Raw genomic sequence first — 72089 nt, forward strand, 5'->3', positions numbered from 1 at the left:
CTCTGGTCACTGACGCTGCAAAGGTGATGTTTCGTGAGCAGCAGGGCAGATTGTACGATGTGGGTGACAAGGCGGGCAAACTCCTAGCGTGGTTGGACAAGAAAGAAAGAGTTAATCGTGTGGTGCCCGTGATTCAGTCTGCGAGTGGTGAGAATGTGATTGATCCGACCGCCATTGTTGATCGTTTTGCGGAATATTTCCGTGTGGTATATGCTCCCGTGTCTGTGAGGGATGTTGCCGACTCCCGCCTTCTTCTGCGTGATATCACTTTGCCCTGTGTCACCGACTTGGACCGTATTGCTTTGGACTCCCCTTTTACGAATGATGAGATAGCCAATGCAGTTCGATCGCTCCGTTCGGGCAAAGCATTGGGCCCGAACGGTTTGCCTATTGAGTTGTACAAATTACGCCCCGATAAGGTGGCGCCGTATCTCCGCGCCATGTTTCTAGAATCTCGTGAGCGGAACATACTTCCTTATGATCAGCGTCTGGCGACAATCGTCGTCATTCCCAAAGAGGGTAAACCGCGTGACCTCTGTTCCTCGTATAGGCCCATATCCCTATTAAATGTTGAACCTAAGGTGTTGGCTAAACTTTTGGCGACCCGTCTCCTTTCGGTTCTTGGGGAGTTGGTCCATCCGGATCAATCTGGCTTTATCCCGCATCGCAACACTGCTCTGAATTTACGTCGCCTCCACGGCGCGCTGGCGAGGGCGGGGCTTTTGACTGAACCGGCCATTTTGGCGTCCCTGGATGCCTCCATGGCCTTTGATACTGTGGAGTGGCCCTATTTATGGGCGACACTTGAGAAATTTGGATTCGGGTGCGAGTTTATTAGCTGGGTTAGGCTGTTGTACGCGGAACCTCTGGCGCAAGTTGTAGTGAACGGTAGAGTGTCGGCCCCCTTCTCCTTGGGCAGGGGTACCCGTCAGGGTTGCCCCTTGTCCCCTCTGTTGTTCGCGCTCGCTCTTGAACCGTTGGCGGCCTGGCTCCGTTGGGAACCGTCCCTTAAAGGTATTCGTTGGGCCCCGGATTTCGAAGACCGCGTCTCGCTTTATGCGGACGACATCCTCTTGTATCTTACTTCTCCTCGCAAGTCTTTATCTGTTTTATTTGACGTTCTTGCGTCCTTTGGCGCTAACTCAGGCCTCGTCATCAACTGGTCTAAATCCTGTGTATACGTTTTATCTGGTATCTTGCCTCCGTTGCCGAGTAGACTTCCTCTTCAGGTGGTCCGGGATGGTTTCAAATACTTGGGGGTTTTTGTTACCTTGGATCCGTCCCTTCGTTTTGATCGTAATCTCCTTCCCCCGTTGCTTAGGCTCCGTTTGGACGTTGCCCGCTGGCGCAAACTTCCCCTGTCTCCACTGGGTCGGGCGGCCCTGTTTAAGATGATGTCACTACCGCGGTTTCTCTACGCTCTCCAGAATTATTATGATCCTATCCCCAAGACCTATTTTCGGGAGATTGAGAGCCTTCAGAGGCAACTTATTTGGGATGGGCGACCGCGCATTGCTCTCGCGAAACTTTCCATCCCGTGGTACGATGGGGGCATGGCGCTCCCCGATATTAAGAGATACTACTGGGCTTCCCATCTGTCCGCTATTAATCACGCTATGTTCTCGCCGGGTCGTAATCCGGCGTTTGAGATGGATAAACTTCAGCTTCCGGGAGGTGACTTTAACAGAGTGCTCTATTCTCGCTCCGCTGGGCGCCATCTTGTGGGACCTACTTTGACTGCTTTGACGGTGTGGCGTGCTGCGAATGTGAGCCTGGGCTGGGAGGATCGCTTGACGTTGGCGACGCCGCTTTATGCTTCAGAACGTCTGGGCGGTCTTTGGTCTTCCAAGGGTTTTGACCGTTGGGACTTGATTGGGATCTCTAAAGTGGGGGATGTATACTCTAAGGGTTCTGTGCGCCCGTTTCAGGCCCTCCAGGCTGACTACGGCCTGAGTAGTCGGGAATTCTTTCGTTATTTACAGATCAGGCACGCTTTGGTTTCGGTGTTTGCTCCTGGTGAGATTCCGCCTGACTCTTCCCCACTTGAAGACCGTATCCTTGACGAATATCTTCCTGATAGCACTATCTCCCTGATCTATAAAAAGTTGATTAACAATCGGACTGACTTATTGGCCCGACTTCGGGAACAGTGGATGGGAGATGGGTTGGAACTTGATGATGAGGATTGGCAATCGGCCCTCTCCTCTCCGAAGGAGGTGGCTATACCGGCTCGACTCCGTCTGGTCCAATTGAAGATCCTTCATCGGGTGTACGTGACGGGACCGCGACTGATGGTGATGGGCTTTTCCTCCGATGGACTGTGTAAGCGTGGATGTGGTTTGCGTGCTACTTTCCTGCATATTCTTTGGGAGTGCCCGATGGTGGCTGCTTATTGGGTGGCTGTGCTTGATCTGATGACTGTGGTGACAGGGATATCCTTGCGTCCGGAACCTCGTCGCTGTCTTTTGAATGTTTGGGAGCCCACGGACTATTCGGTGGCACAGACTAGATGGGCCACCCTGGGCTATATGATTGCGAAGCGAGATATTGCGCAACTCTGGGGGGCCTCCAGGCCCCCTGCCCTCTCGCAATGGGAGGATAACATGGATTGGTCCATGTTCCGTGAGAAAACTGTCTATGTGGCCAGGGGCAGACCCAGGGCATGGGTGAAGGTGTGGGGTCAATGGAACGAATACCGTGGCGACATTTGTACTCCTCCCCTTGTGGACACTATCGAGATTACCCTGTCTCCTTAGGCTAGCGTTCCCGGAATCTTCATATAGGGACTGAGCTGGTGTCTCCGGCTCTCCCCCCTTCTTCTTCCTGATCTCTGCCCCCCTCCCCCCCCCCCCCCCCACTCCGCACTCCTTAGTGCTTAGGATATTGCTACTGCACTTCCGCTGCTGTTCCCCCCTTGCGTCCCTTGGGCTGACCTTCAGTGATACACTCTCGCCTTTCTGTATGTTTGTTCTTTCATATATATAAAACCTGTTTTTGTCCTGTATATAATGTGGAGTATTGCATTGTTGATTGACGGTTACCTCTGCGGGCATATATGATATGTGTCTACTCCTTTTTAGCGGCTGGCCCGTGTGGTTGTAGGCCCATCCTTGTACCTTTTTGCTTGCTCAAATAAAGGTTTTTAAAAAAAAAAAAAAAAAAAAAAAAAAAAAGAAATAATAGGTCTTCCAACGCACGAAACCGTTTTTAAAGAATCTCAAACCTAGACTGATTAAACTATTTATCTAGGTATAAAAGTTTTTTAACATCACTTGATAATTCCCTTCACCTAAAACACTTCCACCTCTTTTTTCGTTGATCACTACTGTAATAACCAGTGGTTCACCTCCGGATGGAGGAAGCATACGACTGAAAAAGAAACCCAATGATGATGCTGTCATGTTTTTAAAAAACAGGACGGAGAAAAAAGATATACCGCCTTTCCAACTTAAGTAAGTGAATGAGGGTTTTTATTTGGAATATTACACAAACGTTGCAGACCCTGGTTACTCAGGTCAAGTGCTCCAATCCCTTTCGATTTTGCATATTTCCACACACCAAAATATCAGGTTTTTTTTAGTTGCCTGGCTCGGTGGCTCAGTATTGTAGAACTGGCCCTCCTTTTGGTATTGGATGCTGAGAAGGAGTTTAATTCCATGGAGTGGCCCTGTGGGCCCTTTTTGAGCACATGGGCTTCGGTCTGGAGTGCCAGGCATGGGGCGGCTCTTGTATATTAGGGCAATGGCAAGAGTGGGGCTGAACGGGGTACTGTTGGAAGAATTAGAGCTGGGTCATGGCAGCCGGCAGGAATGCCACCTTTACCGCTACTTTTTGCTAGAGCAATCAAGTCATTGACAACCTGGGTTCAGCAGGATTCTCAGTTACATGGCCTTCACTGGGATGAGAACTGTGAAGATGTGATCTCTCTGTACACAGTTTGTGGAGAAGTGTGGCTCACCGATTAGAGCGGCAGACCCTGAGGCAGAGGTCTGGCCTGGGACCAGGGTTCAATTCCCGACGCGGCAGGGTCTTTGGCTCAATGTCCACGGACTCGATAATTCTCACCTAGGTGCCTACTCTAATCATGGGTCCCACTCTGAAACTCTGGGCAATAGCTTGCTTAATCTCCACAACGGCCCCGAAAACGCTAGGATGCCTGGCCTCACCTTGGGGGTGCCCAGTAAGGGGCATCTCACAGGGAAAGCCAGGAAGGGTTCCACAGCGGTATACAGCGCCAGGATGCCTGAAAGGTGATAGTGCACTTTACAAGTATACATACATTTACATTTACATTTACACAGATGTAAATGTAATGGTGCAATTCTGTATTGTAGTGCTTCTGACGTTGAGGGACTGGGAGGCTAATATGGAGTGGTGCCAGCGGGTGGAGGAACTGATTTACCAGGTGCAGGGTTGCCCCTGGTAGTTCGTAAAGATATAGATTTGGTGGCATGAGGAGGACAGAGAGTGAAGGAGGAGGATTTGGGAGGGGGCGAGGGTCCTGGGATACTTTTGAGACCTGTGTGGGCCTAGTGATGACCCCTCAGACTTTACGAAATTAAGGTTTTTCATTGTTTACAGTCTGGACCAGGCTGATACTGCTGCATATCGTTTTGTGTACCTGTGCCGCAGCGACCTGCGGTGGGGGTCTGGTTGTGTTTTGTATAGCTGTCTTTGCTGTTCTTTGCAAAAAACTTAAATAAAAAGATTTTTTTTAAAGTTACTAAAAATGCAGTGACACGAGTTGCCACACAGAGGAAGGCCCTTCACAAAGTTGACTAGCCACTTTTTAGTAGCCTATTACTGTATTTGAATGTTAAAGTGGTGATACCTTTGCTAAGGTAGGTTTAAGATGACTAAACATGACAAAATAATGTAATAATACTGTCAATAAATGTGCTGTATTACACTTCATAATTAGACTTTTCTTGCCATATAATGCATTTAACTCAGTCACATAATTTGGTCCTCTACTGCCGCATAATTCCAGAGGCTCTGACTATGCCTTATTCATAAGGCTAACTATTAACATGAGAAATGTTGCTTAGGCCAGCTAGTAGGCCATCATCGACCTCGATTTTTGCGCTTGGAAAGGAACTTTCTGCTGAAAACTCCATCACTAAAGTCTCGGCGGGGTGGTTGTTCTTTCAGTTACTTAGGAGCTACTTATTGGACTCTTCCTGCTGTCCTTGAGACAACCCTCTTTCATTTTCCAAAGCCTTGAATACCTCTCTTTTCTCCTGCGTTTAGGAGACTGGCACTTCTAGGGCCATATAACATAAAGTGCAACAGGGGCACAACGGGCATATGCACCCGCTTTGAGTTGAGCGCCCCCAGGCACTTTGGTATTACAGAAGGGGCCACAGACGCTTCTGCAGCCCATTCTGTAATACTGGAAGCACTGTCAGACAAAAGTCGCCAGCGTTATCTGCAGGGGGCGTTCCCTCATTTGCATGGGGCCGTGCCTCATGCAAATGAGGGAATCCCTTTTCCGTTGCACCCGACATATTACAGACACGGGTGCAGAGGTAAAGAAGCCCTCAGGAGGCGCACTGAGAGTGCACTATCTAAAAGGTGGTGCACTCTCAGGGCGCCTCCTGATGGTAGCCCTCTAGAGGGTGAAAAGGGGGTGCACCAGCAAGGGAATCTCTAATGCCCTTCAAAAGTGCAGGCGGGTTGCCGCCTGCACAGTGAAAACACAGAGCAGCTGTAAAGATGCCACTCCGTTTTTCACAGGAAAGTGCTCTCCCACAGTGCAGCACGAGTTCACGGCTGCCCTCGCGGCAGCGCATTCATGATAATAGGGCGTATTTTCCCTGTTTGCGTCTGGTGCCCCTTTTAACTTACCATAATACGGTCCCTGATGTGTACATGTGTAGGACAGTTCCTCAGGGCCTAGTGGTATTAACCTAATTTAAAAGAACTTGAAATCAAATCAACTTGCTGAGTAAGCCCTACTACATCGCGGTATACAATTAGTGATATAATAACTTAAGCATTCTATCTGAGCGATCACCAAGGGCCTGATTACGAGTTGTTTGTTATATTCCGTTTCCGTGCATAAACTCCTGTTTAAGCAAGGGTTGGAATTACAAATTATTAGGTATTTAACACATCTGAGAATTATTGGATGCATTAAATAACTCAACCTTCATTACATTTTGACAGGTCAAACCTGCAGAAAATTAATGAGGAATACAATATGGTATTTACTGTATAAAGCATATTTTGAAGCACTAAACACTAAAATCTGTATGTTATTCCCCAACAACTCGTACTAGATGGTATTTATCAAACTCACTAAATAACATACCCCGTGGTATTGTCAGTGACGGCTGGTAGGAAACGGTGGCAGGGGGGCGGGGAGGAGGGTTTAGAAAAAAAATAAGAGTTACCTTGTTGTCGCTGGTCACCAGCCTCAGCCTCTTCTCCGTCCTCGCTGTTCTCCTGACTCCCGGCAGAACCCGGACTCCCCTAAGCCAATCCTGACGCTGCTGTCACCATAACAGCAGTGTCACGACTTGTCTGAGGGCTGTGGTTCAGCTCTCAGATGGGGACTGAGAAGCTGTGCATGTTCTCCACCCAGGCTGTGCATTACAGCAGATGGAGAACATGTTAAGTGAAACCAAAGGAAATGATGGACGGAGCGTTGACAATACAAGCACTCACCCCCAGTCAACTGATCTGGGTTTAATCCATCACCATTCTTCAGCCCACTCTGCCACCCCAGTTCAGTCATATGCAAATCAGTCTGACCCTGTGCCTCATGGGAACAGTCCAGCCCGAATTGCCAAGCCATGCCTTCTCTGGACCGGAAACAAGCTTCCCAGGACCGGTTTCTGGCATTACAGCCGTCTTCAGCCGGGCTTTCTTGAATCCAGTGGCAAAGTGAGCAAGGGACTCACGTCTAAGCATACCCTGCCAACTTATGGAGAACAAAGCAAAACCAAAGGAAATGATGGAGGGAGCGTTGACAATTCAAGCACTCACCCCAAGTCAACTGATCTGGGTTTAATCCATCACCATTCTTTAGCCCACTCTGCCACCCCAGTTCAGACATGGCCATATGCAAATCAGTCTGACCCTGTGCCTCATGGGAACAGTCCAGCCCGAACTGCCAAGCCATGCCTTCCCTGGACCGGAAACAAGCTTCCCAGGACCGGTTTCTGGCATATGGCCATGTCTGAACTGGGGTGGCTTGGTGAGAAAAATTACGATGGATTAAACCCAGATCTGTGACTGGGGGTGAATGTTTTGCCATTGTGCAACATTCCGTCCATCATCTTGTGTGTTTTGCTGAACATGTTAAGTGCTCATGACAGTTTGGCCAGCCCAAGATGACCGGATGAAATAATCTGTCATGCTCACTTGGTGCAGCAGCAAGCACTCCTCCTCCTCCCTCTCTCCTTACAGAAGAGTAAAATTATAATAATCAACGTTATTAACGTTGCTTTATTATCATTTTCATTTTCTTTTTACACTTAGCGGGACGACGCTCCTTCGCCTTAGCGGAGGAGCTGGCAATGGGATTAGTTATTTATCATGTGCGATAAACGCCACCTAAGCTCGTAATCAGGCCTTAAGAGTCTAAAGACTGTTGCACTTCATCTCAAGGGTGTCAATGAAATATGAAATTAGTCACTGGACATGTCCCATACTGTTACACAAATGTCAAAACATTTGTCTAATTCACTCCAACTTACTCTATGTTCCGCAAATGATTATAGTCACAAAGATTGTAGTCCATCAGTTGTGCCTAACAGGCGGGCAACAAGAGCTGAATTTCAGGGGGGGGGCTGGAAAATATTTCGGGGGGGGGGCTAATTCTTCCAACCACGGACAGAGAGGCTGTAAGAAGGGGTGAACACACAACAAAATCCTCATTTACAAGTAAATGGTCTTTAAAAGACCTGATAAGTACTCGGGTGCGGCTTCAATTAGAGCGTCGCCAGCCCGCAAAGCTGTCTCTGCCCGGGCTGACTGACACACACGACGGGGGGGGGGGCTGAAGCCCCGTGAGCCCAATGGGTGTTGCGCGCCTGGTGCCTACCTACCGCACCTATCCCACCACATCACTCTGCTGACAGTCGCAGTGTTTTCTCGTCTTGACTACTGAATTGCTGTTTATTCTGGGATCCAGCCCAGCTATGCAGTGAGCTACTACCTGCGGTGAATCATGCTACTCGCCTTTCTGAGTTTCTCAGAAAACACAGCTCCCCGCAATTTTAAACAGTTAAACATCAGCAGATGAATGAATCCAGGATTTGTAAAGAACAGCAAATCGCCCGTGAGGGGTTCAAGGCGCTGGATTGTAGGTGCGGGGTGATTAGGTGATTTGCCCAGAACCACAGGATGTTGATGCCAAAGCCGAGACTCAAACCTGATTCCCACCGGCACCGAATTTGGCAGCTCAGGCCATTAGTCCACATCCTCGCCGATCAAGCAGCCGATATTTACCAGGGGGAAATAGGCTTGGAAAACACCTGGACATGAGTCTTCCATACAATAAGCACAAAAATCTTAAAGTTATGTCCCATTTTCATAAGCACAACTTGTAACTGGATTTCTTTATTTTCTACAATCTGACACCAGGGCATCGTTTTCCATCTGATATGATAAATATATAATCCAATATCTGCATAGGCTTATACAGGTCCTAAGTGTTTTTATATCACCTCATGCCTCTTTCTTCCATCTCCATACACTTCATATTTCTTTATCTCACTCTTGCAGGATCCTTTTCATCTCGGCTTTCTCCCTTTGTCACTGTTTTCCTATCATCATCCTCTTCCTCTTTCTAGCTCCATTTTCTGCCTTTCTCTCTTGCAACGGCCCAGAAACGATTGATGCAAAATAATTCCTAGTCCTCAAAAATTAGCCTTGGTACCAACCACCTAAGCTCAACTACTGCCCATGAACTATTCTTGAACTCTTTCTAAGGCACTATATATGCTCTTTTAGGGAGTCAAGGCGCCTCTCTATGGAATTCAATGCATTTTATTTTTTGTCTGGAATCTAGCTGCTTGAAATAGGTGAAGTTCTTCTGAGCCAAAGGAAATCATGGTTTTAACTCTTTGGGGCTTCCTTCCACCATACACCCCCTGTTAGCATCCTTGAGAAAGCAACTTAAAAATTCCAGAAGCCAAAACGTATCAACTTACTGATAACTACCTCAAAATGTAGCAATACATTTAATGTAATAATTACCCTCAATAAACAATAGCACCTATCAAGCGCCTGGATAACCTCACGGGTGAGACGTTTTTTCGCTCTAGAAATCCACGTCACATTAGATTAATTTACATCAACTGCAAACTTTTTGACGTATCAATGGAATTAGAAGAAAACGCTCAGGAAGTGAAGGAAGCAATGCAAGCTTCGTGTTGGTCTCGTTTATTGAATACGAATAAAATACAAAATCGTGTGTCCGATGTGTATGTAGCTAATGCTCCAGCAAAGCAGGTCATTTCCTGTTGCTTTAATTAATGAAACGTGCGTGATAATATGTGTATTTATTTACCTACTTTTGTTGTTTTGGTAGTTGTGCATCTGATCAGCTCAAAGGTCATGTTCTGTGCTGTAATTATGCCAGTGACAACAGCAATAGCAATGACCCTTTTAGACACAATTATGTCGTTTTTATCTAACTTGTATTGTGTCATTTTTTTGCAGCATGTTGTTAGTGTTTTCGAAAAGTGAAGCCAAGGCATGGCCGTGTCATACTCTGCTTCGAGAAACTTCCTAGAAGCACGGGTTAACCACGGGTCGACGCTGCGAAGGGCGGGAGTTGTTCCGTCTTGGGTTGCTGTCAATCACTCGCCGGAAATTACAAACTGTCGGAGGATGAAGGAAAGAGAGGCAGCTGGGGAAGGGAGGTTGTGCCGCGCTTGAGTTGCTGCCATTACACACACGCAAGCACCAGGCCATCCATCACATCTCCTCTGAGTGCCAGAAAATCGTTTGAGGCGAATATATATATTTTTTTATGAGAGTGGCGCAATTAAACTAAGAATTATATCTCGGTTTTCTACATAGTAACATATGTGGTAAGAGGTTGGAAATAGCAAATATCCTTCCATAAAGGCTGTATGACACAATATATGGGACAATATCAACTTTGCTAATATCAACTTACTAAAAAAGTGCAATCACTACCTCGTCTAAAATTAGGTCATCAGGGTAGGAATATATGTGCTGTTCTTAGGTCCACATCTACTTACACTATTCTAGCTATGACTGTCATGGTAAGGTCATTACAGTGCTGAAATGATTTTGTTGTGTTATATAACGTACAATATATTGAGGGAGTACCTACCTTACTAGAGGACCGATTTAGAGTTTGGTAGATAGGGTACTCCATCACAAACGAGACAGAGTACCTTGTCCTCCAAATCCTTGGTGTTCAAGTTTGAGTCAGATGGACCATCATTTTTCCGATGGTGGTGTACAGAAAACTTTCTCTGATGGCCTGACCGTGTAGGGGCTGTAGAACGAAGGGCATCATGCCCACCCTATTCAGAGTGGATGGTCTGAAATACTTTTTTTTGCTGACCAGCACAACAGAAAAGGAAAATAATGACCACCACCTCCTGGGAGAAAACTCCCAGCCTGTGAGCACATTTTTTTTTTCATACACAAATTTCCGCTTCTGAAGTTTGTTTCTGAAAGGCAAGAACAACGTTGGTGTGCAGTCCCTTAAATGACAGCGACCATGCACCAAACTTTCAGGGCCTTCACAGGAGCCGCCATTGCTTGACCGGCACTGATCTCTAAATATGGAAGTTCTCCTTCTGTTTGGGGGGCAAATGTAATGTCCACCAGTACGCCGACAGACAGTACAGACTTCCATACCATAAATCAGGCCCTATGTCGAGATGGCTATCCACTGATAAGGATGCTAGAATTTCAAATTCATATTATTGATCTCAAGTTGAACGTAACTGACCGATGCAAAACAATCTTTCTGGCATCACTCAAAACATATGAATCAGAATGCACTGGATGCGCTACCGAGTCTATTATCACTTGAAAGCCATAGCTAAAGGCTACTGTTTAGTGCCAGCATTATCAGTGCTGCCTCATGGAGACTGCTTTGCATATAATGGTTTGTGAGGCTATTGGCTATGCATCAGATGGACATGACCCTTGCAGTAACATGCTGTTTGATGACTGGTTAAGAAGGCGTTGGTTTCTAAATGTTATGCTGCAAACAAGTGATCCAGCGGGTTACCAGCAACAGGTAATCTAACACCACATACTCACATGGGACCATAAATTAATTCACAACACACTGGCAATAACAACTGGGGTCATGTTTTTATAATTCTCTAGATTAGCTATCTTTAATGCCTAACTAATCTTTCACTAATCAAAAGTTCTTTCCTCTGGTCAATGGACCATTAGTTGGAACTAGTTGATGGTGAAATGACATAAGATTTCAGTATACTTACACATTTAGAAATGATCACGGTGTCGGGATGTCTTTTAAATCTTTATCTTAGATTAAAATTCATGTGAACCACTTACACAGCACAGAACAAACTCCGTCTCTCACAGGAAGGAAGATTCAAATAATCAATCAAAATTTGCATTCAATTATACTTTGCAATGACACTGAATGAAAGAGAGAGGATAGAGAGAAAAGTACAAAAGCGCATATACATATATAGATATAATTACCAAGTATGGTGTGGAAACCAACTCCCAGGCCTAGGAATTGGAAGAGGGCCTCCAGGAAAGTTCTGGCGAACAAAGACTTCAGGACAGGAATTCAGGACAGTACAGATGACCTCTCTATCATCGACGCTTGAGTAGCACCCCTCTCTGACACTCTCTTCCACCTCGAGATTCTTCCGCGATCTTCTTCTAAATTAATTTTCCCGAGATAATTGGTACAGCATTTCAGCACCTCCGTTTGGGACTTCTGTGTGCTCTCGGACAGCATCCCGGTCTCTCGAGCTAACTAGCTAACTAATGATACCTTAATTATACCTTTCTGTATGCTAGTACCACCCATTAATGTTTCACATTTATGAAACTCCTAACTCTGATTGGGAGATGCTTGGGAACACCAGCGCTTTACCCATGGCATGTCTCCCAACCGCAGAGTACACTATTTGTGTTACTCTAGATTTATCAAGCTTTGCAGGGCCATGCAAGGTGTCACACTTAGCCAACAAACAAAGGTAACAGTTTAACAGGAGCGCACAGCGTGTATAAGCAAGTCCAAATGCAAGTCCAGTTGGTGCTCAAAGTGGGCAAGAGTCTGTTACCACGACTCTCCTATAAAGCCAACAAGTGGCTAAGAACAATGCACAGAATTCCACCAAGCACTCAAATTATACAATCAAAGTCCACAATAATAAAGTAAGTTTCTTCAAATATTCTTCTCTTTATTCCTTCATCCAATGTAACTGTAATTCACAAAACACAGCCAACACGTGTTTCGTCTTGTCAGTCTTTGACAAATAGACTTCTTCAGGGCTGTAAACAATACAATAACCTTAGTTTAGGCCTTAGCTCCAAATGATCATATACATCAACAAAAAATCACAATTACAGTGTCCATTGTTGTAAATGTAAACAATATTGAAAGTCACCGAATAGCAAGTGAGAAAGGATAAGTAAAGCAAAAGACATTACCTCTCACCAAGAGAAAACCTAAATCACCCAAGTGTGACAGAACGAAGTTGCCAAATTGGCAGTACCACAGTTTGAATCCCGTAGAAAACACAATAGTCCGTATAATGCGGAGTAAAAAACGTACCCCTAGAACTTCAGTACTTCTTGAGAACCACAGTGTATATATATCTCCAAATCTGTCTAAAATAAAATTGGAACACCCCGATCACAAGCCATTCTTTCGGGTCCGGTACATAACGAACACCAAGCAAAATTAGGACTCACCAACTAGAGAAATTATGTATCACGTAGCACAAATCTAAAGTTTCTTCCTCATTAGTTCAACGTGTAGCTTGGTAAGATCAAAATAACGTACTATTCAGCAAGTAACTGCAAATATAAAGTAATTCAACCATAAGTACCAACAGTTCACTATAGTAGCCAGAATATCTCGACACTACACAATAATCCAACCGCAACCACTGTTTTACCTGTCAGTATTGTTAAATTTGATTCTCCCGTATTCAGGATATCAATTTAGGAATCTCGGTCCATTAGCTGAAAAATAGTAAAGTATCTAAGTCTCAGTATTCGTTTACGTGCCCAAAAACGTAACTAAAAACCGTAACTCTAAACAAATGTTTACGAGCTAATTCTCTAACTAACTCCTCAAAAATCCAGGGCGAAGCTTACCGCGTATCTGCATGGACCTGCCATCTGTCATTCCGCGTACTACGCGGACGCCATCTTGTAGTGGCTTTAAATAGTATTAATAACGCGCGCCATCTTGGAGTGGTTAAGATCGTCCCAATTATCTAAATCTTAAAATAATTATTGGCCACTAAAGCAAAAACTGATGACACAACAAATGGATAGTGTAAAAAACGAGTAATTATAAGATAACAGCCAAACATCCGCGAGTACGCCACCTGCATGCCGGTAATATCAAAATCTTATCTCTATCATTATCACGCATAAGTAAACAATTTATGTTATGATGAATCTTTTCTTACGTTTCGAATCAGTACCAGTACACCTAGTCATTAAGACGTATTAAAAACTACACAGTACATCAGAATCTCACGTAATATCCGATGTGCCCAAAATACGGGCTAGTTTCGGGGTGAAAGTCGTCGCAAGTATTAATGATTAGTATGGCTTACTAATATAAAAACCAAAGATAAGGGAAAAGATAAGCAAAAGGACATAGTGTGAGGGAGAAAAAGAAGTAATCAGACAAGGATTACATCTATTAAACAGTGTACATCTTTACGGATTATTAAATCTAAATGACATTCTGTTAAAGCAGGTAACCACAGAACAGCTACAATAACAGTAAATATAATCAATCATGTCCTAAATAGTATTCAAATTCATGGTCAATATTTAGACCTAGTTCCACAGCTTTCAATTTCATTAACCACATTACCTCTCTACGCCGCAGTTGTAACTGTCTATTTCCACCTCTGGGATCACGTTCGACATGATCAATCCCGTGGTAAGTAAACACATGTTTATCTTTTTCTTGGTAATTCCTGACCATGTGAGAAGCGATGGGATAGCGGGTATCTCCTGTCTTTAAAGCTCTAAAGTGCTCCACCATCCTTTCTTTCAGTTTCCTGATAGTGCACCCAACATATATCTGATTACAAGAACACACTATAACATAAACTACAAAAGTAGTATCACAGTTAATAAACATGTCAATGTAGTAATCTCCAGTATCATTGTAGTTAAAAGTTTTTACTTTTGTTTTAGCTCATCTGCACGAACTGCACTTACCACATTTATAAAAACCTTTATATGTTTCAACTAGCCAATTAGGCCCTGTTTTTTTCACAGGGTAACTAGGACTAATACAATTAGACAAAGTACGGCCCTTTCTAGAGGTCAATCCAGGTCTGTTCCCAATAAACGGTAATAAATCTTTGTCCATACTCAATAAGTGCCAGTGTCTTTTCATAATACTGTACAATTTTGCACTATCAGTACTGAAATTCGTAATCAAACGAATCTTCATATCCCTAGTAGTATTCTCACATGTTTTTTTATCCAAAGTTTTAGATCTCTTAAGTTTCTTTGCCCTTACTATGGCATTCTCAACCACTTTCCTTTGGTAACCACGCTTCAAAAACCTCCGTGATAAATCTGTAAGGTTAAGTTCAAAATCTCTGTCATTTGAGCAGTTACGTCTCGCCCTCACCATTTCGCCATATGGTATGGCATTAATTTGACTCATAGGATGACAGCTTTGGGCATGTAGAACGGCATTACAACTGGTAGGCTTACGATACATGAGACTACACAGTTTATCATCTTCTATATACAGTTCAATGTCTAAGAAAGTAATGCTGTGGGTATCATAGTGAGTTGTAAATTCCAGATTCAGCCTGTTATCATTCAGATAGTCAAAAAAACCTTTAAGTTCATCAACTGAACCAGTCCATATTAACAGGCAATCGTCTATATAATGCCCCCAGTAATAAATATGTTGCATCCATTTTTTACCCGACGGGCCCCAGATTTTCTCCGCCTCGAACCACCCAATAAAGAGGTTCGCAAAGGACGGAGCAAATCTGGAACCCATCGCAGTCCCGAGGCGTTGCCTGAACCATTTCCATCAAAAAGAAACACATTATTTTGAAGAACCATTTTTGTCATCATTAGGATCATCTGATTGTGATCATAAAATTCTGCTGATCTATTACTCAGAAAAAAGTCTAATGCACAGATTCCTAACTCATGGTCAATATTGCTATACAATGATACCACAACTAACCAAAACTGGTGCTTTTACATGTTATGGATGGAATTAGGGGCAATGTCTATAAACGTCATCTCATGCTGTTGGGGTTTACTTTGGCGAAGATGGATATTGCTAGGGCTTGGAAGGCGCCAGCGCCACCTTTGCTGTCGATATGGAAGAAGGGACTGGACTTCTGCATGGGCCTGGAACTTCCCGTTTTCATTGCAAGAGGGTGCCCACAGAAGCACTTTAAAGTGTGGAAACGCTCGGCAGACTATCGGAGCCTGCTGCTGGAGCCGGTTTCTGCACCGGGACACCTCCACCCGGATTAATGATTCCTTGCTGGTGCAGGAAGTTGTCTTTAGTACTTAAGTTCCTAGAGCAAGTGGTAATAGTGCATAATGTACAGCTAGGCTGTTATTTACGAGGCTGTTAGTGCAACGGGGGAGGGGAGTTGTTGGGGGGGGGGTTCCTCATTTGACATGTTTCATCTGTATTGCTCTCATTTTCTCCTTGAATTCATTAGTGAAAAGTCAAAGTCATAATGCTGAATATTGATTGTGCAGACGTCTCTGTGTTACAGAGCTCTGCTCCATATGTCATTTGATAAATAAAATCTGGAAAAAAAAACTCCTGTTTTGACAAACTTGAACACATCCAAGATGGCTACCATGATGTGTGTATCATGATGCGCATGACTCAGGAAACTTGCGAGTCACAAAACAATGGGGGAACCCAAATATCCACTGGACCTGGGTAAAGTACGGTACAGAAAAAACTGTCACAGTGACAACAAACTCAGCAGACGATTCAACATCACCTTTGAGTAAATCAAAAGTACAATTTATTTGTATTTAACACATGATGATATTCATATTCTAAGACAACACAACGGTCTGCATTTTTGTGAAGAGGTGCTCCAGAAGGGGAGGAGGGAGTGTATAGCAATGTGCAATAGTGAAGGCTGGTGAAAAAGGAAGGGCAATGTGCACTATATACATCAAAAGAATTGGTGACCTATCCAGCCACTGTCAAGGCTAAACATACATGAAAACCATAATATTCTAGTGACACTGTGAATCAATTGCTGTTGTCTATACATGGAAAAATAGGTAAAACAGTTGATGTTTCGTCCCCAAGGGTGTGTGTAGGGAATTCAAGTCCTTACAGTAGGGTCTTCATCAGGACAAAGGGTCATACATTTCAGTCCACCTAGAGAAAACTGGTGGAGATGTTTAAATGATGGGCCCAAAGGAGACTTGCAGCATGAACTCTGTTGTGTCCTGATGTCGGGGACATGTACATAGTCTGGCACCTCACAAGATCATGGGGAGAACTTCCCCATAGCGCTCTAACAGTACTTTAAAAAATGCATGTTGGTGCATAATAACCCTGCAGTTATCCTTCGCTGCAAGTATCGTTATAATGATGCTAGTACCAGGTCTCTATGATCAGCTCCCTGTATGATCACAACATTTCTTTCCTTCTTCTCCTTAACTGCTGGCTTGCTGCTTTCCATGGAGGTTGATGGTGTAGACCAGCCTCCCTGTCTTGTCCCAACACTGCACCATGTGTGGTAAGCAAAAGTGGATTAGTAGACAGACTTTACTCACAAAGTTCCAAGATACCATCAAGGTGCAGTCAACCCTAAGGACTCCAGGCTCCAATTAACACCCTAACACTCTTCGTTCCAGAATCTCACCACCCAAGCATTTCATCCCAATGACAACCCAAACCTTAAAGCAAACACAGCCATAACGTTGAGCCTTGTGAAAGAATGGGAAGTTGCTTTGTGACATTGTGCATACAAATATTGCTTAAAAATCCTATGGAGTGAGTATATGTTAACTAAAATATTTCATGAGGGTTCACTTCTCATGCACTTAGGTTTATGTGATTACCATGCAGATTAATGTTTCTTTAAAACCAGTTAAATGTGGTGAAGGGTGCTTTTTTATATGTTGTCTATTGAGGGCAAGTTTCTTACATAACAAGGACTTAAATTAGAGAAGGCACACCTGATCTTTTATACTGTAATTACAAAAGTCAATTACAACAAGTAGCTCATTGCATATTCTAAACCAGTAGATTGGTGGCCTTAACTGGTTGCTCTGGTTTAGCCAGCGCCTTTGCATCACAAGCTTAGATTAATCTTCTGGGGCATTTTAGCTTACACTATAGGTCACTCATGATTTTTGCCACCGCAGCAAATGCATTAGTAAGTATTGTCAGTATAAATGAGCTTCTTTATAGGAAAATTATTTTAGCCGCCAACATTGGTGTAACCTTTCTGTGGATCACAATGATGTGGAAAATTCTGTAACTATTTTTAAATCATTCACTGTGTCGTAGTGGCAATCCACCCAGTCTGTAACCTATTTTAGTAAACTTCCTATGCACACCCAAGATCCTAGTCCTGTACATTCCGTTTCATAGCGTCCATCTCTAATCACCTGGCTAAGCATACAACGGATGATAGTGAAGTTGACTCCTCACATTCCCGACACTTTATCTGCTGCTTCTTTCTGTTCTTCACTTATTCCACATCATGTATACCATATAGTGCTGTGAGGTCACTCATTAGATTTTCTATTCGCTTATTTAAATACCTAGCCTATGCCTTCCGTACAAGGGGTGCACAAATATTGGTGCATTGTTCTTGCAGCCAAAATTACATTATAGTTGAGGTGTACATTATCAAAAGGATGGCAGCCTGTTGACATGCTTGAGTTGGGTTAGTTGAGCACTGTCAGGTGCATGAGTCAAGTGGATGGGAGTTTTGAAGGGGTGAGCCTTCGGCTCCTGCATGGGCGTTTTCCCTCAGGGTGGCTTACTTGGAGATAGTCCATATCAGGGCTACACATGTACCTAGGGTGAATCTGAGAGCAAGAGTTCTAGAGGATGGCCCCCTTTTGTCACCTTGCCTCCCCACATTTAGATGGCTTGAAGTGACCTTGACTGGGGTGGCAGCATGACATTAGGCAACTGACCCTATCAATTGATTTAGGTACCTGGGCACTCTTTGACCCTTGATAGGGCAGATATGGTCTCATTAGGACCATATAGAAGGCAGGATGGGGACTACATAGGGTCAGACCAGGAATCCTGGCTGCCTGATCCGCTGTAAGTGATGCTTATGAGGGTGCAGCGAGATAGTTGTCCTCATAATTGACCCAGAGACTTCACAGTGGTTTTCACAATACTAGTCCTAAATCCGACAGATTAGGGAAGGAATCTAACAGAAGAAGTGACTGGGAATAAACTAAACTTAGCCTCTTCGTCCACTGTCACTGAGAGATGGTTAGAAAGACATTGCCCTAAATCCTCCAGTCAACAGATATCTAATGAGAGACCATTTGCTTAATGAAATAAAATATTCCACATGTTAATAATGTATATTGTGACTCAGCCCCAGTGACCTATAATTTGCTGTGCATGGCCTTGAAATAAGGCTCATATCATCAGAGTGATAACATATTTTACTGCACACACTCAAGGTGCTTGCACAGTGGTTTCTTGCTTTGGGTATGTGCGGATATAAAGCATTAAAAGACCAAGGAACTCACAGAACATACTTTATGATGGGGAAGTTATGGTTCTTTACTCAAGAGAGAAAATTGTTTTTGTCCTAAGACATTGAAACTCCCCTACAGCTAAGTTGAAGCATGTTATATTTACAAGGGAAAGCCTGCAATGAACCCGAAATGGGTTGGTTCTTAACTTCAATTTTGGAGCTGCCTGAACCTGTGTTATGTTTCTCCTTGGAACTCTCTGCTAGTTGCCATTTAGAGCCTGATTTAGAGTTTGCCAGACTGATACTCCATTGCAAATGTGACGGATATCCCGTCTGTCTTATTACAATTGCCATAGGATATAAGGCACTCATATAATGCACTCATATAATGCACTTGTATAACGGCGAATGGGATATATGTAACACTTGTGATGAGGTAACCCATCCGCCAAACTCTAAATCAGGCCTTAGCTCCTAGGAGCTAAGGAGGGTTTGTCAGAGAACTGTTTTTTAGAACTTAAAAAGACTTTGGGGCATATTATCAAGAACTGCGATAAAATTATCGACGCTTTAGCGGCAGGAAACTGCCGGTAAAATTGTGATAATGGACTTGATAATATGCCCTTGTGAATTCTCATAGCAGCCCAGGTTAACACCAGAATCTGGGCTGCTATGGGAATTCACAAGGGCCTATTATCAAGCCCATTATCGCCGTCTTAGCGGTAGTTTCCTGCCGCTAAAGCGGTGATAATTTTATCGCCATTCTTGATAATATGCCCCCTTCTTTTTTAAGTTGGTAGGGACACCCCTTTCCAAATCAATAACCTACTTCTGACACAATAGCTTTGTCCCAGTAGACTGTTTCTATTTCCCAACGTGTGTAAATCCCTGTAAAAATACACTAAGAAGCACATTTGTCTGGTGAGTGGAGCTTGGAATTTAATCATTGTAATCACTTGATCAGACCTTTGTATTCCACTGTTCTTTCAATGAGCAACGTTTGCAATAACATTATGGGGAAAGTTGATCTAACATCTACTTTTGGCATCACAAAGCCTGATCACTCGGAAATCGCGTAATGAGAAATTGTGCAATGTTTTCTTTTTGAAGTTCATGCACCCCTTAGTGAAAGAGAGATACAAATGATTGAGAACAGCACATCAACCTGGTATCTGGCTCAGGGTAAAATGCATAAATCAGTTTAGTCAGCTTCCCACATAAAAAAACAACTCTCCAAAATGCAACTGGGTAATGATTATTTATAGTAATGTATTTGTAATGTACACCAATGTATGAGTAACCAATAAATTGCACTAGAAGAGAACAAAAATATCACTATTCCACAGTTATATGACACAATACTACATAGTAAAATGTTGCACTACATGTTCCTTTGCCTAAAATATTGCACCACGTAAGAGTCAAAAATATAAGGATAAAATGCATAGCATGTACAAACATATTCCCACAAACCTAATTGTAACTGTAACCTTTACAATAACCTAAATCTAACCCGATACCTAAGCCTAATCCTACACATGACCCTAATCTAAATCTAAACCATACTCTAGTTCATCCCCTTACCCAATAACCACCTAATTACTTACCTGACAATATTATCACATGTGATACTATGAACTTTCATCTCAGATCCCCTAGTGGTGTTATTCAGGTCAGACTTCTTTTTCACTGGAATGTTGTCCCTCATGCCCCAACATGATTGGTGCGTGGGATACAAGTGGGGATATAAGTTTTCCTGTTATGACTAACAGCATGTTCTCATGGCATGCATGTACTAGACACTCAAAGGAAATGATACCCATGGGGGGTGTGAATATAAAGGTTATTGCATACCATGGCCCTTGTGCGAGTGTGTCTCAAGCATTGCTACCTCTCTAAACAAGAATTGAGGAGGAGCCCACAGGGAGACATGAGGGGGGCTAGTGACGTGGAAAAGAGTAGGAAGCTGCCTTTTCACTTGCATTGTGCCTCAACTGGTCTACATGTCTGAGTGGCCCTTGAATATTGCCCCAAACTCCCTTTGGAAAAAGTATACGTGAACTGGCAGGAGGTAATCTAAAGCCACCCTATTGTGAACTAGCCTCTTATCATGGAGCATCCAATTGGTCTACCAGTATTCCTAATGAGGTGGAATTGGAAACCTCGTCCATTATTTTTGCATTTCTTCTTTTTTCATCACCATGGCCATAGTCACACAATACATTGGATTTAGAGCTGAAAATAACCTAGCTGTTGAGGCAGCTCGCTTACCCTGCCTTTGTTCTAATAGGTGGTTGCTAAAATGTCTCTTGGCTAGAATATTATACACCAGCCAATACGTTCCAGTCAAGTCCAAAGGCAGCCATAGATATGCTCGGAATACGGCAATGAAATGGGCATAGCCCCGCTGGGGACGCTTGAGAAACAACGGTCCATGGAAGAGACAGTGGGGCATATTATCAAGAAACAAGTTAACATTATCGCCGCTACAGCGGCATAAAACTGTAGCTAAAGTGGCGATAATGGGCTTGATAATATGCCCTTGTGAATTCCCATAGAAGCCCATGTTCTGGTGTAAACATGGGCTTCTATGGGCATTCTCTACGGCGTATTATCAAGCCCATTATCGCTGCTTTAGTGGCAGTTATCTGCTGCTAAAGCGGCGATAATGTTTACGCAATGCTTGATAATATGCCCCAGTATTCATAAAAGGAAGTTCAAAGGGAATATTCTCTACAAAAAGGGCACACTTTCTATTTCCAACAAACAGACTGTTGCCTTTCTGTGTAAGTAGAGACGCTGTCGTCTTGGGGAAAACGATTCACTTACAGTGGGCTGAGTGGATCCAAGTCTCCAAACCATGACATTTAAGGGCTGTGTTACTCATGAATATGTTCTGATGTAGTCCAAACCAGAAAGGCTGTAGGGAAGTCATCCTCTGGTGAATGCGAATATACCCCCAATCTCTAGGCTGAAGGAAGTGGCAGGCTTCTATTAGTCGCTGCGGTAAGGTTCCTTGAGCTGTGAACAGAAATAGTAAAGACAATCTTTGCGCCTTCTGCAATCTTGCAAGACTGCATTATCATTTAACTGTAGGTCCTATTTAGCATTTGCGACGGGAGGATTGGAAGGCACTATTATGTTAGCCATTGACAATCTCATATGGACTCAATTTCATTGTCTGTGATGGGATATCCTTCTTGAGGGATTGTTTAGACACAGCTAATGGACAACTGGAGGGATGGATAACACGGGCACTTGATCAAATTTCACCCACCATTAACCACACGGCGAGACGCACCAAACCCTCGGCGGAATGGTTTAATGAGGAGTTACTTTTGTTTGAAAAAAACCTGCAAAGGCCTAGAACATGTTTGGCTTAGAAACTTTAATGAACACGACAATTGATGTGGAGACTTGAAGGAACACCACAAACAGAACAGGGCTATACGCCGTCATTTCTACGTGGAAAAAATTGAGCATGCTCAAAACCCCTCCCGTGAACCTTTCTCTATTGTAAAATCACATTCCTCTCTGGACCAAGTGTCAGCGTCTAATATTCCCTCAGTATTCGTCTGTAATTCGATCGCTCCGTTTTTCTCTGACAAAGTCTACGCTGTTTATGCAATGTTTCTGGAAGTAGTCAGAGATGCCCAGTGTCTTCAAGCCTGGTTTGAACCATCCACTAATGGAGCAGGACTTTCCTGCTTCAACCCTCTAACCACGGTGGACCTGCTTCATCCGTTGACAGAGGCTAAATCAGGACCGCCATCAGATCCTGCCTCGCCGGTTATTCTAGAACGAGGGATGAAGGAAATATTGCCTGTGATTTGTGATCCTCTTAATAACTCCCTGGAACTAGATCAGATTCCCATGAGCTGGAAACATGCTATTATAGTTCCTCTCCTAAAAAAGCCTCTACTGGACCCTATGAAGCTGGAAAACGTCAGGCCCATCTCTCTGCTGCCCTTATTTTCTAAAGTACCTGAGAAGCATGTAAATAACTAGCTGCAAAGATTCAAAGATGCCAGGGAACTGCTCCAAGAGACCCGATCGGGCTTCCGACCGCAGTCCAGCACAGAACATGCATTGCTGTTGGCCTTTAAATCCCTCAGGCAGGTTGTGGATGGGAGGAGCATTGCAACACTGATATTGCTGGACCTCAGTGCAGCTTTTAATACCGTGTCCCATGGCCTTCTGCTTGAATGGCTGGGGAACTACAGTATAGGCACAAAGGCCTGGCAGTGTCTAGCCTCTATCCTACAGAACCACACTTTCCAGGTGTCCCAAAAACCTTTTCAATCTGAGATTTTTCCGCTGCGACAGGGGGTGCTACAGGGCTCAAAAATTAGCTCTACTCTATTGAACTTTTGGATGCACCCCTAGCTGACATAGTTGAGCACTACGGCTTTAACATTGTGTTGCAAGCCACTGATACGCAGATCATTATTACCCTGTCCCAGGACGAAAGAGGCACTGCAGCTCTGTTAAGATCGTGTCTGTCAGAATTGGCTGGGTGGATGAACCACAGCCGCCTCAAACTAAATTCCTGAAAACCAGAGGCTCTCATTCTAGGGAAGCGACCATCAATCTGGCCCTCTTCCTGGTGGCCAGATGCACTTGGACCACTACCTGATCCAAAGACGAAAGTTAAGAACCTCAGCATCTGGTGAGATGCAAGTCTGTCTTTCGACAGTAAGATTACCTGTGTGGGGAGAAAGGATTAAGGATGCTGAGAATCCAGAAATGTCCTGACATTTCTACCAGAAGCTGCTAGAAAATCAGTAGTCCAGGCTTTGGTAATGTCCTAACTGGACTACTGCATCGTGCTGTATCTGGGAGTCTCACAACGCAGAGGCTACAGAGGGTGCAGAATGCGGCAGAGCGTCTACTGCTTAACCTTCTGAGGCGTTCACCTATGGGTCCAGCCCTCCCTACATTGCACTGGCTTGCCAATGGGCAAGAGAGTGTCCTGTAAAGGTATGTGCTATTATCACAGAATCTTGAACGGAAAAGAGGCTCAGTATCTGCACTCTCTTGTCAAACCCTAGTTACCCGTCAAAAGTCTTAGGTCTTCAGGGTTCTTTTTAGCCATCATCCCTACTGTGAAAAGAGCTCTCATGGGAGGTTGCTCGTTTAGCTGGCTGGCCTCCAAAAGTGGAATGCCCTGCCACTGGCACTTAGACAAAACAGCTCTGAATTGATCTTTTGAAAGAAACTTAAAACCTGGTTATTCAGAATGGTTTGAATCCATTTCTGGAACTTGCCTCATAGCTGCTGCGAGAGTATGAAATCTTAGCGCTGGGGCACTTTGGTCAAAGTAACCAGGAGCTCTATAAATAATTGTATTATTATTTATTATTATTAAGGGACTACAATGAAAGTGCCAGGACATCTGCCCATTTAAATGGGCTTCTGTGCAAACTTTACCTATATTATTCTGCCATACCCACTGACTCTCAGTGATATGTGCAATGAGAATTGTTGGTCGGTGCCTTAGGTTTATTACAATGCCTGTAAAACTGTTGAAACAAAATGTGTCTCGCAGTCCTTTTTGATTAGGCATGGTATACCCAGTAGATGGATAGAGTCACTGAGAAATCATTTGGTGACTTTGATGGCATCTACACGGGCACAGCATTGGATATGCTCACACCCACCCTGTAAGCATACACACCATGACCAAGTCGTACAAATAGTTTGCACACCTTTGCATGTGGATAATATCCATCTGAAGGTGCATGAAGGGGAAAATGAGTGGGTGAGCAGCGGGGTGGCGTTATTATCTTTGTAACAGTGTGTGACAGAAAAAAAAACAAGTCCTGCAATTATTCAGGACTATGGAAGAAAAGAAGGTTGCATACCAGTGGGTTGCAATGAAAGCACCATGCCATCCCTACTGACAATTGCAGCTCCACGATATAACCTGGCATGGTCTTAGAGTAAAAGTAAAACTTTCAGGGCAACCACATACCCATTGTTGTCTCTCCATACCCACTCAAGTTCTCTTTTACATCTGCTCCTGATGGGAAACAGTTTTTTACTTTTGGAAGTCGGCCTCTGTAATTGAGATTAATATTTTTGTGTTGATACTGGAAATAAATCAGGGCTCATAATACAATCAATCAATCAATCAGGTCATTTATAGAGCGCACTACTCACCCGTAGGGTCTCAAGGCGCTGGTTTGGGGGGTGGGGGGTGCCGTTACTGCTCGAACAGCCAGGTCTTGAGCTTCTTCCTGAAGGAGAGGTGGTCTTGGGTCAGGCGCAGGTCGGTTGGGAGTGAGTTCCAGGTCTTGGCGGCCAGGTATGAGAAGGACCTTCCTCCTGTTGTCGCTCTTCGGATGCGGGGGACGGCGGCGAGGGCGTGGCTGGTTGATCTGAGGAGGCGCTTGGGGGTGTGGAAGTTGATCCGGTTGTTGAGGTAGCTCGGGCCTTGGTTGTGTAGGGCTTTGTGTGCGTGGGTGAGGAGACGGAAGGTGATTCTCTTGTTGACCGGGAGCCAATGCAGATCTTTCAGGTGTCCGGAGATGTGGCTGCGTCGGGGGATGTCGAGGATGAGTCTGGCCGAGGCGTTCTGGATCCGCTGGAGTCTCTTCTGGAGCTTGGCAGTGGTTCCGGCGTAGAGGGCGTTGCCGTAGTCCAGTCGGCTGGTGACGAGGGCCTGGGTGACCGTCTTCCTCGTCTCGGTGGGGATCCACCGAAAGATCTTGCGTAGCATGCGCAGGATGTTGAAGCAAGACGAGGAGACGGCGTTGACTTGTCTGGTCATGGAGAGGGAGGAGTCCAGGATGAAGCCCAGGTTGCGTGCGTGATCCGTCGGTTTGGGTGCGGTGCCCAGGGCGGGGGGCCACCAGGAGTCGTCCCAGGTGGAGGGTGCGGAGCCCAGGATGAGGACCTCCGTCTTGTCCGAGTTCAGTTTCAGGCGGCTGGTCGTCATCCATTCGGCTACCTCTCTCATCCCTTCATGCAGGTTGGCTCTGGCGGTGGCGGGGTCGTTGGTCAGGGAGAGGATCAGCTGGGTGTCGTCGGCGTAGGAGATTATGTTGAGGTTGTGTTGGCGTGCGATGGCCGCGAGGGGGCTCATGTAGACGTTGAAGAGGGTGGGGCTCAGTGAGGATCCTTGAGGGACGCCGCAGATGACTTTGGTGGCCTCTGACTTGTACGGTGGTAGGCGGACTCTTTGTGTTCTTCCGGCGAGAAAGGTGTGGAAAAGTAAATTTTGCCATGTTCTGTGTCCCTACGTGTTCCCCATCTTATGTTATGTGTGCATGATTAATATGCATATGTATTCCCCATGTTTGATTAAAGACGCAATTACAGTTGTGTCCATCTCTAGTATACTAGTTTCCAGTTCTCGTGAAAGCTACGAGTATTAGGCCTATGTAAAGTTACGTTGCCACGTTTCTCAGTGTACACGTTATTTCATTGTAAAGTCCCCGTTTCTAGGCCTCAAAAGGGCCCGGACACCAGATTCAGCTCCTGTCTCCTGAACCCTCGCTGAGGAGCGATACAGCCCCCACCTGTATCCTCGACCCTTCACTTACTTCCTGCCTCGCAGTGCCCGGCTCGGCCTGGCTCTGCCTATGAGTCTGCCAAGAGTATGTTATGATTCTAGTTATCAGTCCAGCCCTCCTTCTCTGCATTCCTAAGCTACTGAATCGCATCAATAGTTTCCGTCATTGTCTAGCCTTTACGTCTCCATGTAGGAGAAATACTGCATTTAATGGTCATTTAATATTCTTCAACGCACTACATGTAGAATAATGCATGCTCCAGTCTAAGAGTCTGTTAGCCTCTCCCCTCCTGACTTTTAGTTTATATCAACATGTTCTCTAAAACATCAGATACTAGATAGGGTTTAGGTACATGTCGCCCTGACTCTCCAGACTTCAGTCTCTACTCCTAGCACAGAGTTCATAGCCCCCAGCTTCTCCTAGTAACACGTCATTGTCAGTTTGCGCGCACCATTAGGTTAGAGGTCCCGGCTCCTTAGGTAGCCCCCTCCATGTTTCTGCCCCATTTATGACATATTCTGTTACGTTTACATCACATGTCTATGTATACGCCTCCTGTTACACCCACTTTCACCCTTATCTTTCGCGACAGCTATTGACCACACCCACTGCTCCGCCTACTGTAATTCACTGTAATGCAATTGTTTTAGTATATATATGCTTGTGTACTGTTATTAAATGTTACGCCAGTCCAATCCTGTCCCGTGCTAGCTAGCCATCCCAGATCTTGTCCGTGCAGGTTGTCCTGTTCCTGTCCTTTATGCTGTATTAAACCTGCAAACTCCTACTACCTCGAATCTTGACTCTTATTTATTGAGCTATCTGTTATTCATATATTCATTCAAAAATAGAGGTATTATTTATTTATTTACCACATAATGGCGCCCGAATAGGGACTTGCCCTTTCCCCACGCGCCGGTGAAGCCACGCCGGCCCCCTGACCCTCTGCAGCCGTGACGGAACCATACCGGCCACGTGCAGATATTTCTGCTCCAAGTATCCCTCAGGCCCACGGAGGAGACGGAGGTGGCGGTCCAGCATCCAGACGAGGCGGTGGAGGAACGCGGCGAGTCCCGACCAGAGCCCAAGCCGAGAGTCCAAGGTCCGAGGTATCCGGAGGCCCACCCGTAACAGAAGTCCGAAGTTCGTCCGTCCGGCGTCGAAGCAGTCCAATCCAGTCCAGTCCGAGGCCTTCCGTTCTTGCTGCCCGGTGAGTACCGTTGCTGGGGTAGTATCTAGACAGGGTCAATCTTATTGTCTCTGGTCCGTGGAGTTTGGTGGTACACAGATCCCAAAACGAAGTGTCCACTTCGGTGGATGCGGGTCCTGACGTGTCTCTTTATGAGACCGGTGAGTTTCGTACTGTTTTAGCAGTGCATCTAGTTTCTGTTCTAGTCAGTTCTGTTTCTCGAGAAAGTTCATGTATTCTGTTTTCAGTATTCCAGGTAGTATTCTGTTCGAACCGTTATTTTAAATGTTTTTCACGTATTGTAATGTCGTGGTATGAATGTGGAGTAATTATCGTGTTCATTGTGTATTGTACTTGCGTATTGTGTCTAGGTTACAGTTCAGTCATGCCCTTATTTTCTAAATTACGTCAGTTAAAAACCAGAAAAGGTCTGCTAGAAGCAGCAGTTCCTGTCCCGCCTAGGGACAGTCCAGGTCATTTTATGTATCAAAAGCATGGCATAAGTGCCATATTATATCTAGATTTATGGGTAGAGTATACCAAAGAGTTAGAAGAAAAGTATAGATGGCCCGTATCAGGTACATGGGATGCCGAGTGCATCATGCGAGTAGAAGAAGTATTGTGGAAAAAGAAAGCCCGACAGTCACAGAAAGATGCCATCGAGTTATGGCGCAAAGAATCTCATAAAAGAACCGAAAAAGAAATCAGAAAGTCAGAACTAAGTAGAGAATCCTTAGAACGAGCCCAAGAAAGGGAATTAATCGAGATAGGTGAACGAGTAAAAACCGAACAGTCAGACAGACAGAGGCATGCCCTCATTAAGGGTATGTATCCTCTTCTTGCCGAGGGCTTGCCAAAAGCGACCCCGGAAGCATCCAGTAATTTTCCGCCACCATTAGTTCCGATCAAGCTACGTCACAAACCGACCGCAGCTGATATTTTTATTTCGTCCTATTTGGACGACACAGTCCCAGAATATGCAAATCCTGTTCCGCCAGCTCCTGTAAATAATGTAAATCCTGCTCCTCCAGTCACCGGAGTACCTGCTACGGTACCCCCGGTCCAGCCCACATTACAATTTCCCGCCGCGCCAGCACGAAGAGTATCAGTCGACGATTCTAGTTTAGGGGCCGCAGGAGGAGGTCCTCCTGGTACCCCGCCGCCACACCAACGAGTAACGTTGGTCGAGTTACATGAATGTGCGTTACAGCGTACGCCCAAATATAAGTCCGTTGCAGATATCCGACGAGCCCTTACTGAATGCCGCTATGATCCAGTTGCAGGTGATGATAGTACAGTTATATATTCCATCCGTGTAAGACGGGTGACCGGGTATTTGGACACCCTACCGAATATGAAAGAAGATCTAGACAGAATATATCGTTTCATCCGTACAGGGGATGATCCAGAAAGTATTGGCGAAGCCATGTCTCAAAGGAAAGCTGAGATCCAGCTCATGCTATTAAAGTTTCTGATTAATTGTTTAATAAGAGAACAAGATTCCCCGACCAAAGATCCGGCCGAAATGAGAATCCTGACAAGGTGGAGTGATAATATAGCCGAGGGTAAACACAGAACTACCAGTAGTATAGAGAGTATGTACAAGAGAATTCGTAAAGAAATAATAAGGTTACACGAGAAACGCAAAGAAGCACTAGTAAACGAGAAAGAGAATGACTCTTCTCCTGAAGAGGTAGAGGACGAGAATCCCGCCAGAATAGCGTATGTAGGAAAATCTAGATTTCCAGATCGCCATTTACGCCTAGAACACAAGAAAATTTTTCATCACCCAGCACCAGAACAAGGTTCTCTAGAACAAGTATTTCAAGCTACCGATCACATTCTGAAATCACGAATCGGTTACAGTGAATTAAGTACTATGCATGAACAAGAACTAGTCCGATCAGCAGTCCGATGGATTACTGATTCTACCACTTTTCCAGATGAAATAGTGGCACAAATGTTTCTGAAACTGCCCCCAGCCGAGCAACGACTGGTGGGTATGTATATGATCCAGCACCTCATTACTCTGTATGAGGGTCAACATTCTGATCCAGGTCCGTTACATGATGTCCTGAACGAGTTACTCCAGTATAGATGGAAAGGTTTAGGTACCGATTTAATTAGTGTCATTCTAGAACAGCGCCACAAATATAGTATGTTCTTGAACCCGCATTTTGTTCATGTCTCACCCCCAGAAAGTAAACCCTTTTACATAGACAGACAGAATCCGTTACGAGAAGTACACCCAGTCAGGACAGCAGATGGTGAAATGCAACGAGTGTTTGTTTACACTCCGATTACAAAGATGGAACTCTTAGAGATGAAGAAATTAATTCCCTGTCATGACAAAGATCCAGCAGGGTTCCACCGAGAATTAAAAGACATGCTCCGTATGGGAGAATACACGTATCCAGATATTATTAAAATGCTAAAGGTCCTGTTGCCCGCAGGGGTATATGAAAAACTCAAGGAAAAAGAATGGGAGGTGGGAGAGAAAAAGATCGATTGGGCAGTTCTAGAAGCTGAAGATAAGATACGAGTACCAGGTACCGGTCTTGGAGAGAAATGTAAAGAATTACCTGAACTGTTAATACAAGTTTTGCCCAGATTATTAGCCACTAAAAAGGAAGACTGGGATGCAATCTCAGCCTGTAAACAGAAACAAGACGAAGACACTAGTGATTTCTATTCTAGATTTGAGAAATGTTTTAGTATTAACAGTGGCCTCAAGACAAGTAGCGAGTCATACCCTCATCTTTTTGTTACTAAATTAGTCGAGAATTCAAGTCCACAAGTTAAGAATCGAGTTTTGAAAGTCGAAAGTACCTGGCAAGCTAGTACCCCGTCCCAGATGTTACAGATGCTTCAGTATCACCAGAATAGAATCAGAGAAGAGCAAGATCATGAAAGAAAACGTATGAAAGACACGAAAATGAAAGTACTAGTTGCACAATCTGTTCCTCAAGACAGTCAGAAGAGGGGTACGAATCAAGCCAGTCATCCTGCAGTTCCCGTTAAAGGGACATGTAATTATTGTAAACAGCCAGGTCATTATATAAACGAGTGTGCAGTTCTGAAACACAATATAGCTACTGGTAAGACTAAAGAAAGACCACGTCCGCCTAGACAAGAACAAGTTTCACAGACTTCTCAGCCACAGAATGCACAACAGACAGTTCCAGCACCGCAGCCTATAGCTGCAACACAGCATGTTACACAGCAGATGTACCAGTATGCCCAGTCTGAGTATCCAGAGTATCAGCCATATTCATGAAACAGCCTAGAGAGGGAGGTAGGCTTGCCTCTCATCGAAATTCCTGTAGATCAAGAGGGTCCCTATGTGCATAGTCAAGTACTAGGGAAAGACAGAAAGTTTCTGATTGATACAGGGGCAAGTAGGACGACCATCAGTCACGCCGAAGTTCCAGGGGCTCCGCTCAAAGGCTCTAGAAATGTTTCCCTTGGATTTTCAGGAAAGCCTATTGTAAACGAGATATCAAAACCAGTTACTCTAGAAGTAGGTCCATTGTCCCGCACTACTGATCTGTTACTTACGAAGTCATGTCCAGAAAATCTGTTAGGTATTAAAACACTGAAAGAATTAGGTGCAGTTATTTGCTGCTCCCCTGAAGGAATACGACTGTTCTTACGTGACTTCAAGGGTCACTATGTATTACGAGATTTTGATCCAAGATTGTCTAATGTTCCGCAGCATCTATGGGCGCAAGGTCCAACTGATGTAGGTTATATGCAAATCACACCCCATCGTGTGACTCTCAAACCAGGTGTAGTGTTGCCACGAATCAGACAGTATAGATTGCCGCCTGAGGCTGTAGCAGCCTTATCCAAAATTATTGACGAGCTCATCGCTCAAGGAGTAGTTGTAGAAACTGACTCCAATGTATGTAATTCTCCGATCATTCCAGTCATGAAACGTACTGATCCAAATGCACCCCCAGTATATCGATTAGTGATTGATCTTCGAGAACTTAATAAATGTATTATTCCCCAGTACCCAGTTGTCCCAGATATCTCTTCCCTATTGACAGCCATTGATTCCGAAGCCTCATTTTTTACAGTCATAGACCTCAAGAACGCGTTTTTCAGTGTCCCCATTCATCCAGACAGCCAGTTTCTTTTCGGATTTTGTTTAAATGGAAGGAGCTATATGTTCACACGAGCTCCTCAAGGTTTCACAGAAAGTCCTAGTATTTACAGTCAAGCACTTAAGAGACAACTAGACAATATTCACATGCCAACTGACACTGCCCTGCTCCAGTATGTCGATGATCTACTGATCACAGCCCGTTCTGAACGTGCTTGCGAGCGAGCATCCCTTACAGTCTTGTATTTCCTTGCCGAGATGGGGCACAAGGTGTCCCCTTCGAAGCTTCAATTCTGTGTCCAGCAAGTGATCTATTTAGGCCACTTACTGTCCAAGAGGGGTAGGCAGTTGACACCTGACCGTATCCAGTTAATAGCGAGTCTTCCTCAGCCCAAGACCCAGAAGGAGGTAGGTGCTTTTATCGGCCTCACTTCTTATTGCAGACAATGGATTCCTCAGTATGCATTCCTAGCCAAGCCACTGATACAGTTAACGACACAGGAGGCAGCCGTATCGACTGTCCTCCCTTGGACATCTGAACATACACTTAGTTTCAATGAGTTAAAGAAAGCTTTATGCCAAGCTCCAGTTCTAGCTACACCGAACTACAGTAAGCCTTTTACACTTTTCGTCACAGAACGGGAAGGTACAGCATTATCTGTTCTCACACAAGATCAAGCAGGACAGTACAAGCCCTGTGCTTATTTTTCGAGCACACTAGATCCTGTAGCCCAGGCTCTGCCTGCGTGCCTCAAGTCAGTTGCAGCCACAGCACTAGCTATCAGACAAAGTGATTCCATAGTATTAGGACATTCCTTGACAGTACAAGTTCCACACTCCGTGGAAGTTCTTTTAAACCGAACACAGACTCAACACTTGACAATTGCACGTTTAACAGGTTATGAATTGACACTGTTCCAGCCACACATAGAAATCAGACGCTGCAACGTTCTAAATCCTGCTACGCTGTTACCGTCAGTTAATTCGAATCCTGCCACACACGACTGTGTGGAAGTAGTTAACATTATGACAAAGCCAAGACAAGATCTGACAGATATTCCATTACCAGATCCCGACCTGACACTTTATGTGGATGGTTCATGTATGAGAACAAGTACAGGAGAACTAGTAGCCGCGTATGCAGTGACTACTGACACTGAAGTTATAGAAACACACCGTATTGACACCCTGTCTGCTCAAGCAGCAGAGCTAGTTGCTCTGACACAAGCCTGCATACACGCCAAGAACCTGAAAGTCAATGTTTACACAGATTCACGTTACGCATTTGGAGTCGTACACGACTTTGGAGTGCTCTGGCAGGAGAGAGGTTTCATGACTTCTCATGGAACCAAGATTCAGCATGGTCTCCTTATTCAAGCTCTGTTAGATGCCATACACTTACCGACATCTATTGCTATCATGAAGTGCAAAGCACATACGAAAGTTACTGACACTATTTCTCAAGGTAATTATCTAGCAGATCGCACAGCCAAGCTTACAGCACAGACTCCAGACATTCCAGTTAATCCGACACAGACACATACTCCAGATCCGACTACTTGTATGACAGTTAAGGACCCCACTCAAGATGTCATAGATATCCAGTTACATGCTACTCCCGATGAAATCAAGAAATGGTCCGAACAAGGAGGGGTCCAGACAGATCAGGGATGGGTAACGAAGGGAAAAGCCACATGGTTTCTCCCCGACTCTATGGTTCAAGTCATTATCAATACCGCACATAGTCCAGCACATTTAGGAGAAAAAGCTATGTTAGACAGTATCCAGAACATTTGGTCCAACAAGCATTTACGAGCTGCAGCCAAGCAGAAGGTCCGTACCTGTATGATATGTTGCCAGTTTAACCCAGGTAAAAGTGTCCCGGTGGAACAAGGTGGATTCCAGCCCCCTGACCACCCTTTTGAAGTCCTCCAAATGGATTATATTCAGATGGAGCGATGTCGAGGTTTCAAGTATGTCCTTGTAGTTGTATGCGCTTTGTCCAGATGGACAGAAGCATATCCAGTCCCAGATTACACAGCCACGACCACTGCCAAGCAGTTGGTTCGTGAATTCTTCCCCCGCTACGGACTCCCAAGAGTCGTATATTCTGACAACGGCCAGCCATTCTCATCTGAGCTTATGAAACATGTTTCCCTTTTGTTAGGGTACCAGTGGAAGTTCCATTGTGTACGCCATCCTGAAGCAGCCGGTCTCGTAGAGAGACATAATCAGACCCTGAAAATCCGAATTGCAAAAGTATGTAAAGAGAAAGGTGTGGACTGGCTAGTAGCTCTGCCAGTTGCTCTGTTTTATATGCGCATGGTCGCACATTCCAGATCAGGTCTGTCCCCGTACGAGGTCGTATTCGGCCGCCCCCCTAATATGTGGGGTACACCTAGACCCCGAAGTATTACCGATGTTTCAAGTAATATGCTGACAGATTACCTAGCTTCCTTGATGTCTGCCCTACACTCTTGTCGTTCACAGGTTGCCGCCGCATTTCCAGACAATACCGAGGTGGCACCGCATGAAATCGTTCCCGGATGCATGGTTCTTGTGAGGAACTTTGATCGTTCAAGTCCGCTGGAGCCCCGCTGGAAAGAACCCAAACAGGTCCTCCTGGCCACCCGTACTGCCGTCAAGTTGGAAGGCAGGAAGGGCTGGGTCCACCTGTCACATGTGAAAAGATTTTCTGGACTAAAACCTGTTACCAAGAACATTTCCGAGGATTTTTTAGGATTGCCAAAGTACTATTCTTAAGGACTGTCACGCAAAAGACTATGATACGAATTCCTCCCCGTTAGAGTACCTGCATAGGTTATGCATTTTATTTGTGTTTTCCAGTGTCTCATGTAAATAAGTCTGCTAATGTTACAGTAGAGCACACGTTTAGTGATCTGCCTCCTCATGAACTATCTTATCGTCTTGCTATGCGTAATAATTCCTTTATCCGCATGTTACATTATTCACACCAGACCAGCAATGCCACTAATTGTTGGGTGTGTGGTCGACTCCCCCCTTTCCAGACACCGAAGGGAGTTCTGCCACTTTTTCCTTATCCATTTTCACATAACGGTTCGTGTGGAGCATGGTCCACGTTAACGTCATCCTCAACAGATATGTCTTTTCTTAACAGTACATGTTTCCCAGACAAGCAAGGTCTTCCCCACAGAACAGGGTTAGATCTAGAAAATGAAGTTTACAATTTGGGTAATTATTCTTCGAATTTCATGGTCCTGAATGTTCAGTCTGATACTACTCCAGACTTACCTGCTATATCAGTACTACCAGTCAAAGGCGAATTATGTGTCCGAAAGAATGGTTCCGTACATGTAGGACATAGTGATTGTACTACTATTGTCAAGTATAGTGACAGTAGGAAATCTATTTTCAAAGCTTCACGTCATTCTTATTTTGTTTGTGGTCAGACCGCATATGTTCGTCTGCCCCTCGATTGGGAGGGAACCTGTTACATTGCCTTCCTACTGCCACCAGTTTTTCTAGCCCCACCTGACTACCATAGGAATTCCCACCTAGTACATATCAGACACAAGAGAGACCTCCCGATTGTCGATTATACTGAAACCGCTCTAGAACAATACATAGATATCAATAAAGGTGTCTTCCCCTACTTAGGTACTGTTGTAAATAGTAAACTGATACGTAGATTAACCAGAACACTTGAAGCAGTAGTGATTGAGACTACTTCTGCTCTAGGTAACTTAACCGAAGAACAATCCTTTATGAGAATTGTCGTGCTCCAGAATCGTCTCGTCCTTGACGTCATACTGGCCGATAGGGGCGGGGCATGTAGAGTCATCGGATCTAGTTGCTGCATTTTCATTCCTAATAAACGCACCGTCTGTTTATTCAGCTATTACCAGACTCCATAATATTGCCCATATGTTACACCAAGATCCAGGCACCTGGACATGGTCCGGTTGGTTCTGGAATATAATTTCCGCCTGGGGATGGAAAGTATTGTCATTTCTAGGTATTGCAGTAGCGATCATATTCAGTTGCTGCCTCTGTTTACAATGTGGCCCTGCGATTTGTGGCATTTGTGCTACCTCTTGTATTCCTAGTCCCAAGTCCCGTTCTAAATCCCGTTCCAAGACAATTCGAGACGAGCAAATGATACTGTATGAAATGATAGATGGTATCATGAATATTGATGTTTCCTGATGGAAACGTAGTGACAAGGAGGGAATGTGGAAAAGTAAATTTTGCCATGTTCTGTGTCCCTACGTGTTCCCCATCTTATGTTATGTGTGCATGATTAATATGCATATGTATTCCCCATGTTTGATTAAAGACGCAATTACAGTTGTGTCCATCTCTAGTATACTAGTTTCCAGTTCTCGTGAAAGCTACGAGTATTAGGCCTATGTAAAGTTACGTTGCCACGTTTCTCAGTGTACACGTTATTTCATTGTAAAGTCCCCGTTTCTAGGCCTCAAAAGGGCCCGGACACCAGATTCAGCTCCTGTCTCCTGAACCCTCGCTGAGGAGCGATACAGCCCCCACCTGTATCCTCGACCCTTCACTTACTTCCTGCCTCGCAGTGCCCGGCTCGGCCTGGCTCTGCCTATGAGTCTGCCAAGAGTATGTTATGATTCTAGTTATCAGTCCAGCCCTCCTTCTCTGCATTCCTAAGCTACTGAATCGCATCAATAGTTTCCGTCATTGTCTAGCCTTTACGTCTCCATGTAGGAGAAATACTGCATTTAATGGTCATTTAATATTCTTCAACGCACTACATGTAGAATAATGCATGCTCCAGTCTAAGAGTCTGTTAGCCTCTCCCCTCCTGACTTTTAGTTTATATCAACATGTTCTCTAAAACATCAGATACTAGATAGGGTTTAGGTACATGTCGCCCTGACTCTCCAGACTTCAGTCTCTACTCCTAGCACAGAGTTCATAGCCCCCAGCTTCTCCTAGTAACACGTCATTGTCAGTTTGCGCGCACCATTAGGTTAGAGGTCCCGGCTCCTTAGGTAGCCCCCTCCATGTTTCCGCCCCATTTATGACATATTCTGTTACGTTTACATCACATGTCTATGTATACGCCTCCTGTTACACCCACTTTCACCCTTATCTTTCGCGACTGCTATTGACCACACCCACTGCTCCGCCTACTGTAATTCACTGTAATGCAATTGTTTTAGTATATATATGCTTGTGTACTGTTATTAAATGTTACGCCAGTCCAATCCTGTCCCGTGCTAGCTAGCCATCCCAGATCTTGTCCGTGCAGGTTGTCCTGTTCCTGTCCTTTATGCTGTATTAAACCTGCAAACTCCTACTACCTCGAATCTTGACTCTTATTTATTGAGCTATCTGTTATTCATATATTCATTCAAAAATAGAGGTATTATTTATTTATTTACCACAAAGGAGACGATCCATTCCAGTGCCTTGTCCTGGATTCCGATGTTGCCGAGGCGCTGTATTAGAGTGCGGTGGCAGACAGTGTCGAAAGCCGCGGAGAGGTCCAGGAGGATGAGGGCCGCTGTCTCTCCGTTGTCCATCAGAGTTCGTATGTCATCGGTGGCAGCGATGAGGGCGGTCTCGGTGCTGTGGTTCGCTCGGAAGCCAGACTGTGAGGGGTCGAGGGCTCCGTTCGTCTCGAGGAAGGCGGCCAGCTGTTTGTTGACGGTCTTCTCGATGACTTTGGCCGGGAACGAGAGGAGCGAGATGGGACGGTAGTTCTTGAGGTCGGTGGGGTCTGCTGTGGGTTTCTTGAGAAGAGCGCTGAGTTCGGCGTGCTTCCAGCTCTCAGGGAAGGTGGCGGTGTCGAAGGAGGTGTTGATGATGTCCCGCAGGTGGGGTGCGATGACAGCGTCGGCCTTGTTGAAGACGTGGTGGGGGCAGGGGTCAGTCGGAGATCCGGAGTGGATGGAGTTCATGGTGCGGATGGTGTCTTCGGTGCTGATCGGAGTCCAGGTGCGGAGGGTGGAGGTGGGTGGCGCGGTTGCGGTTGTGGCTTGCGTTGGTTGGTTGCTGAAGCTGTTGTGTATGTCCGAGATCTTGTTGTGGAAGTAGGATGCGAGGGAGTTGCAGAGGTCCTGCGACGGGGTGATGTCATTGTTTCCGGCGTTGGGGTTAGAGAGCTCTTTCACGATGTTGAAGAGTTCCTTGCTGTCGTGTGCGTTGTTGTCCAGCCGGTCCTTGTATGTATTTTTCTTGGTGGCGCGGATCAGTTGGTGGTGTTTCCGGGTGGCGAGCTTGAGGGTGGTCATGTTGTCCGTCGTTGGTTCCCTTCTCCAGACTTTCTCGAGGGCTCGACAGTTCTTCTTGGAGCTCTTGAGTTCGTCGGTGAACCATGGTGTTTTTCTGCTGCAGGGTCTGCTGGGCGGGGTTCTCAGAGGGGCGAGTTCGTCCGCGCCGTTGTTGATCCACTTCGTGAGGTTGTCGGCGGCCTGGCTGGGGTTCGCTGAGCTGGCGGGGGGGTGCTGGCTCAGGGAAGCGGTGAGCTGGTCGGCTGTGATCTTGTTCCAGCTTCTTCGGGCAACCTGTTGCTGGTGGTGGTGGGTCGTCGTTCTTTTGAAGGTGAAGTGGACGCAGCTGTGGTCCGTCCAGTGGAGTCCTGTTGTGTGGCTGAAGGTGACGTCTTTGCTGGATGAGAAGACAGCGTCGAGTGTGTGTCCGGCGAGGTGGGTGGGGGTGGTCACCAGTTGCTTGAGTCCGAGGTTGGCGAGGTTGTCGAGCAGGCTGATGGTGTTGCGGTCGCTGTTGTTCTCCAGGTGGAAGTGGAGGTCCCCCAGGAGGATGTAGTCGGCGGAGGGGAGGGCATGCGGGCTGACGAAGTCGGCAATGTCCTCGCTGAATCGTGTGCGTGGGCCCGGGGGTCGGTAGATCAGGGTGCCTCTGAGGGTGGTCTTCGGGTTGGTGTGGATCTGGAAGTGCAGGTGTTCAGCGGTGGTTAGGGTGTCGTCGGTGTTGGTCGTGATGCGGATGGTGTCTCTGTGGATGATGGCGATGCCTCCTCCCGTCTGGTTGGCGGTGCGGTCCCTCCGGATGATCTTGTAGCCCTCCGGGATGGCGATGGCGATGTCTGGGGCTGAGGAGGCGTTCATCCAGGTCTCGGTGAGGAAGGCAACGTCAGGGGCGGTGGTGTCGAGGAGGTTCCAGAGTTCTACGGCGTGTCTGTGGACGGAGCGGGTGTTGAGCAGGATGCACTTGAGGTGGTTGCTGCTGGTGTTCGGCTTGGCGGGTGCAGGGAAGGTCCGGATGCAGGTGAACTTGCAGGCGTGGCAGCTGAAGGGTCCGTGGGTGTGCTTCGGGGCGGCTCGGTGACATCCTGGGATGCGGCCGGTGTTGAGTGTGATGAGATCGGCGGCGCTGTAGGTTCGGCGGGTCGGCTTCCGTCGGTGGGGGCCAGGGGTCCTGGCGCTGGTCGCGGTCCGGTCGCGGACGGGCGCAGACGGGCTTACCTTTGGCGCGCCTTCGGCGCACAATCGGCGCGCCCGCTGCGCGTTCGCACGGTCGCCATTTAAGGCGAAGTGCGCGGGTGGGCGGAGCAGCTGGGAGGCGGGAGCGGGGAGGGAACAGAAGAAAAAAGGGGCGTGGTCGGCGGTGGTGGCGGCGGGAAGCGGGGGCGGCGAGGGAGGCGGGAAACACGAAGGAGGGCGGGCGGCGACTACGAGGAAACCAAGCACAGAGGGGAGTCAAAGAACACGCTAACACGGGCAAAACTGTGAGAAGCAAGCACAAATGTTGAGAAGGACACTTAATATGGGCAAAACAACGAGGGAAAAAAGCAAGCACAAATGCTGGAAAAAACACTTTGAGATGGGCAAAGACAACGAGGGAAAAAAACAAGCACAAATGCTGGAGAAAACACTATGAGATGGGCAAAGACAACGAGGGAAAAAAAAAACAAGCACAAATGCTGGAAAAAACACTTTGAAATGGGCAAAACAACGAGGGAGAAAAAACAAGCACAAATGATTATGCAAACAGGACAGAGCAACGGCAGCAGGGTCGGCCGGCAGCGCGGCTGGCAGCGAGGCAAGGGCACAGCAGGGGGGCGCACGCAGCAGCTGGTGGCCGTGCGGCGCGGGGGTGTCCCACAAGTGGGTCACACTCACCTGTGTCGCACGGTCGCCTTTTAAGGCCAAGTGCGCGGGTGGGCGGAGCAGCTGGGAGGCGGGAGCGGGGAGGGAACAGAAGAAAAAAGGGGCGTGGTCGGCGGTGGTGGCGGCGGGAAGCGGGGGGCGGCGAGGGAGGCGGGAAACACGAAGGAGGGCGGGCGGCGACTACGAGGAAACCAAGCACAGAGGGGAGTCAAAGAACACGCTAACACGGGCAAAACTGTGAGAAGCAAGCACAAATGTTGAGAAGGACACTTAATATGGGCAAAACAACGAGGGAAAAAAGCAAGCACAAATGCTGGAAAAAACACTTTGAGATGGGCAAAGACAACGAGGGAAAAAAACAAGCACAAATGCTGGAGAAAACACTATGAGATGGGGAAAGACAACGAGGGAAAAAAAAAACAAGCACAAATGCTGGAAAAAACACTTTGAAATGGGCAAAACAACGAGGGAGAAAAAACAAGCACAAATGATTATGCAAACAGGACAGAGCAACGGCAGCAGGGTCGGCCGGCAGCGCGGCTGGCAGCGAGGCAAGGGCACAGCAGGGGGGCGCACGCAGCAGCTGGTGGCCGTGCGGCGCGGGGGTGTCCCACAAGTGGGTCAATACAGATAGAAACATTGACAGTATAGGACAAAGCAGCATATTAAGCTGATGAATTGGTGAAACCTATTGTGAGGATGCAGGTAAGCAGCACATTTTACTACTGCCAACTTCTTAAGTAATTGTAAACCATTCAAAAGATGTTGGACATACTACCCATTTTTAATGATGGGGTTTCCACCAGATGTTAATAAACCCCTTAACATTTACAAAACCCCAAATTCACGCATCACTCCTAATTAATTCACAGTGTACACAGTCACATTCTTCTCCTTGGCTAATCAGCAAGCACTGCTAAGAGCAAGAGGCTCTGCAACCTGAGCAGACCTTAGTTTTGGCAGGTGATAACTTTCAACAATCTTAAACACAGTAGAACCAGCAACCAGTACACCATCAATTTTACTAAGGCAAGAACTGTCAATAATATGCGTTATCTTACAATTAATTATATGTACATGAGTTAAATCAACACAGGGTTTGGTTACATGCAGTAACAAGGAGTAAATCATGGGGCTTCCCCTGCTCTGTAGTAGGCATTGGAGAAGCAGAGGTTATTAATGGACACATGGCCAGCGTAATGTTGAGAGATGGACAGTAATATGATCCCACACCGAGACAATTACGCTGTGGAGTTATTGGGTCTTTTTTGTGAGGCGGAGATTTTAAAGGAGAACTCAACACAATATTTTCAGATGCTTCAAAAAGATTTGCGGCGGTCACCATTATTTGTACAGACAGTGGGAGACTAGTCATGACTGGGTCTAAAACGGAAGAATAATACGCTATAGGATTTTTCTCATCTCATGGGCCCCATAATCAGAGAGTGTCAAAGCAGGAACAAAAGTCAATACCTGCTTTATTTTCACCAATAATGGTTCTGGGGACCGCTGCTCCCTAGGGCCACCCACTGCTACGTCCCGGCGGGCCCACCTCTCAGGACATAGCTGTTTGCTCTGATGTGGCGTGAGCTTTGACGCCCACCGCCAAGTCAGAGCAAACACTCTGCTCCCAGCAAGTGAGAGCTGATAATTGCTCTTACTTGCTGGAATCTTGGGTTTCGTCTCTTTCCCTTCCCACAAAGTGTTTAAGCAAGGGGGAAGGGTCTCCAATGAGGTTTCAGCAATCCTGCTGTGGGGAACTTACTTGTTGCAACGATATGTGTTCTTGTCCCCGAAGGACCCTCAGCAGTCAAGGGGAGTTTATCCCCTAATCAGTAATGCATCAGGAGATGTGTTTGCAGAGTGATTGAGAAAGGGGCAGGGCCTCTATCGAGGTCTCAGCAATTCCATTGTGGGGAACTTATTTGTGGCAGCAATAGGGGTTCTTGGCCCCTAATGAACGTATTAAGCCAAGGAGAGTTCATCCCCAAACCAGAAGTGCGTCAGGTGGCACATTTACAGAGTGGTTGAGAAAGGGGGAGGGCCTCTAATGAGGTCTCAGCAATCCCACTGTGGGGGACTTACTTGTGGCAACAATAGGGATTCTTGCCCCAATGACCCTCAGCAGCCAAGGGGAGTTCATCCCCCAACCAGTAGTGTGCCAGGATGTGCGTTTGCAGAGTGATTGAGAAATCTCCGACGAGCTCTCAGTGAGCCCACAGTGGGTGACTTACTTGTGGCAACAATAGGGTTTATTTGCCCCAATGACCCTCAGCAGCCAAGGGGACTTCATTAGGGGTGGCCGAGTAATACTCTGCTCGCTCATGGAACTCCGCAGAGCTTTTCAGTAACTCCCTGGAGTGAAACTCAGCAAGCTCTGCCCAGGCCTACAGAAAACAAGCAGAACCCACTCAGGCACTCAATCACCCACTAACAGAACAACTCAGACACTCTCATAGCCACTCACGGACCTATTCACTCAGGAACAAACTCTCCAACAAACTCAGACACGTACACCCACTCAAAGACACAGTCAGACACTCATGCACCTTCTTACAGAATCACACACGCTCTCACACCCACCTACACACCAACTCAGATACTCATACACCCACTAAGACACTCATGCACTCGCTCACACACCAAAGGTTACAGGTTTGCTATAGTTAGGAAATAGGATTAACATCTTTTAGAAATTCACAAAAAAACAGAGGTTACAGGAATGTTAAACTTATGAAACAGAATTTTAAAAAACTAGAGACGTTATAGTTAGGCTCAAATTTCACTCATACAAAACCAGTAAAATTCAACAGTTATTGTTACCTGAGCTAACTATAACTTATGACCCGCAATGCACTGCTTATGACCTGACATATTACATCACTCATGACATGGTCAGCAACATCACTGAAGATATCACTGATAATATAATCTACAGTATCATTCACACTCCCCCTCACACCCCGATACTCTCTTAAGCCCACTCACACACACACACAACCACTCGCATACCCATTTACAGACCCATAAAAGTACTTACACAACTACTCACTTATCCATAGAGACACTTACACACTCACTCATAGAGCCTGATCATACAACAAGTCAGTCACCCATACAGTTAATCACACAGCCGCACACTCACCAATACAGCTACTGACACACCCAGTTATTCACCTATACAGTTACTCACACACCCACTCACCCATGCAGCCTCTCAACAGATGCACACATTCACCCATACAACCACTTACACATTCACTCACACACCCGTACAACCACTTACATACTCATTCACACACCCCTACAAACCCTCACAGCTACTCAGACACTCTATTATACTGTATGGGTGAGTGAGTGGCTGTGTGAGTGACTGTATGGTTGAGTGAGTGGGTGTCTGAATGACTGTATGAGTGACTGGGTATGTAATTGGCTGTATGGGTGGGTGAGTGGCTCTTTCAGTGGGTGTTTAGGTAAGTGTGTTGGTGTGTAAATGATTGTATTGGAGAGTGAGTGTCTCGGTGAATGACTATATGGGTGAGTAAGCAGATATGAAAGTGCTTGCATGGATGCGTAAATGGGTATGTGTGTGGTTGTTTAGGGTATGTGAGTGAGTGTGTGAGTGCTTGTATGGGTGAGTGAGTGGCTGTGTTGAGAGGCTATATGGGTGAGTGAGTGGCTATGTGAGTGAATGTATAGGTAAATAAGCGGGTGTGTGAGTAGCTGTATGGGTGAGTGTATGCCTATGTGACTGGCTGTATAAGTAAGTGACTGGTTGTAGGAGTGACTGTATCAGTGAGTGAATGGGTGTGTGAGTGGCTCTATGAGTGAGTGAGTGTGTGTGTGAGTGGCTCAATGGATAAGTGAGTGACAGTGTAAGTACTTGTATGGAGCTGTGAATGAGTATGTGAGTGGTTGTGTCGGTGTGTGAGTAGGAGTACAAGAGGTTGTATGGGATGTGAGAGGTTTTGTGGATGATGTCATCAGTGATGTCATTTGAGATGTCATGAGTGGTCACTGACCATGTCATGAGTGATGTAATATGTGAGGTCATAAGAAGTGCATTGCAAGGGGCGTACGTTATAGTTAGCTCAGGTAACTACAACTGCTGAATTGCACTGGTTTTCTATGAGTAAAATCTTAGCCAAAATATATATAATCTGAAACCCTTGTTTTTTCAGTGAAAAAAATAATATATATATATATATATACATATATATCACGGTCACGGTCATGTGAGCAAGGCTCCAAGGAGCCGAAACGTCATGCGGCATACTCTGCTTTAAATAAAGTTTGAGCACCTAACTGGTCCGTGTCCTGAGAATCTTTAACGTTTTACCTGGCATTGATGTGGCAATTCAGAATATATATATATATATATATATATTCACTGAAAAAACCATAGGTTATAGACCATATATAGTTAGGAATTAGCATTTACAAAACCTTGAAAATTCACTGAAAAAACCATAGGTTATAGACCATATATAGTTAGGAATTAGCATTTAAAAAACCTTATTTTACTCACACAAAACCATTGAAATTCCATATATAGTTAGTTGCACTAACTATATATCGCGCACCCGCAATCCACTGCTGATCATGTCACATATTACATCATTCATGACATGGTCAGTGACATCACTGATGACATCACTGATGACATCTCAAATGACATCACTGATGACATCTCAAATGACATCACTGATGACATCATCTAGTGTCTGTGTGTTTTTGTAAAGTTTAAATATGTTTTACATATTGAAGAATGAGTGGATGTATAAGTGTCTGGATGAAGGATTTAGTAGGTGCGTGACTGACTGTATGAGTGAGTGATTAAATGTGTCTCACTGAATGCATGGGTTAGTGACTAAACTGTCTTAATTTGTGCATCATTATGTCTGTTGTTCTGTAAACTGCTGCATGTGTTGATCATTAGCTATACGAGAGGCTATATGTGTTATTAATTGGTTGCCCAAGTATTTCTATGGGAGATTGAGTTTGTGTAGGGGTGGCTGGAAGGTGTGTGACTCTATGCATAGATGTGTGAGCAGTTTATTCACTAGGTGTATGAGTTCAAGAGTGCATGTGGAAACAGCTACATGGGCAGTTGACTGTGTGCATGAGTGTATTGATGAGTGAATGGATATCTCAATGCTACATGTCATAGTAAGTACATATGTAAAACACAGTACATGTGAGAGTTGGCATATATAAATAACTGTGCATGAGAGCCACTGAATGAGTGAGTAGTTGTATCGATCATTGTGAACTTGTATCAGGGATTGTATAAGAGAGTAAATATGTGTTAGTATATGTTTCAATAAGTAAGGTGTGTTTAACTGTATAGTTGAAGAAATGGAGGTGAGATTGTTTCTTTGCATGACTGACTGGGTGTGTGAGTAACTCCATGGATGAGTGGCAGTGTGTGAGTGTCTGTATACACTGAGTGTATCTAAGGTTATATTAGAGTCTGAAGAGGTTTATCGTATTAGCACAAGAATGATGTCAAATGAGATGTCATCAGTGATGTCATCAGTGATGTCATTTGAGATGTCATCAGTGATGTCATCAGTGATGTCACTGACCATGTCATGAATGATGTAATATGTGACATGATCAGCAGTGGATTGCGGGTGCGCGATATATAGTTAGTGCAACTAACTATATATGGAATTTCAATGGTTTTGTGTGAGTAAAATAAGGTTTTTTAAATGCTAATTCCTAACTATATATGGTCTATAACCTATGGTTTTTTCAGTGAATTTTCAAGGTTTTGTAAATGCTAATTCCTAACTATATATGGTCTATAACCTATGGTTTTTTCAGTGAATTTCAATGGTTTTTTAATAGCAAATATCATAAGCTGTCGAATGTCAAGTACGTGGTAAGTGAAAACATTTTCGTGTTTATGCACACTGATCTGCTTTGAATGGTGCCCCCCCCCCTCATTTCTATTAGGAGTACTCTCTCTCTTTGCAGATAGTGAAAGGTAGTTAACGCAGGCCTTTGCCCCCATTGTAATCCGTCGTGCCTGCTTCTCTCTCCATTTGATTGATTGTTATCCAAGTATTTACTGTTTTAGAATTAGTTCTCTTTGGTTCATTCTCTATTTACAAACAAACACAGAGTCGCAATACTCTGTTTAGTCTTTGCAGATAACGAAAAATCGTGTAAAAAAAAAGAAAAGGAATCGAGCAAAATCAGTAGGCCACTAATGGGATCTCTTTTTGACCTCGCTAAAATAGAAACATTAGGAACAACCCCTCATGACAAATACAAAACTAGTGAGATGAACTGAACTCCACACAATGATGGCTGCAAAACAGCTCGGCTCCGCCACCCACCCCGCCCAAAATAACGATAAAGAACGGCTGCCATGATTGGTTGCGGAATGACCACGACGGAGCTACGAAATGGTGCTGCTCTCATGCTAACCCCAGCTTCAGTCTGAAACATCCAGAAACACTGTAGACTACCAATTCGATCAGTTCCGGTAGCGCCCCAATGTAACCCGGTAGAGAAGAACTAGCCCTCCCCTCTTTGACTGATGGTTCTTGTTGCCTGTCCCTTCTGTTGTCATTTAACAGAACTATTTAGCCTGCTGAAAGGGGTTGTGTTCCGACCGCTGGTTGGTGGAGACATTTTGACTATATTCTGTACCTGCGTTGTCGCGTAATGCGTCATATGACGCGCCGCGTTAGCGCATCCGGAAGTCATCCGGGGCGCGCAGCGCGTAACGTAAGCATAACAAGTCATGTGACTTGTTAATAAAACTTTTCATTGGTTCATTTTACTTTTCTTATTGTAATGATGAAAGGCTTGGTCATATGACCTAAAAATTACGCTTTTCATTACTTCCGAACATTATTTTTTCTTAAATATATGTTATAATGTTCCAGGCTAATGTACTTTCCCGGAAATTTTACAACTGTCCTGCAAGTAAAATATATTCTTTTTTCGAGAAAAAGAGCGTTTCTTCGTCCCATGACGGAGCCGTTGATCAAAAGAGGGTCGACCTGCTGTCTTAGTCGCCGATACGCCTGAATATGAGATTCTTATCGATCACTTTATGTTGCAGGAATAGAAAACACAACAGCCCTTGACCATTTATCTTTACTGCGTTCCTTCGTATTATACCTTTTACCCTTCATGTAATTGGTCTGCTTTATTTCACTTGCCTTTTAATGATTCTAAAACAGTCACTATTATTAAAAACTTTACCAATGTATATACTACTACCATGTTTTCTTTTAAAAACCTTTATTGTGAAAATTTCATTATACAAATACGAGCCTATAACCACGTGGGCCTGCCACAGAGCAAACTGTAATCGTATATGATGAATAGACATTTACACTGTAGAGGAACGTAACGGGCGGGCCATTAGGTTGCAAGAACTAAGGTGTCTAACAGTTACGGAATCGGTGGACGTACATTTTATAATTAAAATACGACAGGGCCAGTTACAATAAAATTATCTAGATATACATTTGCGGGCAAGTACCATGGGTGACGTTAATTCGAACTTTCAACAGTACAGTAATCAATAACACATCAGAACTTAATATCAATAGGGATGTCGAAATATTCAATCAATTCTCGTCCCCGCCCGCCATGTGCTTCAAAACTGCATACGTATCTCGTGATTTCAAGGTTCTGCAACCAGTACACAACAAGGAGTTACGAGTCCCATTTATTCCGGCGCCATTTTGGGCGAGGACGGGCAGGTCCAGGATATAGTCAAAATGTCTCTACCAACCATCGACTATGATGATGTTCATATGCTGTATTTATTAGAGTAACACTCATCTGTCCACATGAAATTAATTTGCCACAATCTAAACATGTCATTTTAATCTTTCCAAAGTTCTTCTAAATATTTGGGACCGTTTCCCTTGCCTCTGAAGCTCTCAGTGCCACTTCTTTGATGAATGTACTAGCAGGTCAGGGGTTCTCCTCCAAATCTCTCTTTTATGCAGCACTATAATTAATTGGTGCCACCTCTCCATATGACGATGCATGGTATAGTTACCACAACTATACTTTTTTTCGGTTCCTCTGGAGAGTTCATCGTGGCAGATGAAGCGTGTAACGTACCGGGCATTTACCTTTTTTTGCATGTACAGGAAAGGAAAAAAAAATCGAGCGTCCGAGTTCTAAGGTGTCCCAGGGCCATTTTAGTGGACCAGGCCCAAATCCAAAGAACAGGCCGCCATTTTGAGAGTCCTCTTGCAGCCGCCTGTCGCTGTAGCATCAAGAGCAGCCGAAACTCAGCTGAATGGCAACTGAAACGGTAAAGGGGCGCCCCACTACAGCAGACGAGCCTCCACCTAGGAAGGCCCATTCACGCCGGCTCCCCCCCCCTTCGGGCACCCCACGCCGTTATTCGGAGCAGTATTGTAGGATGGCCACACCAGTGCGGCAACTTGCTAGACATCACCTCGGTGGTAACCGAATCTCAACGCCTTGTGGTGTCTCCTATTCAGAAAACATTGTTATGCTGCCTTCGACCTATTCGCCGCAAGTGCGCACACAACTCAACTGCATAGCTTTCTAGACACCACCTCGGTGCCATCCGGATCTTGGAATGTCAGCACCTTTTGGTGTCTTCTCTTCAGAAAATATTGTTGCGCTGCCTTTGGCCCCATTCGCACATCGGTCCGCTACTGACGCCATCTCACAGGCTAATGGGGCGCCCCACGCCGAGTTTCAGCATTGTAGAATAACCACACCAGTACAGCAACTTGCTAGACATCACCTCGGTGCCATCCGGATCTCGGCGCCCCACTGCAGATGAAGTGCCTCTCAACTATGAAACCACCACGGTGACATCCGGATCTTGGCGCGTTGTGCTGCCTTCGGCCTATTCGCACATCGGTCCGCTACTGACGCCATCTCACAGGCTAATGGGGCGACCCACGCCGAGTTTCAGCATTGTAGGATGACCACACCAGTACAGCAACTTGCTAGACATCACCTCGGTGCCATCCGGATCTCGGCGCCCCACTGCAGATGAAGTGCCTCTCAACTATGAAACCACCACGGTGACATCCGGATCTTGGCGCGTTGTGCTGCCTTCGGCCTATTCGCACATCGGTCCGCTACTGACGCCATCTCACAGGCTAATGGGGCGACCCACGCCGAGTTTCAGCATTGTAGGATGACCACACCAGTACAGCAACTTGCTAGACATCACCTCAGTGCCATCCGAATCTTGGCATCTCAACGCCTAGTGGTATCTTCCATACAAAAAATATTGTTACGCTGCCTTTGGCCCCATTCGCACATCAGTCCGCAACTTAGACATCACCTCGGTGCCATCCGGATCTTGGCATCTCAGCGCCTTGTGGTGTCAGTCAGAAAATATTGTTGCGCTGCCTTTGGCCCCATTCGCACATCGGTCCGCTACTGACGCCATCTCACAGGCCAACGGGGCGCCCCACGCCGAATTTCAACATTGTAGGATGGCCACAGAAGTGCGACAACTTACTAGACACCACCTCGGTGCCATCCGGATCTTGGCGCGTTGTGCTGCCTTCGGCCTATTCGCACATCGGTCCGCTACTGACGCAAACTCACAGGCCAACGGGGCGCCCCACGCCGACTTTCAGCATTGTAGGATGGCCACACCAGTGCTGCAACTTGCTGGACACCACCTCGGTGCCATCCGGATCTTGGCGCGTTGTATTGCCTTCGGCCTATTCGCACATCGGTCCGCTACTGACGCCGCCTCACGTGCCAACGTATTTTCTCCGCATTTTATACCCTATGCCGCATAACAGGTCATGTGACTTGTTTATAAAACTTTTCATTGGTTCATTTTACTTTTGGTTTCCTAATGATGGAAGGCTTGATCATATGACCTAAAAACAACACTTTTCATTGGATGAAAACTTTTTTTTCCCCCCAAACGATGAAAGCCCCACCTTGTTTCTGGATGTTTCAGACTAAACTGGCGTCAGCATGAGAGCACCACCATCTCGTAGCTCCGTCGTGGTCATTCCGCGAGCAATCATGGCAGCCGCTCCCCACCAGAAGCCTGCAGGAGTCGGGGCCCCCAAAACTTTTGATGAATTCTCAAGGCGGAGGGGACGCTTTCGAGAATGGGGTCCAAGACCTAGCAGACAAGCGTCCGATTTCCAAGGTGTCCCAGGGCCATTTCAGTGGACCACGCCCAAAAAGGAAAGAGCCTGCCGCCATTTTGAGAGTCCTGTGGCAGCCGCCTATCGCTGCACCGCAAGAGTGGGCGCAACTCAGCTGAATGGCGGATTTTGACACAGTGGAGCAAAAGCGGACGGAATGGCAACTGAAACGGTAAAGGGGCGCCCCACTAAAACAGATGAGACTCCACCTGGAGAGGCCCGTTCACGCCGCCTCCCCCGGGGCGCCCCACGCCGTTATTCGGAGCAGCATTGTAGGATACCAAAACCAGTGCGGCAACTTACTGGACATCACCTTGGTGCCATCGTTCTGCTGCCTTGGAACTATTCGCACAACAGTTTGCTACTGATGACCCACCCCCGCGACGCCCCATGCCGTTATTTGCTGGGTGGCAACTTACTAGACATCACTTTCGTGTCATCTAGATTTCGGCGCGTTCTGCTGCCTTGGAACTATTCGCACAACAGTTTGCTACTGATGACCCACCCCCCGCGACGCCCCACGCCGGAAATCTGGACGTTGTGCTGCGTTGGGACTATTCGCACAGCCGACCGCTACTTCGTTGTTTTTCCCTAAAAATGTTTATATGTTATTACTATTTTTGTTTTCTTGTATATATTTATAAATTATTAAAGTTTTATAATCTTACTACTTTGTCGGAGTGCTATATATTTTTAATGTGACACATAATTGTAAAAACTTTGATGTACAAAGAGTCATCCCTGGAATCTTCCGCTTCACGCTCGGTCCCCTCCCCAATCACAATACAGGATGGTTTTCAGATAATAGCAACGCTTCTGCTGTGACGGATCTCATCGAGTGTGGGCCTTGATCTACTATAACTCCTTTGAAGAGGGGTGATTCTTTACAGCTGTGGCCATAAACTACATCTGCAGGGCTAGCTGATAGCCTAGGACCGGCCTGGACAATCGGACACAGAGGAAAAGGAGTGTCAGAGGGTGCGGTAGTGAATAGGGCGAAAGGGAGGTGTCGGGCGGGCACAGGGTGTGATTCTCAGGGAAGAGCAGCGCAGATGGGGGGAGGTTTATTACCCATGCATAAGACAGAGAGCGGGGGTGACCACTGCCTGGGTGAGATGCTTGCGAGGGTGGGGAGCCATGCTTAGGATCGACAGCGTGCACAGAGTGGGTCTGGTCAAGGCATCTAAAATGGCTGCCGTGCACGACAAAAGTGTGGCATTTGAAAAAAGACAAGATGGCGCACACAATGTTTTTCAACAATTCCTGATTTCCTTCGAATCGAACGTTAACAGACGTTGGGGCATATTACCAAAGTTAAGCGATATTTATCCCTAACGATGCATTGCAAAGATTTTTTTACCGTCAGAAATTATCGCAGATAAACCTTGCTATTATCAAGGTTTATCGCAAATACGATAAAAAACGACCGCAATGCATTAATATCGCTGAAAACTCAGCGATATTCATGCATTACCGAGCTAATGCTCTTAGCCATGTTATCCACCTCCCATTGGATAACATGGCTAAGAACTGCTCAGGGCAGCTGTTACTTTTTGGAGATATTCGCGCTTATCTCGAATATTTCCAAAAGTTGATAATAGGAGATAGCGATGTTAGCGACTGTTTCCAGTCGCTAACATCTTGGCATGCCCACTTTGCATGTCATTAGTGATAAATATCACTCACATGCAAAGTGGGACCCAAGATGGTCGCTATCTCCTACTAGCCGTCGCTAACTGGTGTTAGCAACAGCTAGGTAATACAGATATAATTTTATCTCCGCGAAGCGGAGCGCTGTTACAGATATATATCTTGTTTTTGAACGTTAATTTCTCAAAATGCACTGAAGCACATATATTGAGACATAGCAAAGGCACATCGGGCTACCAGTCCCTAGGAGATAGCGATGTTAGCGACTGTTTCCAGTCGCTAACATCTTGGCATGCCCACTTTGCATGTCATTAGTGATAAATATCACTCACATGCAAAGTGGGACCCAAGATGGTCGCTATCTCCTACTAGCCGTCGCTAACTGGTGTTAGCAACAGCTAGGTAATACAGATATAATTTTATCTCCGCGAAGCGGAGCGCTGTTACAGATATATATCTTGTTTTTGAACGTTAATTTCTCAAAATGCACTGAAGCACATATATTAAGACATAGCAAAGGCACATCGGGCTACCAGTCCCTAATATTTTACCAAGTTTCGTGCAAATCCATTCAGCCGTTCGATTATTATTATTATTTTTTTTTTTTGCCCCGCGGGACCCTTTTAAAACCTCCACATCAAACCTAGGGGGTCAGCGAGGATCTACTATGCCCCCTTATGGTCATTTGCCCCTTCGCTTTGGCCTCCTCTTGTCTCTCGATCCTACCGAGAGACAAGATGGCGGCCGCTACGTACTGTTTGGAATGTTTACAGACACCGGAGAGCCAATCAGCTTCGCTTCGCAAAGCTCCGTAACGCGAAAAGTACGCGAAGCGGTGCGCTGTTACAGATATATATCTTTTTTTGAACGTTAATTTCTCAAAATCCACTGAAGCACATATATTGAGACCTAGCAAAGGCACATCGGGCTACCAGTCCCTACAATTTTGCCAAGTTTCGTGCAAATCCATTCAGCCGTTCGATTATTATTATTATTTATTTTTTTTGCCACGCGGGGCCCTTTTAAAACCTCCACATCAAACCTAGGGGGTCAGCGAGGATCTACTATTCCCCCTTATGGTCATTTGCCCCTTCGCTTTGGCCTCCTCTTGTCTCTCGATCCTACCGAGAGACAAGATGGCGGCCGCTACGGACTGTTTGGAATGTTGACAGACGCCAGAGAACCAATCAGCTTCGCTTCACAAAGCTCCGTTGCGCGAAAAGTACGCGTCCTGGGCCGCTGCCCGGTCCGCTGTTACAGATATATATCTTTTTTTAAACGTTAATTTCTCAAAATCCACTGGAGCACATATATTGAGACCTACAAAAGGCACATCGGGCTACCAGTCCCTACAATTTTGCCAAGTTTCGTGCAAATCCATTCAGCCGTTCGGGCTAAAAGTGAGGCCAACCGCCCTATGGAAATTAACATGGGAAAAACGCGTTTTGGGACCCCCCTTTTTTCTCGGCCCCCCCTTGACGAACCCCCCCAAAATTTTCAGGGGCTGCTCAGAAACAAAATGTGCCATTTTCCTGAAAATTTCAGCCAATTCCGTCCACAAACGCCAAAGTTATTAGACATAGAATTTTCAAAAATCCCATAGGGAAAAAATCCTAACTATATATACCTACTGGCGACCGCCAGTAGGTAATATATATATATATATATATATATATATATATATATATATATATATATTACCTACTGGCGGTCGCCAGTAGGTATATATAGTTAGGATTTTTTCTCTATGGGTTTTTTGAAAATTCTATGTCTAATAACTTTGCCGTTTGTGGACGGAATTGGCTGAAATTTTCAGGAAAATGGCACATTTTGTTTCTGAGCAGCCTTTGAAAATTTGGGGTGGGTTCGTCAAGGGGGGGCCGAGAAAAAAGGGGGGTCCCAAAACGTGTTTTTAACATTGAGTTTTCCATAGGGCGGTTGGCCTCACTTTTAGCCCGAACGGCTGAATGGATTTGCACGAAACTTGGCAAAATTGTAGGGACTGGTAGCCCGATGTGCCTTTTGTAGGTTTCAATATATGTGCTCCAGTGGATTTTGAGAAATTAACGTTTAAAAAAAGATATATATCTGTAACAGCGGACCGGGCAGCGGCCCAGGACGCGTACTTTTCGCGCAACGGAGCTTTGTGAAGCGAAGCTGATTGGTTCTCTGGCGTCTGTCAACATTCCAAACAGTCCGTAGCGGCCGCCATCTTGTCTCTCGGTAGGATCGAGAGACAAGAGGAGGCCAAAGCGAAGGGGCAAATGACCATAAGGGGGCATAGTAGATCCTCGCTGACCCCCTAGGTTTGATGTGGAGGTTTTAAAAGGGCCCCGCCGGGCAAAAAAAATAAATAATAATAATAATCGAACGGCTGAATGGATTTGCACGAAACTTGGCAAAATTGTAGGGACTGGTAGCCCGATGTGCCTTTGCTAGGTCTCAATATATGTGCTTCAGTGGATTTTGAGAAATTAACGTTCAAAAAAAGATATATATCTGTAACAGCGCACAGCTTCGCGTACTTTTCGCGTTACGGAGCTTTGCGAAGCGAAGCTGATTGGCTCTCCGGTGTCTGTAAACATTCCAAACAGTACGTAGCGGCCGCCATCTTGTCTCTCGGTAGGATCGAGAGACAAGAGGAGGCCAAAGCGAAGGGGCAAATGACCATAAGGGGGCATAGTAGATCCTCGCTGACCCCCTAGGTTTGATGTGGAGGTTTTAAAAGGGCCCCGCGGGGCAAAAAAAAATAATAATAATAATAATCGAACGGCTGAATGGATTTGCACGAAACTTGGTAAAATATTAGGGACTGGTAGCCCGATGTGCCTTTGCTATGTCTCAATATATGTGCTTCAGTGCATTTTGAGAAATTAACGTTCAAAAACAAGATATATATCTGTAACAGCGCTCCGCTTCGCGGAGATAAAATTATATCTGTATTACCTAGGTGTTGCTAACACCAGTTAGCGACGGCTAGTAGGAGATAGCGACCATCTTGGGTCCCACTTTGCATGTGAGTGATATTTATCACTAATGACATGCAAAGTGGGCATGCCAAGATGTTAGCGACTGGAAACAGTCGCTAACATCGCTATCTCCTATTATCAACTTTTGGAAATATTCGAGATAAGCGCGAATATCTCCAAAAAGTAACAGCTGCCCTGAGCAGTTCTTAGCCATGTTATCCAATGGGAGGTGGATAACATGGCTAAGAGCATTAGCTCGGTAATGCATGAATATCGCGGAGTTTTCAGCGATATTAATGCATTGCGCTCGTTTTTTATCGTATTTGCGATAAACCTTGATAATAGCAAGGTTTATCTGCGATAATTTCTGACGGTAAAAAAATCTTTGCAATGCATCGTTAGGGATAAATATCGCTTAACTTTGGTAATATGCCCCAACGTCTGTTAACGTTCGATTCGAAGGAAATCAGGAATTGTTGAAAAACATTGTGTGCGCCATCTTGTCTTTTTTCAAATGCCACACTTTTGTCGTGCACGGCAGCCATTTTAGATGCCTTGACCAGACCCACTCTGTGCACGCTGTCGATCCTTAGCATGGCTCCCCACCCTCGCAAGCATCTCACCCAGGCAGTGGTCACCCCCGCTCTCTGTCTTATGCATGGGTAATAAACCTCCCCCCATCTGCGCTGCTCTTCCCTGAGAATCACACCCTGTGCCCGCCCGACACCTCCCTTTCGCCCTATTCACTACCGCACCCTCTGACACTCCTTTTCCTCTGTGTCCGATTGTCCAGGCCGGTCCTAGGCTATCAGCTAGCCCTGCAGATGTAGTTTATGGCCACAGCTGTAAAGAATCACCCCTCTTCAAAGGAGTTATAGTAGATCAAGGCCCACACTCGATGAGATCCGTCACAGCAGAAGCGTTGCTATTATCTGAAAACCATCCTGTATTGTGATTGGGGAGGGGACCGAGCGTGAAGCGGAAGATTCCAGGGATGACTCTTTGTACATCAAAGTTTTTACAATTATGTGTCACATTAAAAATATATAGCACTCCGACAAAGTAGTAAGATTATAAAACTTTAATAATTTATAAATATATACAAGAAAACAAAAATAGTAATAACATATAAACATTTTTAGAGAAAAACAACGAAGTAGCGGTCGGCTGTGCGAATAGTCCCAACGCAGCACAACGTCCAGATTTCCGGCGTGGGGCGTCGCGGGGGGTGGGTGATCAGTAGCAAACTGTTGTGCGAATAGTTCCAAGGCAGCAGAACGCGCCGAAATCTAGATGACACGAAAGTGATGTCTAGTAAGTTGCCACCCAGCAAATAACGGCGTGGGGCGTCGCGGGGGGTGGGTCATCAGTAGCAAACTGTTGTGCGAATAGTTCCAAGGCAGCAGAACGATGGCACCAAGGTGATGTCCAGTAAGTTGCCGCACTGGTTTTGGTATCCTACAATGCTGCTCCGAATAACGGCGTGGAGCGCCCCGGGGGAGGCGGCGTGAACGGGCCTCTCCAGGTGGAGTCTCATCTGTTTTAGTGGGGCGCCCCTTTACCGTTTCAGTTGCCATTCCGTCCGCTTTTGGTCCACTGTGTCAAAATCCGCCACTCAGCTGAGTTGCGCCCACTCTTGCGGTGCAGCGATAGGCGGCTGCCACAGGACTCTCAAAATGGCGGCAGGCTCTTTCCTTTTTGGGCGTGGTCCACTGAAATGGCCCTGGGACACCTTGGAAATCGGACGCTTGTCTGCTAGGTCTTGGACCCCATTCTCGAAAGCGTCCCCTTCGCCTTGAGAATTCATCAAAAGTTTTGGGGGCCCGACTCCTGCAGGCTTCTGGTGGGGAGCGGCTGCCATGATTGCTCGCGGAATGACCACGACGGAGCTACGAGATGGTGGTGCTCTCATGGTGACGCCAGTTTAGTCTGAAACATCCAGAAACAAGGTGGGGCTTTCATCGTTTGGGGGAAAAAAAAAGTTTTCATCCAATGAAAAGTGTTGTTTTTAGGTCATATGATCAAGCCTTCCATCATTAGGAAACCAAAAGTAAAATGAACCAATGAAAAGTTTTATAAACAAGTCACATGACCTGTTATGCGGCATAGGGTATAAAATGCGGAGAAAATACGTTGGCACGTGAGGCGGCGTCAGTAGCGGACCGATGTGCGAATAGGCCGAAGGCAATACAACGCGCCAAGATCCGGATGGCACCGAGGTGGTGTCCAGCAAGTTGCAGCACTGGTGTGGCCATCCTACAATGCTGAAAGTCGGCGTTGGGCGCCCCGTTGGCCTGTGAGTTTGCGTCAGTAGCGGACCGATGTGCGAATAGGCCGAAGGCAGCACAACGCGCCAAGATCCGGATGGCACCGAGGTGGTGTCTAGTAAGTTGTCGCACTTCTGTGGCCATCCTACAATGTTGAAAGTCGGCGTGGGGCGCCCCGTTGGCCTGTGAGATGGTGTCAGTAGCGGACTGATGTGTGAATGGGGCCAAAGGCAGCGCAACAATATTTTCTACTATATTTCCGGAGTAGAAGACACCACAAGGCGCTGAGATGCCAAGATCCGGATGGCACCGAGGTGGTGTGTAGCAAGTTGCCGCACTGGTGTGGCCATCCTACAATGCTGAAAGTCGGCGTGGGGCGCCCCGTTGGCCTGTGAGATGGCGTCAGTAGCGGACCGATGTGCGAATAGGCCGAAGGCAGCACAACAATATTTTCTGACTGACACCACAAGGCGCTGAGATGCCAAGATCCGGATGGCACCGAGGTGATGTCTAAGTTGCGGACTGATGTGCGAATGGGGCCAAAGGCAGCGTAACAATATTTTTTGTATGGAAGATACCACTAGGCGTTGAGATGCCAAGATTCGGATGGCACTGAGGTGATGTCTAGCAAGTTGGTGTGGTCATCCTACAATGCTGAAACTCGGCGTGGGTCGCCCCATTAGCCTGTGAGATGGCGTCAGTAGCGGACCGATGTGCGAATAGGCCGAAGGCAGCACAACGCGCCAAGATCCGGATGTCACCGTGGTGGTTTCATAGTTGAGAGGCACTTCATCTGCAGTGGGGCGCCGAGATCCGGATGGCACCGAGGTGATGTCTAGCAAGTTGCTGTACTGGTGTGGTTATTCTACAATGCTGAAAGTCGGCGTGGGGCGCCCCATTAGCCTGTGAGATGGCGTCAGTAGCGGACTGATGTGCGAATGGGGCCAAAGGCAGCGCAACAATATTTTCTGACGAGAAGACACCAAAAGGTGCTGACATTCCAAGATCCGGATGGCACCGAGGTGGTGTCTAAGTTGCGGACTGATGTGCGAATGGGGCCAAAGGCAGCGTAACAATATTTTTTGTATGGAAGATACCACTAGGCGTTGAGATGCCAAGATTCGGATGGCACTGAGGTGATGTCTAGCAAGTTGCTGTACTGGTGTGGTCATCCTACAATGCTGAAACTCGGCGTGGGTCGCCCCATTAGCCTGTGAGATGGCGTCAGTAGCGGACCGATGTGCGAATAGGCCGAAGGCAGCACAACGCGCCAAGATCCGGATGTCACCGTGGTGGTTTCATAGTTGAGAGGCACTTCATCTGCAGTGGGGCGCCGAGATCCGGATGGCACCGAGGTGATGTCTAGCAAGTTGCTGTACTGGTGTGGTCATCCTACAATGCTGAAACTCGGCGTGGGTCGCCCCATTAGCCTGTGAGATGGCGTCAGTAGCGGACCGATGTGCGAATAGGCCGAAGGCAGCACAACGCGCCAAGATCCGGATGTCACCGTGGTGGTTTCATAGTTGAGAGGCACTTCATCTGCAGTGGGGCGCCGAGATCCGGATGGCACCGAGGTGATGTCTAGCAAGTTGCTGTACTTGTGTGGTCATACTACAATGCTGAAACTCGGCGTGGGTCGCCCCATTAGCCTGTGAGATGGCTGTTCTTTGGATTTGGGCCTGGTCCACCAAAATGGCCCTGGGACACCTTAGAACTCGGACGCTCGATTTTTTTTTCCTTTCCTGTACATGCAAAAAAAGGTAAATGCCCGGTACGTTACACGCTTCATCTGCCACGATGAACTCTCCAGAGGAACCGAAAAAAAATATAGTTGTGGTAACTATACCATGCATCGTCATATGGAGAGGTGGCACCAATTAATTATAGTGCTGCATAAAAGAGAGATTTGGAGGAGAACCCCTGACCTGCTAGTACATTCATCAAAGAAGTGGCACTGAGAGCTTCAGAGGCAAGGGAAACGGTCCCAAATATTTAGAAGAACTTTGGAAAGATTAAAATGACATGTTTAGATTGTGGCAAATTAATTTCATGTGGACAGATGAGTGTTACTCTAATAAATACAGCATATGAAGATCATCATAGTCGATGGTTGGTAGAGACATTTTGACTATATCCTGGACCTGCCCGTCCTCGCCCAAAATGGCGCCAGAATAAATGGGACTCGTAACTCCTTGTTGTGTACTGGTTGCAGAACCTTGAAATCACGAGATACGTATGCAGTTTTGAAGCACATGGCGGGCGGGGACGAGAATTGATTGAATATTTCGACATCCCTATTGATATTAAGTTCTGATGTGTTATTGATTACTGTACTGTTGAAAGTTCGAATTAACGTCACCCATGGTACTTGCCCGCAAATGTATATCTAGATAATTTTATTGTAACTGGCCCTGTCGTATTTTAATTATAAAATGTACGTCCACCGATTCCGTAACTGTTAGACACCTTAGTTCTTGCAACCTAATGGCCCGCCCGTTACGTTCCTCTACAGTGTAAATGTCTATTCATCATATACGATTACAGTTTGCTCTGTGGCAGGCCCACGTGGTTATAGGCTCGTATTTGCATAATGAAATTTTCTCAATAAAGGTTTTTAAAAGAAAACATGGTAGTAGTATATACATTGGTAAAGTTTTTAATAATAGTGACTGTTTTAGAATCATTAAAAGGCAAGTGAAATAAAGCAGACCAATTACATGAAGGGTAAAAGGTATAATACGAAGGAACGCAGTAAAGATAAATGGTCAAGGGCTGTTGTGTTTTCTATTCCTGCAACATAAAGTGATCGATAAGAATCTCATATTCAGGCGTATCGGCGACTAAGACAGCAGGTCGACCCTCTTTTGCTCAACGGCTCCGTCATGGGACAAAGAAACGCTCTTTTTCTCGAAAAAAGAATATATTTTACTTGCAGGACAGTTGTAAAATTTCCGGGAAAGTACATTAGCCTGGAACATTATAACATATATTTAAGAAAAAATAATGTTCGGAAGTAATGAAAAGCGTAATTTTTAGGTCATATGACCAAGCCTTTCATCATTACAATAAGAAAAGTAAAATGAACCAATGAAAAGTTTTATTAACAAGTCACATGACTTGTTATGCTTACGTTACGCGCTGCGCGCCCCGGATGACTTCCGGATGCGCTAACGCGGCGCGTCATATGACGCATTACGCGACAACGCAGGTACAGAATATAGTCAAAATGTCTCCACCAACCAGCGGTCGGAACACAACCCCTTTCAGCAGGCTAAATAGTTCTGTTAAATGACAACAGAAGGGACAGGCAACAAGAACCATCAGTCAAAGAGGGGAGAGCTAGTTCTTCTCTACCGGGTTACATTGGGGCGCTACCGGAACTGATCGAATTGGTAGTCTACAGTGTTTCTGGATGTTTCAGACTAAAGCTGGGGTTAGCATGAGAGCAGCACCATTTCGTAGCTCCGTCGTGGTCATTCCGCAACCAATCATGGCAGCCGTTCTTTATCGTTATTTTGGGCGGGGTGGGTGGCGGAGCCGAGTTGTTTTGCAGCCATCATTGTGTGGAGTTCAGTTCATCTCACTAGTTTTGTATTTGTCATGAGGGGTTGTTCCTAATGTTTCTATTTTAGCGAGGTCAAAAAGAGATCCCATTAGTGGCCTACTGATTTTGCTCGATTCCTTTTCTTTTTTTTTTACACGATTTTTCGTTATCTGCAAAGACTGAACAGAGTATTGCGACTCTGTGTTTGTTTGTAAATAGAGAATGAACCAAAGAGAACTAATTCTAAAACAGTAAATACTTGGATAACAATCAATCAAATGGAGAGAGAAGCAGGCACGACGGATTACAATGGGGGCAAAGACCTGCGTTAACTACCTTTCACTATCTGCAAAGAGAGAGTACTCCTAATAGAAATGAGGGGGGGGGGGGCACCATTCAAAGCAGATCAGTGTGCATAAACACGAAAATGTTTTCACTTACCACGTACTTGACATTCGACAGCTTATGATATTTGCTATTAAAAAACCATTGAAATTCACTGAAAAAACCATAGGTTATAGACCATATATAGTTAGGAATTAGCATTTACAAAACCTTGAAAATTCACTGAAAAAACCATAGGTTATAGACCATATATAGTTAGGAATTAGCATTTAAAAAACCTTATTTTACTCACACAAAACCATTGAAATTCCATATATAGTTAGTTGCACTAACTATATATCGCGCACCCGCAATCCACTGCTGATCATGTCACATATTACATCATTCATGACATGGTCAGTGACATCACTGATGACAACATCCAGTGATTATGTGTTTCTATAAAGTTTAAATATGTTTTACATATTGAAGAATGAGTGGATGTATAAGTGTCTGAATGAAGGTTTTAGTAGGTGCGTGATTGACTGTATGAGTGAGTGATTAAATGCGTCTTACTGAATGCACGGGTTAGTGACTAAACTGTCTAAAAGTGTGCTTCAGTATGTCTGTTGTTGTGCAAGCTGCTGCACGTGTTGATCAGTAGCTATATAAGTAGCTATATGGGTTATTGATTGGTTGCACAAGTATTTGTATGGGAGACTGAGTGTGTGTATGGCTGGCTGGGAGGTGTGTGACTCTGTGCAGATCAATGTGTACTTGTATCAGTGATTCTATAAGAGAGTAACTATGTGTTAGTATATGTTTCAAAAATGTAAGGTGTTCTGTGTTTAACTGTATAGATGAGAAAATAGAAGTGTGATTGATTCTTTTCAGGACTGACTAGGTGTGTGAGTAACTCCATGGATGAGTGGCAGAGTGTGAGTGTCTGTATAGGTGTATGAGTGCATATGATAGTGTTGTAAAGATGAGTGATTGTATGTATGAATGATTGTATGAGTGAATGTGTGTGTAGACATAGGAATCAGTGAGTGCGTATGTAGTAACTAGTATTGGTGTGTCAATGGTTTCAAAAATGATACTCTCTATTTAACACTGGGTGTAACGGAGGTTATATTAGAGTGTGAGGAGATGCATTGTATTATCACATGAATGATATCATCAGTGATGTGATCATTGATGTCAAGTGAGATGTCATCAGTGATGTCATTTGAGATGTCATCAGTGATGTCATCAGTGATGTCACTGACCATGTCATGAATGATGTAATATGTGACATGATCAGCAGTGGATTGCGGGTGCGCGATATATAGTTAGTGCAACTAACTATATATGGAATTTCAATGGTTTTGTGTGAGTAAAATAAGGTTTTTTAAATGCTAATTCCTAACTATATATGGTCTATAACCTATGGTTTTTTCAGTGAATATATATATATATATATATATATATAGTCAAACAGGAAGGGTTCTGCTGGGATCGGCTCCCATGTCAGGTGGCGCGCTGGACAAAATGCTAGGAAGATTTAAAGAACGAGGCTATCCAGATTGGGTCCTGCAAAAAGCAGTCAATAAGATAGCAATCATTGAGAGATCAGAAACACTCACAGTCAAATCTAAGTATGGGCGAAATTTGCGAATTCACGTTCCGCGAATTCGCGCGAAATCGAATTCGCAATCCGCAAAATCCGCGAATTTGTGCGAACTTGAGGATTTTTTTTGCGTGTTCGTGGGTTTTTTTGCATGTTCGCGGGTTTTTTTGCGTGTTCGCGGGGCTTTTTGTGTGTTCGCGGTCCGCTTGCATGGCGAAGTTACCCATGCAGTCGTGTATGGGTACAGCACCCTCTGGTTCACCACTGCCACCCTCTTGTTCATCACTGCCACCCTCTGGTTCACCACTGCCACCCTCTGGTTCACCCCTGCCACCCTCTGGTTCACCACTGCCACCCTCTGGTTCAACACTGCCACTCTCTGGTTCACCCCTGCCACCCTCTGGTTCAACACTGTCACCCTCTGGTTCACCACTGCCACCCTCTGGTTCACGAATACCACCCTCTGGTTCATCACAGCACCTCTGGTTCACCACTGCCACCCTCTGGTTAACCACTGTCACCCTCTGGTTGAGCACTGCCACCCTCTGGTTCACCACTGCCACCCTCTGGTTCACCCCTGCCACCCTCTGGTTCACCACTGCCACCCTCTGGTTCATCACAGCACCCTCTGGTTCACCCCTGCCACCCTCTGGTTCAGCACTGTCACCCTCTGGTTCATCACTGCCACCCTCTGGTTCACGACTGCCACCCTCTGGTTCACGACTGCCACCCTCTGGTTCATCACAGCACCTCTGGTTCACCACTGCCACCCTCTGGTTCACCACTGTCACCCTCTGGTTAACCCATGCCACCCTCTGGTTCACCACTGCCACCCTCTGGTTCACCCCTGCCACCATCTGGTTCATCACTGCCACCCTCTGGTTCACCCCTGCCACCCTCTGGTTCAGCACTGTCACCCTCTGGTTCACCCTCGCCACCCTCTGGTTTATCACTGTCACCCTCTGGTTCAGCACTGCCACCCTCTGGTTCACCACTGCCACCCTCTGGTTTACCACTGCCACTCTCTGGTTCACCACTGCCACCCTCTGGTTAACCCATGCCACCCTCTGGTTCACCACTGCCACCCTCTGGTTCACCCCTGCCACCATCTGGTTCATCACTGCCACCCTCTGGTTCACCCCTGCCACCCTCTGGTTCAGCACTGTCACCCTCTGGTTCACCCTCGCCACCCTCTGGTTTATCACTGTCACCCTCTGGTTCATCACTGCCACCCTCTGGTTCACCACTGCCACCCTCTACCGAGACCTTTTGTGACGCAGCGGCAGCACAAAAGATGCGCCATGGTGCTGGGTATTAACAACGTGACGCATCTGAGAGATGCGTCACGTTGTAAAGCCCTGCGCCATCAGGAGGCGTTCCGGCGCAGGGGGGGCGTTCCTGCGCAGGAACGCCTCCTAAAAGTGGCTGAGTGAAAGCTAGAAGATTTCACTCAGTCACTTTTAGGCCAATGCTGTGTCAAAACCCTGCGTCTGCTTGAAGCAGGCGTAAGGCTTGATGCAGCATTGGGGAGATAGGGCCCCCCAGAGCATTGCTGGAGCTGCGTCGCGCCAGCAATGCGCTGCTTTTAGGGCACAGATGCGTGACGCATCTGTGCCGTTTTTGCCACATGGTGCGCCGCATTGTAAATGCGGCGCACGATGGGTGGCGGAGCTGCGGCGCACAATAACTGGCGCATCCCTGGGGATACGCCAGTTATTGTAAATCTGCCCCTATACATTTAGCCAACGCGGGAGCACTTACTGATTAGACAGTAGAAAGTACTCCAGTTGAGTAGAGGTATTGCACAAAAAGGTGGCATCTTCATGGACAAACACGCAGGGCGGGATTCATTCTGCCCCATGTTAGACTCGTTTTTTGTGCCCTTCTGCCCTCTGTTAGACTCGTTTTCCCCTTGTTTTTCTGCCCCTCTGCCCTCTGTTAGACTCGTTTTTCCCTTGTTTTTCTGCTCTTCTGCCCCCTGTTAGACTCGTTTTTTGTGCCCTTGTGCCCTCTGTTAGACTCATTTTTCCCTTGTTTTTCTGCCCTTCTGCCCTCTGTTAGATTCGTTTTTGTGCCCTTCTGCCCTCTGTTATTCCCTTGTTTTTGTGCCCTTCTGCCCTCTGTTAGACTCGTTTTTTGTGCCCTTCTGCCTTCTGTTAGACTCGTTTTTGTGCCTTTCTGCCCCGTTAGACTCGTTTTTTGTGCCCTTCTGCCCCCTGTTAGACTCGTTTTTCCCTTGTTTTTCTGCCCTTATGTCCTCTGTTAGACTGGTTTTTTGTGCCCTTCTGCCCTCCGTTAAACTCGTTTTCCCTTGTTTTTCTGCCCTTCTGTCCTTTGTTAGACTGTTTTTTGTGCCTTTCTGCCCTCTGCATCACCACAGCACCACTCAGCACCACCACAGCATCACTCAGCACCACTACAGCACCACTCAGCACCACCACAGCACCACTTAGTGCCACCACAGCATCACTCAGCACCACCACAGCATCACTCAGCACCACCACATTATCACTCAGCACCACCACAGCACCACTCAGCACCACCACAGCATTACTCAGCACCACCACAGCATCACTGAGCACCACCACAGCACCACTCAGAACCACCACAGCATCACTCAGCACCACGACAGCACCACTCAGCACCACCACAGCATCACTCAGCGCCACCACATTATCACTCAGCACCACCACAGCACCACTCAGCACCACCACAGCATCACTCAGCACTACCACAGCATCACTCAGCACCACCACAGCACCAATCAGCACCATCACAGCACCACTCAGCGCCACCACAGCATCACTCAGCACCACCACAGCATCACTCAGCACCACCACATTATCACTCAGCACCACCACAGCACCACTCAGCACCACCACAGCATCACTCAGCACCACCACAGCATCACTCAGCACCACCACAGCACCACTCAGCACCACACCAGCATCACTCAGCGCCATCCCAGTATCACTCAGCACCACCACAGCACCACTCAGCATCACCACAGCACCACTCAGCACCACCACAGCACCACTCAGCGCCACCGCAGCATCAATCTGTGCAACCATTCAACAACAACTTGTTCAAATATGTTCTCTCAATGTTTCAAACTTTATTACAAATGTCGCAAAAAGATGTTAATATTTCACTGCTGTTCTTGGATTTTCGTCACAATAAAATACACTGAACATAATCTTCACAAAAGTTATTTACAAAAGTTTAAGCTATTGCCATTATAAATTAAAATCACTTTTATTTAAGTATTAATTATTTAAAAAAATTAAAAGCCATTGTAATTTGTAATATCAATACAGCTAAGTCACGTAAATACAAAACATGTTGCATTACAAATGCTATAGGTGTCACATTTGCGAAAGTAATAACTATTGGCATTGTAAATGACAAAGCTATTAATTTAGCTATTTTCAAAACCAACACATAAATAAAAAAAATTGTCATTTACAAGACCAATAGCTCAAACTTTCCTAACGCGAGACCTATTGCATTGCAAATGCTTGTTTTTATATCTGTCAGTGCTTCCTGTTGAGGTTTAATTTTCGTGACAGGCGCCTCATTGCCTACTTGTAACTACTCTCTGCCCCTGCTTCAAGGGTCAGAGCAGGGTCAGAGAATAGTTGCAAGTAGGCAACGAGGCGCCAGGAAGCACTTACAGGCTTACAGCAGCATGTGCCCAAGTTGAAGTTAATTTCTTTGTAACCCTTTTGTAAAAGGTTACAAAAAATTAGCTTCAACTTTTGCACCTGCTGCTGTAACCCTGTAAGTGCTTGGCTGAAAATTCGTCCCCACTGATTCGCGGATTTTACCGCGATTTCGCGAGATTCGCGGATCGCAAAATCGCGGTAAAATCCTCAAATTACACGAGCGGAACGAATTTTCAGTCCATGCTTAGTCAAATCCAACATGAACAAGAGAACACAACTACCAGGGTGATTACAACCGGCAACCCCAGAACACGGCCTATCCCTGCTGACGAGGGGTGATACCCCGAAACACGTGTCCAGGGATGGCGAAGACAGCGAAGATAGCAGAGAATCGAAAGAAGATGCATCGCGGAACACGTAACTACATTTACCATAGACCTTAGGGGCGATACCGCTGGTGTGTGAGTAGTGTGCGGCCCCACCCCCAATTGTTATGATTACAACCTTTAACCAAGGATCTGACAAAATTCGGAAGATCCTAGCGGATAACTGGAAAATCTTAAAATCTGATAACATCATAGGTCCCAAACTCAGTGAAAGACCTCAAATCACATATAGAAGAGGTAAGAACCTAAGAGATATCTTAGTAAAAGGCGACATCATTGAGACTAAGAAACATCACATACAAAGCCTAAAAGGTTTTTATCCATGTGGACACTGCAGGGCATGCAAATTCAGCTACATGGTGAAGGAGATAGATATTCCAGGTAGTTCACAAAGTTGAACAATCAAACAATTCCTCACATGCAACACCAACTATGTGATCTACGTCCTTGAATGTCCATGTAAACAGAGGTATGTGGGGAGTACCATTTGTATGGTTAAGAAACGCATACAGGAACATATAAGGGCAATAATCAATGTAGACACACATTACCCCATTGCACGTCACTTCCAGGGGGAAACATCACTTACAACGCAACTTTTACCACGCAATGCTTTTACATCGCAACTTTTACAACGCAAACCATTACAACGCATTGCGCTGTGGGGCGCTCTAGGATAGGGAATATATTTAATTTACTATCCAACACCTTCCCTACTATTACAAATGGGGGTGGGGTCGCACACTACTCACACACCGGCGGTGTCGCCCCTAAGGACTCTGGTCAATGTAGTAAAGTGTTCGCGATGCATCATCTTTCGATCTTCTGCTATCTTCGCTGTCTTCACCATCCCTGGACACGTGTTTCGGGGTATTACCCCTCATCAGCAGGGATAGGCCGTGTACTGGGGTTGCCGATGGCTGCCAATATCTGCCAGGTATAGTACCACTCAGGCGTGTAGGTGCGGGATCCCAGGCTCGTCAGCCCGCTGCTCAAGGGAGCTTTAAAGTTACAAATGGGGGTGGGGTCGCACACTACTCACACACCGGCGGTGTCGCCCCTAAGGACTCTGGTCAATGTAGTAAAGTGTTCGCGATGCATCATCTTTCGATCTTCTGCTATCTTCGCTGTCTTCACCATCCCTGGACACGTGTTTCGGGGTATTACCCCTCATCAGCAGGGATAGGCCGTGTACTGGGGTTGCCGATGGCTGCCAATATCTGCCAGGTATAGTACCACTCAGGCGTGTAGGTGCGGGATCCCAGACTCGTCAGCCCGCTGCTCAAGGGAGCTTTAAAGTTACAAATGGGGATGGGGTCGCACACTACTCACACACCGGCGGTGTCGCCCCTAAGGACTCTGGTCAATGTAGTAAAGTGTTCGCGATGCATCATCTTTCGATCTTCTGCTATCTTCGCTGTCTTCACCATCCCTGGACACGTGTTTCGGGGTATTACCCCTCATCAGCAGGGATAGGCCGTGTACTGGGGTTGCCGATGGCTGCCAATATCTGCCAGGTATGGTACCACTCAGGCGTGTAGGTGCGGGATCCCAGGCTCGTCAGCCCGCTGCTCAAGGGAGCTTTAAAGTTACAAATGGGGATGGGGTCGCACACTACTCACACACCGGCGGTGTCGCCCCTAAGGACTCTGGTCAATGTAGTAAAGTGTTCGCGATGCATCATCTTTCGATCTTCTGCTATCTTCGCTGTCTTCACCATCCCTGGACACGTGTTTCGGGGTATTACCCCTCATCAGCAGGGATAGGCCGTGTACTGGGGTTGCCGATGGCTGCCAATATCTGCCAGGTATAGTACCACTCAGGCGTGTAGGTGCGGGATCCCAGGCTCGTCAGCCCGCTGCTCAAGGGAGCTTTAAAGTTACAAATGGGGGTGGGGTCGCACACTACTCACACACCGGCGGTGTCGCCCCTAAGGACTCTGGTCAATGTAGTAAAGTGTTCGCGATGCATCATCTTTCGATCTTCTGCTATCTTCGCTGTCTTCACCATCCCTGGACACGTGTTTCGGGGTATTACCCCTCATCAGCAGGGATAGGCCGTGTACTGGGGTTGCCGATGGCTGCCAATATCTGCCAGGTATAGTACCACTCAGGCGTGTAGGTGCGGGATCCCAGGCTCGTCAGCCCGCTGCTCAAGGGAGCTTTAAAGTTACAAATGGGGGTGGGGTCGCACACTACTCACACACCGGCGGTGTCGCCCCTAAGGACTCTGGTCAATGTAGTAAAGTGTTCGCGATGCATCATCTTTCGATCTTCTGCTATCTTCGCTGTCTTCACCATCCCTGGACACGTGTTTCGGGGTATTACCCCTCATGAGCAGGGATAGGCCGTGTACTGGGGTTGCCGATGGCTGCCAATATCTGCCAGGTATAGTACCACTCAGGCGTGTAGGTGCGGGATCCCAGGCTCGTCAGCCCGCTGCTCAAGGGAGCTTTAAAGTTACAAACGGGGGTGGGGTCGCACACTACTCACACACCGGCGGTGTCGCCCCTAAGGACTCTGGTCAATGTAGTAAAGTGTTCGCGATGCATCATCTTTCGATCTTCTGCTATCTTCGCTGTCTTCACCATCCCTGGACACGTGTTTCGGGGTATTACCCCTCATCAGCAGGGATAGGCCGTGTACTGGGGTTGCCGATGGCTGCCAATATCTGCCAGGTATAGTACCACTCAGGCGTGTAGGTGCGGGATCCCAGGCTCGTCAGCCCGCTGCTCAAGGGAGCTTTAAAGTTACAAATGGGGGTGTGGTCGCACACTACTCACACACCGGCGGTGTCGCCCCTAAGGATTCTGGTCAATGTAGTAAATTTTTGGTAATATTTGGCAGCACGCAGCAACCCCAGAAGATAAGAAGATGGCCTAATCCCTGCTGATGAGGGGTAAATACCCCGAAACAAGTGTACAGGGATGGCGAAGATTTGAAGATACGCGAGAACTCGAAAGAAGATGCATCGCAGAGAACAGTACTACAGTTACCATGGTCCTTAGGGGCGATCCCGCTGGTGTATTAGCAGTGTGCAACCCCATTTTGGTGAATGTTTATGCTCCTTGGAGCTTTGAGCTGACGAGCTCGGGACCCCGCACCTGCGCGCCTTTGTGTGGTACTATACCTGGTAATATTTGGCAGCACGCAGCAACCCCAGAAGATAAGAAGATGGCCTAATCCCTGCTGATGAGGGGTAAATACCCCGAAACACGTGTACAGGGATGGCGAAGATTTGAAGATACGCGAGAATTCGAAAGAAGATGCATCGCAGAGAACAGTACTACAGTTACTATGGTCCTTAGGGGCGATCCCGCTGGTGTATTAGCAGTGTGCGACCCCATTTTGGTGAACCTTCCCTACTATCCACGGGGACTGGAGTTGGAATAGTAAATTAAATAATTCACTATCCAGCGCCCCAAAGCACTATGCGTTGTAATGGTATGCATTGTAAAACTCGCGTTGTAAAAGCATGCGATGTAAAAGCATGCGTTGTAATGTCATACATCCCTTCCAGGAACTACATCAATCCAATACCGCCCTTCTCAGATTCTTTGCGGTTGAACAGGTCAACATAGGAAAAAGAGGTGGTAATCGAGAACTAGCTCTCAGGAAAAGAGAATCCAAATGGATTATGGAACAAGAAACCAGATTCCCTGGAGGACATAATTTAGACGAGGAATTAGCAGCTCATTTACATGAAGATTAGAAGTATGTGTGTCCTGAACTTACTAGTCAAATTTAGTTATTATAGATATAATTTAGCAGAAAACATGTAGTATTATAATCTAGTATAACAGTACTTTCCCTTCTGTCTTTTGCCTTAACCAGCAGTACTGAAATTATGTATATATATGTTCTTTCAACATTTTTAATTCACTGTTGATTTTAACTGTGAATTTTTATGTTTCTTGTAGGAGGAAAGGAAGGGACACTTCATTTTTTCGTGCACCTCACTTGTTTCCTACCCTTTTCTTCGTATTGATGGAGGACACAATCTCACCTAATTAGGACAGGGAACTTCACTTTTTTGCACATTTTTGGACCGGGTGCCGACCATTTGCGTAGACTAGATGGACAATAGATACGAGGACATCATGGTGGTATGTTTTGCTTGTGAACAATTACAGATTGGCTCATAATCTGGTCAATCACATTCTCACATTTCGAATACAGATATGACATTATCTCTAGTTGAGGCCTTATCTTCTTTTTTTAATGTGATCTTCTATGTGATGGTATGGTCACAGTAGTAGGATCACCCTGTGATATCTAGAAGTAACATTTTTCGGTATCCCTTGTGGACAACGTTGTTAATTCAATTTGTTTACTATGACATGACTATTTCGGCTGTTTTGGCGACTTATCGCATTTTCTTCAAGGGGAAATAGGGCACTAGTCCGAGTGAAATTCTCAACCTGATCACAGGAATTTAATACCCTTACAACCCTTTGAGAGGTAACGCAATTGTTTAAATATCCAGTGATATGAAGTATTTAACAGCGTATATAAAGCCTTGGGTTCATTTTTTAACCATTAAATAATGGCCGTTAGCTGTAGTATCCCTCTACGGTATGGATGTGACTACTAAATGCACTTGCATTATTATTTGTTATTTCCTTGTTTAGCATGTATTGTATCATTTACGGATATATGTCAATGACAAAACTCATACGGTCCACTTAACAATGGCTGCCATTCTCATTAGGTCACGTGGTACTATTCTAAAATATGTAGTAATGGCCGCCAATTTCGGCAAACACTTAGCGGTATGAATACTAATACTGTTTACGTTTGCAATGTATTCACAGTATTTTGTTATACTTTGATCAACAAGCATTATTAGGACATGTGTAATTATATTTCAGATTGTATATGTTAGCCTTTATAATTTTGTCCACTTAACAATCGCTGCCACCTTTTTGTTTGTCACGTGACACGGAACACAATGACTCGTCACTTTCTACTATGTAAATATGCCCATTCCGAGTAGATGGTTATCGTGTGATCAAGCCACCAGTTTGGCGAAACGCGTAGTGTTACCCTAGAATAAATACTTTTTGGCAAAGATATATCCCCGAGTGCGCGTCTGCTTGAAAAGCAACTTGTGGATTTGGAATATATATATATATATATATATATATATTTAAAAGCAACAACTTTACCATCAGAAAGAAGTCAGCTCAAGCCCAGATTCGTTAGCGTGAAGTTTTTATTCAACACACAGGATGCCAAAAACACCCAACGCGTTTCGGTGCAGCGCACCTTGGTCACGGGTAACAGTGGTTTTCTCATTCAAAGTTTTTAAAGTGAATAAATCAAAAACATAAAGGTAGGACTACTAGTCCTCACACAAGTGTATGTTATACCACAAAACGGCGGCCATCTTTAAATGTATTACAAGGTAAAGTAAGCATCTACAATTCTCTATATTTATGAGAGACATTAACGAGATAGCACTTAAAAAAATAAGGCTCGGATTAGAAACTTACTCTGTTTCTTCAACTTAATCTCCTCCTCCACCTTTTGCAGTCTTGTTGTAAGTTTTTTCATTTCAGTTTCAAATTCACTGTCGGTGTATTGTCCCTTTAATAGTTCTGTGATACGCTCAATCTCTTCCGATAGTCTCACAGTATCTTTTTGTGCGTATTTTATGAGTAACTCCAACATGACTGTCGAACATTGATGATTGTTTTGTACCCATTCCTCTATTAACTCTGGGTCTGGGTCAGCAAATGTCGGGGTG

This window comes from Lissotriton helveticus, chromosome 12 (genome assembly GCF_964261635.1).
Source record: "Lissotriton helveticus chromosome 12, aLisHel1.1, whole genome shotgun sequence".
Classification (NCBI taxonomy): Eukaryota; Metazoa; Chordata; class Amphibia; order Caudata; family Salamandridae; genus Lissotriton; species Lissotriton helveticus.